The 72,089-nt window shown below is 37.7% G+C and overlaps 1 long non-coding RNA gene across 1 annotated transcript; it reads right to left on the bottom strand.

Moving 5' to 3' along the window:
* Positions 1-42,415: 42,415 nt before the first annotated feature.
* On the bottom strand, positions 42,416-54,961 carry LOC141956834 (uncharacterized). The gene is made up of 3 exons (XR_012633022.1): positions 54,895-54,961; positions 44,577-44,660; positions 42,416-42,853 (listed from the first exon to the last, which is right to left on the bottom strand). It is a non-coding gene; the product is annotated as an uncharacterized LOC141956834 (long non-coding RNA).
* Positions 54,962-72,089: the final 17,128 nt, after the last annotated feature.

Here is a 72,089-nt window from a genome sequence, read left to right as displayed (position 1 = left end):
TTGGCGCAGACATCCATGTATTGCAACAAATCTTTCTGGAGGGAAAGCAGAGAGCAGCTTCTCCCCAGCTGTTGGACTGGGGCAGCTCCCCAGCCCTGCAGCTGCACTGCCAGCACTTCTCCCACCACAATTTTCCTCCCTGCTGTAGCTTCCTCACACACTGCCTTCTTTCCCATGAAAGCATCCCAGATTTCACCAGTGCCAAAGTCCCATCACCATCCTCAGAGAAGCAAAGTTCCCTCTCTCCTTTAAAAAAAAAGATGCAGCTTCCATGAGTCTTTAGAAAACAGAGGACAATTGTGTCAAAAAAAAAGGAGATGGTGTCTTTTGTGGAGTTTTTTTCCTCAGCATTTTATTTAGACAAGAAAAAAAATCATAGTTTTTCATGCCATTAATTCCTTGGCATGATAATTTTTAAAGACTGAGGAGCACTTACTGAGTGCAGGATATGAGACAACAGGGCCCAAATGAGCAACACCCTCAAAATGAGGAAGAGGAGGATTCCCTAACCCTGAAGACAGACAGCTCTGTTGCAAATCACTCCTACTTTTGCTTTAAAGAGACACTGCTGTGTCACAGCCTTTAAATCTGCATTTGTAAGGGACATAATATACTTTTGTTATGGGAATTCTTAATTTTCTGTTACTTACACAAGGCAGCAATCCTGAATTGTCTAGAGCACACAAGCATATTTCTGCTTCTGCAGTACTTAGCCAACTGTAACACGCAGTCCACACATTGATCAGTGGTTCACCAACTAAAGCTTTGTGTAAGGAGAAAAGCTTGGATGGGTGATGTTCCTGAGTCCAAAAAGTTTGGAAGGCACGACATTATTCACAGCCAAATCAGACTCCTGCACCTCAGATTTCTTCAGCTCAGAGGACAGAAATCTATTCTAGTTTTCTAGAATGCTTTCCAAATCTGAGAATTCCTCAGGTTTCCCTGTATCTCCTGAGCAGCCCTTCAGCCGTATCACTTTGACATTTGAAATTTTCACACAAGGAGAAAGAAGGAGGTGAGGGAAGAAATATTTAAGTCAAGAAGGCCTGGAAGGAGGATCCAGGGAACTACAAGCCTGTCAATCTGACCTCAGTGCTGGCAAGGTTCTGCTAGCAAGATCATCTTGGGTGCAATCACATGGCACGTACAGGACAACCAGATGATCAGGCCCAGTCAGCATGACTTTATGAAAGGCAGGTCCTGCTTGACAAACCTGATCTCCTTCTATGATAAGGAGACACACTTAGTGGAAGAGGGAAAGGCTGTGGATGTTGTTTAACTAGACTTTAATAAAGCTTTTGACACAGTTTTCTACAGCATTTTTCCTGGAGAAATTGTCTGCTCATGGCTTGGACAGGTGTATGCTTTGCTGAGTAAAAAAACATTTGGATGGCCGGGCCCAAAGAGTTGTGGTGAATGGAGTTAAATCTGGTTGGTAGACAGTCATGAGTGGTGTCCCCCAGGGCTCGGTTTTGGGGCCACTCCTGTTTAACATCTTTATTGATGATCCAGATGAGGGGATCGAGTGCACCCCCAGTGAGTTTGCAGATGACACCCAGTTGGGTGGGAGTGTTGATCTGCTCGAGGGTAGGGAGGCTCTGCAGAGAGAGAGACCTGGACAGGCTGGAGCCATGGGCTGAGGCCAGCTGGAGGAGATTTAACAAGACTAAGTGCTGGGTCCTGCACTTGGGTCACAACAACCCCATGAAACTCTACAGGCCTGGGGAAGAGTGGGTAGAAAGCTGTCCTGTAGAAAAGGATGACAGCTGGCTGAATTTGAGCCAGCACTGTGCCCAGGTGGCCAAGAAGGCCAACAGTGTCCTCGCTTGTATAAGAGATAGTGTGGCCAGTAGGACTAGGGAAGTGATTGTCCCCCTGTACTCAGCTTTGGTGAGGCAGGACCTCTATTACTGTATTCAGTGTTGGGCCCCTCACAACAACAAAGACATGGAGGTGCTGGAGCACATCCAAAGAAGAGTGACAAAGCTGGTGAAGGGTCTAGAGCACAAGTCTTATGAGAAGCAGCTGAGGGAACTGGGGTTGTTTACTCTGGAGAAAAGGAGGTTCAGAGAAGACAATATCGCTCTCTACAGCTGCCTGAAAGGAGGTTGTAGTGAGGTGGGTGTCAGTCTCTTTTCCCAAGTAACAAGCAATAGGACAAGAGTCAACGGCCTCAAGATGCATCAAGGGAGGTTTATATTGGTTATCAGGAAAAAGTTTTTTGCTAAAACTTTGCTAAAACTTTTTGCTCAAACATTGTAACAGGCTTCCCAGGGAAGCAGTGGAGTCACCATCCCTGGAGATATTTAAAAGATGTGCAGATGTGGTGCTCAGGGACATGCTTTAGTGGTGGACTTGGCAGTGCTAGGTTAATGGTTGGACTCAATGATCTTAAAGGTCCTTTCCAATCTAAATGATGATTCTATGATTCTAAGTGGAGTAATGAAGCTTGAAATATATGAAACCCTACAAATTACCCACACAGAGGTGTGATGTCAGAAATACCTAATGCTTCCCGACACTCAAACTCCCTGCTCTAAGTTGGCTGTGTCATTATAAGGTATTTATCACTTCAAAACCCTATAAAACATTTTCACCTTCATAAATATACACACTTATTCTGATGTGCCTTAAAACTGCAAAAGGGAAAATAGATAAATGCTTTTACTATCACACCAGTTCATCTTAAAAAATCAGAAAGATTACAACTCATCCCTTAATCCTGGCATAACTTATTGGTGTTATTTCCATCTCTGGAGAACAAAGGTATCCTAGTCTGTATGCTGCAAAACAGAGGTGTGTGAAAAGGATAAAAAAGCGGAACCACTATAGGGTAATCGCTACAGTTGAGAACAGCAGCATATTCATTTAAAGAAATCTCCTCCACAATTACCTAGTATATAGAGCAGAAGTTTGGAGGTTCTTTCATTGGACTCTTAGCCTTAAATAGATTTCCACAGTTTACACAGCTTGCTAAGGCTTGGGGATCCTCCAAAGCTGCAGGTTTCTTCTGACTGGTATAGACAGGTTTTAATGAAACCTGCTGAAAAACACAGATATGGAGGCTGACAACCACCAAGAGGCAAAAGGATAGAAAGCACAACGTGTGCCTGAAAACAAACAGTCACGCCTCCAGAAACACAGGCACATAACACAAGAGCAGCTATATTGATTATCAGATAGCATTTGACACTGTTAACAGATAAGCTCTTAGGCCAAAGTTGTTGGTTATCACGTATGTATCACTGCACACTACTTTAGCTTTAATAGTCTGACAGATAGAGGGAGTGAGGCAGACAGACAGATGATTTTTGAAGAGTGAGGGAAAGGTTCTAACCGCTGACATAATTGACAACTTTATTCAAATATTTCTTGACAAAAAAAAACACCCAAAACTATGAAAACTAACAAGACATCCTTCACAGAAAATTACTGAGTCCAAAAATAATATCCTTTTGAATAAGCAGTGGAGGTTACCACAGCATATACTGAGGGAAATAAGAAAGCAATTAAGATACCTTTGTTAAGGAATTTTTAACCTGTCAGCAATATATGCCTTTTGTTCTTCAATCTTTTAGGTTAATAAAATCAAGGCCAGTTCCCTTAGAGATGCTGAAGCTATTAGATATCTGTAAAACTTAATGTACCACAGGGACCATATAAGAAAAAAATGCACTTAATTGAGTGTTCAGAGCCAGAGCCACCCATTGTAAGTATATTCTGGCAATTGAGATGTTATTATTGCCAAGGGTCTGCCATATGATGATACAAATGCATCTTTTCTGAATGAGAGCTGTGAAGACATGGATGAAAAGATGGCTGCATTCCTTAAAAAGAAGGGCTGGAGCTCTTCTATTGCATTTTGTCACTGTCATCCATAAGAAGCAGTAGTGTCATTAATGGGATTACATTTCTAACGAATTTGTAAGTAAATCTGGTAAAAATGACTTTCCAAAATGGGAGATACTCAGTATTTCCTATTTTGAATTTGCATTTCTAATAATGTGTCTGTCTAAATGGTAACCTTATTATCAGTCTCTCAGTACTGTGTTCAGTCCTTGTGAAGAAACAAAGACACTCCTTTCCTTCTTACTTCATTTCTCCTCTCTGGATGAATGATGTATGAGCTTTTCCAAATGCTTTCAGCATATGAGGGCTCTATTTAGCTATGCACTGGAAGTGTTAGGAGTGAATGAAGACAAAGAAACCCAAACAGCAGCACTAACAGTAATTCAGACTCTGATTACTGATCCAAATTAGACTGGACAAACCAAGGAAGGCAGGGTTTTGAAATGGGTTCTTTCAAATAACAGTGAGCTGCGACAAAATCCATATTTATCTGATGTATCCAGTGCTCTACAGCCAGATTCTTGAGTTTCAGTAGAGAGAACAAAACCTGATACAAAGCTAAGCTCCTCAGGTTTAGTTCCAGGTTATTGATCTTCACTTGAAAACTTCTAACACTAAGTAGGGGCACATGAACTGAAGGAAACACTTCCCTCAGGGGACATTTGTCCAAGCCTGCAGTTCTCACATAGGGGTTTTTCTCAAGTGTATACACCTATTCCTTTAGGGACTGAAAGTACAGTCTCAAATCTCTTCAGGCTGGAAGTTTCACCTTTCTAGCGAACAGTTTTTGGATAACTAGCAGTGCCCTGGAAGCCTGCTCCCACAAGCTGAATATAGACAAGAAAATATTCCCAAGCTTCCCAATATAATTTTTCTTAGGGATATATATAGATATATATATAAAAAAAAAAAAAAAAAAAAGAAAAAAAAAAAGAGATTTTTCAGAGCTTAGAGGCATTTTCAAAGAAAAGAAAAAGAATGTTTTTAGGCAGCAGAAGTGAATAGGTTACTGTAATATTAGTCTTCTTCAAAGTCATGGAAATGCTGATAGAAAATGAAAGAATTAAGGGATGGTAGCACGATCAAAGTCAACACAGTTTCATGGAAAACAGATCTTGTCAAAGAAATCTGATTTTTTTTTTTAACATAATTTCCAGTGTGCTTCCTTTTTATAAGGAAAAAATTACCTTTTAGCCCCCACTACCTTAGCATTGATCACAACATCACCATTAACACTACACACTCTGACAACAGTATTTGTAAGACTCCACGGGATTTTTCCATCTTATCTATTCATCCTATCCCTCATAGTTTCATTTATATTTGTAGAAAGTTATTTCATCCAAAGTCCACATCAGCTCTTCCTCATACTACTTCTTCCAGAAAGGTGGGTGTTCCAGCCTCAATACTATATTATGCCACCTTGCCTAATAACTTCCCCACCATTCCCTGGGGGTAGATACACACACACATACACACTTGCTATGGCCCAACATCATACATATGAGCATAGGCTTCAGGGGCTTTTGAGCTTCCCTCTGTACAGCAAATGTTATAACTCTTTCCATAGAATGTTACATTAGGCCAGCTTCCAAACAGAAGAATGGCAGAGACTAGCTTTGGACATCTGAAAGCTTGATTTTGTTTCTAATATCCTGTGGAAATTTGTTGTGCCTCAAGATGCACCTCTGAAGTAAGAACTGCAGATGCAAAAAAGCATCAGGTAGTTTTTGAGGTACAGAAAAGCATAGGGTAGAAAATAAAGCCTATAAATAAAAGCTATGAGAAAAGGCATATTAGGCTTCAAAATAAGGTATGTTGGAAAGGGTAGGGGTCAGCATTGAAATAAATTTGGCTGTAGGCATTTCAATTTCAAGATAAGATATGTTGAGGTGGTTAAGGGAAACTGATTAGATTAGTCATTTATATTCATTGGAAGAGAATGTTAGCATGAAGAAGGGACATCTAGAAAAGGGGATGCAGTTAGCTCACATGTAACTATTAATGAAAAAGGTTTCTATCACTGGGAGTCTGTATCAAGCTTCTTCTCTCTGTCCTACTCACTCTTTATCAAGAAATCACACCTCTTTGCATCCATTGCCTGCCCAACCTGACTCCCACTAGCCATGATCTTAATTCATACAGGACAGAAAACATCTTTAGATTTTAGGAGGCTGTCTACAAAAATAGAGAAGGAAAGGAAAAAATACTTATTCTCTGACTTAGCAAGATTTTGTTAATTGATATTGGATGCATTCCAAAAAAGAGTTGGAAGCCTGTTGTGTAGTTTTTATTTATGGTCCCACAAAACACCCAAATGGCCTCAAAAATCCCTATTTCAGGATATAACCGTTTGCTTAACCTAGACACCCTGTGCATTTTTATTAGCCTTTGCAGAGAGAGGATCTGCCACTCCAGACATAGCAAAACCCTGTCTCAGCTCAGAGTGGAGCACACTTGAGAGGGAACAGTGATTGTGCTAGTTGGAACTATTTGTGGTTTGTTGCAATGATAATCTAAGGTTTCTGCTTACATGTGCTCAGAGGCTAAGGGGCAAGCTGCAGACTCATGGGCCAGTGCCGGTGCATGGGGCTTCCCCACCCCAGCCTGCAGGCAGCAGTACAAGTGCCTTGGCAGCTGCTTGCCTGGCAGGTCCCCAGAGGTTGAAATTAAAGACATTCTTTAGAGTTGCACTTTTTTTAAGTTCAGGCCTTAAATTCCTGCATTTTTGCAGAACATCTGCCACCTGGGCTGTGGGGCAGAGTGACCTGAAGTCATGCATCCCTACAACTTCAGCCAGGCTTTTCAGATCAGAACAGGCTCTGACTCCTACTTCTATGGATCAAGCATGGATAATGGGAGACCTCATCGCCCTCTACAGCTCCCTGAAAGGAGGTTGCAGAGAGCTGGGGATGAGTCTCTTTAACCAAGTAATAAGTGATAGGACAAGAGAGAATGGCCTCAAGTTGCACCAGGGAAGGTTTAGACGAGATATCAGGATGCATTTCTTTACCAAACGGGTTGTGAGGCGTTGGAATGGGCTGCCCAGGGAGGTGGTGGAGTCCCCATCCCTGGAGGTGTTCAAGAGTCGGGTCGACATAGCGCTAAGGGATATGGTGTAGTTGGGAACTATCGGTGTTAGGCTAATGGTTGGACTAGGTGATCTCCAAGGTCTTTTCCAACCTAGATGATTCTGTGATTCTGTGAATGACACATAAACCAAAAGCATATGTAGACAGTAGGAAAACTGAGAAGTCATATCATAGGAGTGTGCTGCTGCTTGGTAAATTATGTACAGGGGCCCACATAATTCACAGAAGGTCCAAAAGCAGAGTTTAGGGGAAAGGAAGGAATATATAAGGCTTTTCCCTCTTTGGCCAAATGCAAGGAACCAAGGCATTGGTTTTTCTTAATAAGCAAAATCGTACTAGGGCAGAACATAAGGGGTTTCCTACCCCCCTGTTTTAATAGCTAGCTCCCCAGTTCTGTCATTACTATGACACGGTGTGTTGAAACAGATTTGCAATCAGTACAACAGAAGGATCCTTCTGTTTTCTAGCAAGTAATTACTGAAACATAAAGATCTACATTACTAAATTTCCAGAGAATGAGCCTGTGGATAATACAAAACTAAAAGAAACTTAACAGGATTCAGGGGCAGCATCCAAAGTTCCATCCTGTGAGGCAGGCACATTTCTCCATATTACTTTCCCCAACTTCAATCAAATGTACTTCTTACTGTACTTTGACTATTACTTGGTGTCTAGGGTTTTTTGAAGCCTAGGATTTAGATATTTTCTCCACTCTGCTGATGGTCACAGGCAGAACAGTCTAGTGCCATGTGAGATCAGTAGGATAAAAGGTGGAAAGTCCTCTGTATTCCCACCTACATCTGAAGGCCTCAGTGTCTGTCTGTTTTATAACAAAGAGAAATAACTTGTCATAGGTATGTAGCTTGCCTGACAAGTGCCTTCGTCAGGTCACATTGTGTGTCAAGCCTTTTTAGACCTGGAAATATAGTTCTGGTGTTTGGAGGAATGCACACTTTTCAGGGTCAATATTTGCCTGATGTTGTATTGCCACAATCTTGAAGAAAAAAACTATGTATAGAATTTCTGAGACAACAATGCTTTTCTAGGTCCTTAGTGTATGGAAAGAGAATAAATAATTGAGTCAGACCTACCAGTTATTAATGAGAAATCCAGAAAGCATTAATTTGCCTGACCAACTTGACAAGGGTTAATCACACATTTCCATAACCTGCTTACATAGCTCTTCCCTATATATACCATGGATAGCTCTGGAAGGTCAGGTTTACAGAATCCTGTATGCTCAGACTCTAAAGACCTGAAAAACACACGACTCACATCTAATTGTTAGCATTTATCATTTTTATATTCCGAGTATACTCAATAAAATGGGATTTACTCTGTTGATGCGACAGTTGAAATATTTTTTGCCTAGATGTAAGCAAGAGGTTATGATCGCTCAGTTTTCTGATTGGTACAGGCACATTACAGCACCATGTTTCAAGTATACGGGTGTTACAGGGGAATAGATGATAGAGATCTTTTGAACAATAACTTTGTATGCATAATATACACACTACTGTATACACACACATGTGCCCTCTTGAATTCTAATATGAAAATGCAGTTACAACCTACACAAACCTGCTCTAAAAATGAGATGGCAACACACTTGTCTAATAACGACTGTGTGAGAGTCACAGGTTAAATTTCCTCACCAGTTTAGCAAGATGAGAGAGAGAAAGAGTGCAAACTAAACAGAGTTCCCTGGGCTAATTTTCTAACAATCGATCAGCTGATTATTTCTACTAAAAGAAAATGGAAGCAAAAGAGATAGAGAATTATTATAATAAATATATACTACATTCAGCCAGGAGAAACTATCAAAATTACTGGGGAAGGAGGAGAAAGGATATGATCTGTTGAATTAATTGCACTATAATTAGTTATATACATTCTTCATCCACTTCTAATAAAAGTATTCCACTTTTTATATAAAAAATGCTCAGCTTAAAATGCAGGAGCTGTTGTCCAAACTCATATCCATTATATTCTGAGGGGTGTTTCCCATACATTGCTGGTATCCATTAGCTTTTAAAGACTAATTAGCATGAATTCTAGATCAGTGAGGGCTGGGCTAGTTCACTTTTTTTTGAAAGACAGAAAATGAACAGATGTGTGTGCATTTGTGTGTGTCTCTACCTTGTCTTCTGTGGGTTGTTTACACAAAGAATTACTGAATAAGCTTACATTCATTTGAAAGCTGTATGTCCAGGCTCTCAGAGCTCAGGGTCTTGAGCTACTTGCATCTATATTGTCTTTTGGCTAGAGCTCAAATTTCAGCCATTCCCACCAGGTATATGCAGTGTTTGACTCACAACAACAGTTGGACCCACTTCAAATGTCAGGATCCAAGCTAGCATACATGCTAAGAATACAAACTTTCATTATATGCATATATGTATTAACTAAACAAACTTATTTACAGAAGTTTCATTTGAGTTAAGCAAGGCATTTTCCTCACCTCAGATTTGTCCTTCACAGCTGGCCTCTGCAGTACAGTACATACAGACAAAGACTTTGCCATGACGTCTGCCTGATGCCTGAATAAACATGTGTGTGAACACGTGCTATTTCTGCTTCTGTATTTGTATTAGGGCAATGCATTCAACTATGATAGTCGTGTGACCATTAAAACACAGTCTGCTTTGTATTTAAGGAAGAAATTTAGTAGGAGGAAGAAAAAGAATAATGTACTTATTGTTACATTCAGAAAACAGAAATAATGATAGTGTTTTCCCAAGAAAATACAAGAAAATGGTACTGTTTATTTTATGGGCAATGATTTCTCAAAGAAAGTATAAAACCCCTAGATCTACAGAGACCAGTGTGGATGTGGCAGTAAAAATGGTGTATTCCTTTAGCTATTTTTAACAAAGGCCTTGTTCCTATGAAGAAAACTGTAAAGACAGGTACTTACACTCACGTGCAGCTCCTACTGAAATAAACACAACTTGAAGAAGATTCCTTTTATCCTAGGGACTCAGCACTCTCTCCATCTGTAACTGCACAGCCACAATGCTGCTGTCTCCTTTTATGTTGCCCATACCATGTTAATAGAGAGAAAGTTCTGGGGGAGCAGATACCCTCACTTATATGTAGGTTTATTGCAATATATTCCATGATTCACTGTACATATTAGACTATGTTCTATGCCAAATCAAGCATTTTTTTTCCAGAGAAAATGTGCAAATTCCAGGGCTGAGCACAAATCACTTTCTACAAGTACCCACCACTCTGTCCCCAGTGCACAGTTACACTTGGTCAGAGAGATTATAGGAGTCTTTTGGTTCCCTGGTTGGATGAGCATATAGTTTAAAGATAAACACTTGCACATTTGAATTTTCATGTGAGAATACTTGCCAGTATAACTGCAAATTCACTTTCTGCAAATATGCAAGCAAACCAGCTTCACTGTAAAATACTCATAAAATTGTACACGTGTATCTGAAAACAAGTGCAATTAAATGTGAAGGAAAACCCAATGAAGAATATTCACAATGCCTGTTCACATCTATTATTTTCTGCAGTAAAGGCCCATGTGTGTCTGCGATCCTATGAAAAAATATTAATTCTGTATTAATATTAGGTGAAATGGAGTAGAATCATCAACTTCATTTCAGCAAAAGTAAAAGAGGCAACTGTATCTGATCAGTAGCAAGAAGTCTCTCAGTCCCAAATTAAAAAGGTCAGTAGGTAAAATTCTGTTTCAGCTTATTAGGTATCTCCCCTTCTTTTTTGTCCTTTTTCCCTCGGATCAGCTTTCTCCTTTCCAGGGCCCAGTAATGGGTTAATTGCATGCAACACATGTTCTTGTAATCAGTGAAGTTTGTTTTCATCTAGGTGCCGCTTGTCTTCTCTGGTGTTGGAGCAGTAAGAAATTTAATTAGCAGCCAGAAATGTTGTTACTGAAAGAGTCAAAACCCGAAGCAGATAGTTCCCAAATGTGAGACTTGTAGCAGGCCAACTAAACTAACCCAGCACAGACTCACGTCCTTTGGGATGACCTATTCCCTCCCAGAGCTTCAGGATGGAGTCACCAGCTCTGCTCCTCATTATTATTGTCTCAGCTTACTGCCCTAAAGAGAGGGGTAGTGGGAGGATGAGAGAGGTGCTAATCCACAGAGCAAAATACAAAAAGATTTACACCAGAGCTGAGTAAATATGGGTAAAGGAATGAACCCAAAGTCTTTTTCAACAAAATCCTCTGTAAGTAATTTGCTTGATAAAACACAGCTCACATTTGGGCGGGGAGCAATGTTAGCAGACAGAGTGGAAATAGCATGAAACCTCCTTTAAGATGGTTTGCATAATGTCAAATAGGTTAAAGAAACCCTGCTTCCTAAATTAAAACCATATTACACTTAAAGGAAAAATTTACTTTGGACAATGCTTGTGGAAAGAATGACTAAATAATCTAACTGTAATTAATTGTTCACACGTGAACAGTATATAATGTTTGTGATTGCCCAGAGTGTGTAATGTACATAGGGAAGTAATTGATGTGTGCTTTTGTATTGTCTGGGCCATCGAACACTGCCAAATCAGGGAGGAAAGGGGAAGCACGTGTTCAGAGTTTATGTATATAGAAAGGACCGTGGCAGCTTTAGACGGGTCTCCAGGAACATGTGTGTCAAGTCAAGAATTCTTCAAGTATAACAGCTTGGTTCCCCCTTCCAAACCTATCGCCCAGCAGCTTCTCCTCCCTCCAGGGGGGGAAAAAAAAAAAAAAAAAAAAAAAAAAAAAAATTCCAATTCCAAAATGTGGTTATCTTCAGGGCACCTTACACAGAACAAAACCACCTAACTGAAACCAGGACCTGGACCTGCCTTTGAGGAGAAAGCAAAGATTTCCAAATGCGAGTCTTCCTCTCTTGATCTCATACACTTCTGTTGTTAGTGAAAACTGTAAAACACTATTTACAAGGTTCTGCACAGCATGAGGCTGTTTGTATGCAGCGTGGCAGACAAGTTTGTTCTCGATACAACAGTGCAACCTAGTGGCTCAGAATAAAAGCTCTGCCACTCATCCCCAAAGCTGTTTGACAACGTTTGCAGCTACTTTAGTATTTGAAAAGCAGTACTTCTATAAAACACTTTTGCTTTAAAAGTCATTCAGTTACCTCCTTAGGACGGGCGCAGCAGAGAGGTCTCTTTGTTAGCATGGCAGAATTTCTAGAAAGTTGGCGTAACACGAGCAACGAACTTTGGGAGGGTAAAAGGTAGGTTGGCACTGAGTTGCGCCTTGCAGGCTATTACTCAGGTTGTGTAATTTATGCAACTGGTTTTGATGAAACTAATGTGATTATTCACGCGTGTAAGGATTTCTCTCTTGCTTAAGGGTTACTGGACCAGTCCCCAAGTCAGTAATTCTTCAGCAAGCTGTCATCAGTACCAAAGCAGGGCCACTGACAGGCTTGAAGTCATCTGCTCTAAGATGGCTGGGTATTTATAGCAAACCAGTGTTAAGTTTGCCCACATTGTTTGGAGTATTTCAGTATTCGAAGGATAGGGAATACTGCAAGAGTGCAGTAATGGCAAACATCACAGTGTGGTAAACTCCATTAAAACAAAAACAGAAAAAAAACACAAAAAACAAAAAACCACCACAAAAAAACCCACCAAAAACCCCAAACAACAACAAAAACCCCAACACAACACATTGTCTAAATAAAGGCTTGATCCAAGGCCCATTTAAAAGTCATTGCAGGGAGGGTGCTTTACACGTTCTGATCTGCCCATTAGAGAAAGGCAGGGGGGGGAAAAAAAGCCTCATTTAGTGCTGACACAATGTTTTCAACTCAGCCCATTTGTAATAAGATGCTCTTTAGCCAAATCATTTAAGTCATTTGGAAATCATTTAGAATTCTCTTTCAGAGCAATTAGTAAAAAGCTAAAAGCCTCAAATGGTTCTTTGTGGTGGTTTCATAATTATTATTTTAAGCCAGAAAATATCACCTTAAAGCAGAAAAAGAAAACCATCCATTGCAACTGAAAGTATCTGTGTATTCTGGAGTTCTGAGAGATAGAGAAAAGGTGACCTTTTCCAGATCTATGCATTCCATATAACAATCTTTTCCTGCCTCCCGAAGAACACACTGGGGAGGAAATCATTCACTATTCTTGTTTATATGAGATGTTATAGTAAGAATTAAATGTAATTTAGTAGGACAATAAAATCTTCTCAAGTACTGATATTCGACACAGTATTGTTGTGTTTGGGGTGGATTTGGGGATGATTAAATGAGTAAATCATACAGATCTGAAACATTTTTTTCACCTCCTCAGATGGCATCTTGATCGTGCATGCACTGTGAACACCAAAAGCCTATAGGTCAGACCTGAAATTATAGCTAAAACTCAGCTCCTGAGGTACATGAACTGTTTATATCGATGAAAATTTATGATCTCTATACCTTAAATCCCTGGCCTCTCTTTTACATTGACTTCTTTACTATTTGCTGCTTTATTTTATGGTGATCCCTTGCCCTCTATAAATATATCACGGTTATTTAACCCTAGATCCCAACCATAGTTTTCAGTATTTCAGGAGGGATCTATTTGTTACATAGTCTGCTACTGGGGGTTTTATAATCCTATACATTAGCAATTATTATTTCACTGAAGTTAAAAATTTTCAACTATTTTAATCTTGTCATTTAACTTGATGCTATTTGGTATTACAGCCAAGAACAGAAAACTGTCTGCTGTTTTTCTAAGATTATATTGAGGTAAAAATCTTCTTTAATCTCCTGCAGTGATTGAGTTATTTTCTATTAAATATTTATCCGTTGAAAAATGAATAAATTTAACTGTAATAAATTATAGTTTGGCAGACTTAATTGCCTATTGTTATTTAAAAAAAAAATCAGCCTTATAAAATCTGACCTAATCCTAGAAACATGCCATGGAGTAATTAAAGTTTTCTATGGGGATAGACTGCAATAATTATCTTGTTTTGACTGAGCTTCTTATTATTTTAGCCTGAAAAATAAAACTGAAAAACAGGAAAGGAATATAGATTTGCAAAACCTATTGTCTGATGTTAAAATTGTTAAGAAAATATGAGTCAGTATTATGCAAATTCTGACCTAATCCCAGCAACATATTGGTAGGTAATTGTATTTTTCTTTAAAAGGGGACAGACCCTACAATAATTATGCCTTGTTAGTGTCCACATTGCTATATTTTTGATTTATGTATTTTTGTGGGAGCTGACAGATAAGCAAGAAAAATTGACATATTATAAACTAATAAAAATAAATAATATCTGAATCTGCCTAGCAGCAGTGCACATTGGGAAGCTAAATCAATGCATTAATCACACAAATTTTGAGTAAAGTATAGTTTGTGCTAAATGAAAAAGTGACCTATAGCAAACAGAGCTAAATATTGAAATCTTAGCAGTACTTCTATATGGACCTGCCTTAATTCTTGAGGTCAAACAATCTAAGAATTTGACCTATACTATTTTTCTGATTATCCTGCACAATATTCCAGAACAAATCTGTGCCCTGCTCATCTTTCTTATGATTTTATTAACCTTCCACCTGTTAGAGCTGTCTTGTTCCCCAAGGAAAGAAAGAATTGCCTTTGAAAGAAAAATTTGGTTAGCATCTCTCTCTCTCTTTCTCTCTCTCTCTCTCTCTGTTTTAGCACAGCATTTATTTTAGGACACTTGTTTACTAAAATGCTCTTGCTTTTCTGTGTAAAAGCATTGACTGTTAAGTGCCAGAATGAAAAAAAATATGCAATTTTGGTATCTAGTAACTGCTAGTTCTGGGAGTTCTGCTCTAGTGCACCAGCATTGTGGACAAATTGACAATGTAAATATTACAGAAATGAGTTTAGGATTGAGCAGAATCTAACAATTGATATTGTCTAAGGCAACTGGCAGAAAACTGATGAACTGTGAATACCATACCTTGTTTCAGGTTTCTGCCCATATAATCTCATTGCGCTGACATGCGTGTGGACTGGCTGGGCCAAATGTGGTATAATTAGCACTGAAGCTAGCAGCGTGGGTCTGAATTTTTCTCAGTGACTGTAATTTGAATAGAAAGAAAATATCAAACTATCAGGAATAAAGGATATACAGATTTTATTGTCTTCTCTCAGGCTGTCTGCAAATGCCACTATATGTCATCCTGTTCTGGCATTTCCAGAGTAATCCCTTGCTTTAAGGGCTTTAAAGCAAGGATTGCACAAGCTTGTTGGAGAAAAAAGAAACAAGGTCTGAAAACAGCTTAGCTGTAGGACAATTCCCTCTGCAGCTTCCCAAGCCCTGGGTAAAACCCCATTTCTCACACACTCAGAGGCTGCATGTCTGCTTCACTTGCTGGGACACAGAACACTCTGCTGCACAGGGTGCCCAGCACTGTGACACCAATATTGCTTTTTGTAGCCAGCTGAGGTGAGCATGAGCTGAGGCTGCCCGCAATCTCTCAGTAGGTGACACCGTCCAAGAACACCAGCCCTAGCTTCAGCCGGCTTGTAGTATACGTGGTCATAGTATACATACTTGTCTTGATAGCCTCTTGAGGGTTGCTTTGTGCCCGTTGTTGCCATGCAAATGCATTTTATATAAAATGTCCTTTCAATGAAAGAACTAGGGGACATCAAATGATAGTGCCAAGTGATGTGTTTGAAATAAAAGTTTTTAAAAAATACAAAATTTAAAAATAAATGCAAAGGAATTAGCTTTTCACACAAAAGCATCTGGCACCATCTATGAGTCAGTTTACAGAAGTGAAAGCCATCCAGCTGGCCCTAGATATTGGTGGCAAGCAAAGAGTGCTCAAAGTTTACATAAATTCAAAAGGTGCCTGGACAAATTATTGCAGAAAAAGCTATAAGACATGGTTTAAAAAGACTGTAAATGCAGATATAAGCTGTATGAACATACAACCGTTTATACTCAGATATATGTACCTGAATGCACATTTGGAAAAAGCAAATAACCTCAATTTGGCATGGAGTTAGAGGCACAAGAAGGGGTTTCAGATTCTTTCTTGACTTTGGTATTTCCCACTGGCTGATTTAGCTGCCCTGCCTCATCGATATATTTGGTATGTGAATCCCAGACCTAAGTTTTTAGTTCTCACAGCAACAGTGCAGCCATGAAACTCAGCATTAATGACTACATGTCTCTTTTGGGGCTGTCCCTGACATCATGGGACAATGATCATTTCCATCATGTTACTAAATGGACATCCCGATTCAGGGTCTTTCATCACTTGCACTGCAGTGTGCAATGAGTATTAGGTCATGTAAGGCAAGAACTGTTCCTCAAATGTCCAATAGAAAAATGCTTTTCATTTGGGTTTCTACAAAGAACAGCTAAAATAATATAATCTATCTCATTAACTGGATCGATTTAGCATTCTCATAAAAATATACTAACAGAAGTCACCTAGTACCTCCATCCAAATCATACAACCTGTATCTATAGAATTACAATAATCTGGCATTTTTCTGGCATTTCAACACATGACACTACCAGTGCCAAGACCAATTTCTTCCAAGACAAGGGAGACAATGGGGTCTGTGTCAGCTAATCATGAGTCTCAGTGGGGAAGCCTGGAGGAGGTACCTACAAGGGAGCTCAATTTCAGAGCTAGTTGTCTTCCCTGCTGTTGAATAGGGAACTTGCGAGTCTGATGGAAGCAGAGCAGCTTCCTCATCCAGTTCAGTACCATGAGCAGTAGGAGCTGTGCTCTCCCAAATGGATGTGGGACTTGAAGTCTGAGACCAGTGGGAGAGGGGAGGAAGAGCAGGAACTGCTGATGGATGGATGAGGGAGTCATGGCAGAGGACTCAGTACCTGTGAAAAGAGGTGCCGAAGAAATAAGTATCAATCAACTGTAACAGTTTTAACAGATGGTTTTACCAAGTGGAATGGGGTACCTCCCACTTAGCCCTCAGAGTAAAGAGCAACACAGATTTGTACAATAAATTCTAATATAAATCTTATATATTTTTAAGATTAGTAAACCTACACCAAATACATTATGCAATTAACTGTTAGGCAGTTAACTCTGGCACATCTCAAATAGCGCTCTGTCCCAAGTACATACAAGGTATCAGCCTGGGTGATGGGACTGTCATGACAGTGTTTAGGAACACATAGCAAAGAAAAATATGGACACTGTGGCAGGCCATAGGAGGATCCAGAACAATTAGACACACATTTCTGGCTCAAGATAACTGCAAACTCCATGTTAGTTATCTAAATGCATAAACATACCTCCACCAAGCCATGGACCATTATAACCCAATGCTTCTGGTAAACTAAGACAATGCAAGACAGTTGTAATAAGTATCTGTACTAATGAATAAAAGAGCAGCATTTGACACAAGCATATCCTACATAATCTGAGACAATTTTGGCATGGAGCTGTTTATAGCAAAGCATTAACTTTAGCTATAACAGCAGCTGACTTGTTCTCTGGAAACTCTATTCCCTGAAAGGCAGAATTACAATTAAAGAGTGAAGAGTATTTCAGCTGACATAGCATTCCTGCTATAGGCACAGTCAATCAAGAGAAAGGCCAAAGCAACAGTCAGATAAAAGACTAATAAAGCTATGAATGACAATAAAAGTCCACTTGAAAGCTTTATTAGACTGGTGAAAACCTAGCTCAGAACATAAAAAAGCCCTTACGCAGAGTAACCCCCAAACATCTTACCACCGCTTACAACAGGTGTCACACTATGCTGGTGAGGGCTCTGATCAGCATAACAGACACAAAATATCAAGGACCAATCAGAACTGCAAATAGACTGGTACACTAAGCACATTGCTTTATTGTAATATTCTGTGATAGAGGTTGGACTCCCATGAACTCCCCAGGAACAGTAATGTCTTAGCTAACATTTCTAAAATGCAGATCTCAAATTACTTTGAAAGAAATTAAATGTCACATTTTTCATTTTCCAGGAAGAGGAGCTGAGGTATAGCAGGATGTTGCAACATTTCTTTATAAATTTCTCTTAATAACTTAACCCTCTGGTCATGGAAAGATACTATATGGTCTAAGCAAATTCAGTTACCTTTTTAATATATTTCTTAAGATCCCACAAGTTTAAGCTTCAAATTCATATTGTTAGCACATTCACATTTGCTAACAAATATCTTGCTTTCTTGTTAATTATAGGTGATTCTTTTTTTTTTTTAAAAAAAAAAGCATAATATGACATGCTAAATTTCATGTATTTCTTCATAGTAATAATGTGCCCATGTCTTAAAAATATTTTTTGAGAAACTGGCACACAGTAATGTGTCATTCTATCACTTAGACATGAACTTTTAGTAATTACTAAAAGTTTCTGCAAGATTAATACTGTACCAAGTTGAATTTGTTTTGTGTTATAAGAAGCAGTCCCAGTAGAATGATCATTGACATGATGAACAATATTTGGATGCAAGTGAACAAGTGAATGAGAAGAGTTGGATGAATGCTGACAATACCAGAGCTGGATTTTTGCTCAGAGTAAACATTACATTTCTTTGGTCTTTTGCAACAAAATCATATATTAAAGCAAAAATGTTCCACACCGAAAAAATATGCAGAGAAACATAGAGGAAGTATTTAGCAGCAAGCAACATAAGGAAACATTTATAGTAAAGCATATATTTCTCTTTCAAATAACTATTTGGTGACCTTAAAAATAATTATCACAAACTACCCCTTATTTTTAAGGTCTAGATGTCCTTTCATTTGCAATTAAAATTGATGTATAGTTATATAGTTTCCTCCAAGTCAACTGACAATATATAACCAACACAGATACTTATCCTTTATCTTTAAAAACTGTTCTCATTATAAGAAGTGTTACGGGTTTCAAACACTTATGTATTGCCTTAAAAATATAAGTATTTCTAGGACAAGCACTTGTCTCTGGAGTATCTTGACAACTTGGGGTGAAGTCCCAGGAATGGCTGGGAATGCTATTTTTAAGGTTTGGTCCCTATTTTCTAGTATATTCTTTTCTGGGTATAAGTGAGATTTCAGTCTTTCTTAAAATAAAACTTTAAATTATTAAATGCATATAACACTGCACGTAACACTCAAGCTTTTGCACAATCATGAAAACTGAAACAAAGAAATGAAAATAAGTAATGAACTGAAAATACGTGTGTAGACATAAGTAAATACTTGTATGTCTGTTTTAGAAGACATAAACTTCTATTAGTTTAGTTCATAGAACACAAAGAACACCTAAGAAGTTTATAAGACTAGGGCTGCTTCGTGTTCATCTTACCCAGAGGAGACCAAACATCAGTCTCCTGCCTCCCAAAATACTGTCCCAGCTCCCAGGATCTGGGATGGTCTTGGGAGAAAGGGGATAGAAGGAACAAAGAGGGCTCTCCAGCTTTCACTCATAGACATGAAAACATGTGCTACCTAAAGCTGGACCACGACACAGCAAAGAGTATAGTCTTCCTGAACCATGAAAGCATATGGCAAGATGGTGATGTAACCAAATATTTCAGAGACTCTAGTAAAGGGATACCGGACCGGGAGACTGGCACACATGCTAATAGATAAAGTAACTGGAGTACAGTGATATCATGATATCATGCTTGATACATATGTGCTTAGTGTAAAGAGTCATTTAAGCATTCTTTGAGCATGTCTACCCAAAGCTGCCCTCTTTACAAGAATTCTAAGAACTGCTCCTAAAAGCCATCATGTGTGATATTTCACCAAATTTCTTTTCCACCCTATGATACCTTCTCCAGCAATATCAGAACAGGATGGTACCCTGACACAGCCCCACTTTCCCTGTTGTGCAGTATGTATCCTTAGTCTCATTTGACCCTGATCTTGACTGCCAATAGAACCTCACATTATTTCAGATATTCTGAACTAAAATAACCACCACTCAGAAGATTATTTCTGAGGGTGAGAGAAACAACGCAATGGACCCAGGCAAAACATAAGCCTAAGTAGGTAGTTCAAATGTGGTAAATTTACTCTGGTGGAAGCTACTTCTGAGAAGTATGGCCACAGTGCAGTCTGGACCACTTGATTTTGGGGCTAGAGATTGCTCCTTGGTGCAATATCTGTCCTTCCTCATTTAACAGTATGCAAGTACTCAGGGAACCCAGAGAATAAAATGTGTATCAGGCAGTCTTTGGATCCATGCTCCACAAGGCAAATTGGCAATAAGCATTGATCCTTGGACCACTTTGGGTATTTTTAGTTCCTATTATACTGGTTCAGCATATTCAGTGGCTACAACGAAGTTCCTAAGAAAGAGCTTACCTGCTCTCAGGCAAATTTTATATCTTAGGTCTTGGCCCTTCATCTTAATACTGCCATTAGCATGTCACTCACAGAGGTGGATCTGGCCATTAGTATTGCAGTATTATGCTAAAGAACTGAGATCATATGGCCCGCTGTGCTGAGCACTATACAAATATGTGGAAGAGAGCGCTGTTCTCAAAAAGTCTGCAATGTAAATAAACACAGTCCTCAAAAAATAACAGAAGGAACACAGAAAGATTAATGGGCTTGCAGAGGGTACACAGCAAACAAGAGTTTGAGCTAAAATTAACACTCTTGGCACTCATTTTTTCTTAATTTTAGTTAATTGTATTTTACTAATTCTGCATCTGTGTGAGGAAAAAAAAAATATATGGCTAACACTGTTTGAAGTGGTGGAGTTACCATCCTTGGAGATACTCAAAAGCCATCTGACCATAGTTCTGGGCAAACAGCTATAGGTGACCCTGCTTGAGCAGGGATGTTGGACCAAATGACCTTCAGAGGTCCCTTCCAACCTCAACCATGTTGTGCTGCTGTGAACATTAATAACACAATTTATCTTTGAAAATTAGTATTTCTGTCCAGATTTAAGTAAACTTGGGTACAAATCTCCATATTATTACTCTCTAGGTTACATATGTATACATGCATACATATATAGTGTACTTTTTATATATTTAGTAATGGTGATAATATAACCTTTAGCAATTCTCTTAGCATGCTTTCCTTTTATAGATTTAATAATATTGCAAGCAAGGGAAACATCTGACTTTGGAATTATGTTGACACAAAGCAGTTCCTTTGCCTTCCAAATATGATAGGATCATATAAAACATCTGCAAGTCATTGGTTGGAGCACAGATTAGAAGGAAAAAGTTCTAACATATTATGCATATGTACAATTCATTAGGCCTTAACTCCTACTTAAGCAGCATGCAGTCCATGTACTTTGGCTTGTAATGAGTTACTTTAACACACAAACAAGGTGAACACTGTTCAGACTAATACCTGTAGAACTTGCCTCAGTTGGCACCTGCTAAGCACTACACATTTTGAAAACGTTATTCCAAATGTTTTCAAGAACTTCTCAACACCTTTTTAGGATGCAGGTGTTTTCAAATTATGTATAAATTCCTCAAACATCAATTAAATTCCCCAGAGACTTAATGTAGCTTGTTAGATTTGGGGGGAGGGAGGCTGAAGGGGTATTTAATAGCAAGAATCTGGAGATAGTCTATTAATTTATAACACAATCAATTAATGCTTGTTTTCTTTGTTCAAGAAACTTGTTTCCAGTTTTTTTAAAAAAATGTAAGAAGAGATTTAAATATTTCTTATTAAAATATAAAACAGAGGCAACTAAGGGGAGATCACCGTTGCCTTCTCCTTTCTTTCTTCTTTTTGATTGTCATTGCTAAAGGAAATTCTGAGTCAAGAAATAAACCAACACAGATCCTTCCCTGGAGAGGAGGAAGCATGAAGTCTTAAAAAAAAAACCAAAACCACTATTATAAAAAAAAAAAAAAAAAAAGAGAGAGAGAGTGAAAAAGAGACAGATATCAAACTCCTTTATGAAACCAAACAGTGTTACCACTCATACCTCACAAAGCTCCATGCAGTTAGGAATAACCCCTACCCAATATGAGATGTGGTGTATGTCATGGTACAGCAGTCTATCCTGTGCAGTCACAACACACTGTGGAAGGATATAGCTAAGGATGACACTCTGTGTCACTGGCCTACCTAAAAAAAAAGCTTTAAAATAGCCGACCAGATAGATTTTCTTTCTTTTGCATATTTTATCTCAAATATTGGAAAGAAGCACTGTTCTTTATACAACAGTTGCTTTTCTATTATAATTTATCAAAATAAATTTATCAAACTTATCAAGATAAATTTATCAAACCAAAAGACAGTATTTATGCATATCTATATTTATGCAATCAGTTCACCTGAATAATAGTAAAACAATACATTTTAAGGTAGTGTGTATTTTGTTCAAATATGTAAAGATATATAAAGATCCAAGAAGAAGATACTACAAGGATGGCTCAGAAACTGTTGTCACTCTAAGTCTGCTACATGTAAAACACAAAAACATTTCTGGTGTAAGGGGTAAAATTCAGGGCTCCCTTCATCCAGGTAAGTCTCTTAACTGGAACCCCTTCCTTCCTTCCTTCCTTCCTTCCTTCCTTCCTTCCTTCCTTCCTTCCTTCCTTCCTTCCTTCCTTCCTTCCTTCCTTCCTTCCTTCCTTCCTTCCTTCCTTCCTTCCTCCCTTCCTCCCTTCCTCCCTTCCTCCCTTCCTCCCTTCCTTCCCCCTCTTCCTCTCCACCACCTCCATTCTGCATTTCTCCCTAAATGCTCTGGAACAGCCCTGCAAAGTGGGGTGCTGGCATTCCTCCTGGCCAGGAGCTTCATTGTTCTTTCTGTTGACTGCAAAAGTGATGAGTCAATTCAGAAAAGACTAGCATTTGGTTTGGCCCCTCATAAGAAAAAAGTCTTACCCTTTTAAAGACTAGCTATAGACTCCTACCCATGAGATCCACATGTGCATATGTGTGCATGCGTGGGTGTGTGGAGATATATATATAAAACGAATAGAATAGAATAGAATAGAATAGAATAGAATAGAATAGAATAGAATAGAATAGAATAGATGGATTAGATAAAGATAACTAGAGAGAGAGAGAGGTATCTCCTGATGCTTGGTGACATCTGACACTTCTATGCAAGATCCAGAAAGGTCTGGGAGTGGAGAGACAGCCCTTGCAACAGCAAGGAGAGCTTTTAGTAATTCCCTGCTTTAACATCCACATCTCCCAGCCTGACCCTCTAAGGAGCACCAAGGTGTGATTTCATGTATAAAACCATGAAATTAGCAGATCACAGGCATACTAATCCTTTTTCTTTTTTTTCTTCAGTACTGAAGATTACAGATGGACCAGCTCTTTTCTGCCACTAGACCTTAAGTTCTGGAACAAGGCCATATCAAGAACAAATAGTTAGCAACGAGATCACCCTGTTTGGTGTCATTTTGGTTTAAGCTCGTGTCCTGCATCCCCTGTCTCACACACAGAGAGAAACTGTGCTCAAAGGTGGGTAAGGTGAATCACCTTACATTCCCAGGGCTCTGGTCATTCAGCTGTCTGTCAATTTCCCCACTATTTTTTTTCAAATCAGTGGCTGATTTCAATGGGCTAGACTTAAAAGGGGTTTAGAAATTTCCAAGTTGTGAAACTTTTCAAGGTTTGTGAAAAACAGTATCTGTGCTGGGGGAGACTTAAAGAGCTCAGCATGAGAAAATAATTTTAAAAAGCAGTATGAACTCAAGAATTATCTATTGTCTTTGACCAATCATCATAACTGGGCAATCAACACAAGATATTCAAAATCATCTTGGCATTGTTCTCCCTCTTGTATGGGCAGCAACAAGCCAGAGAGATGAAGATTCTGTGATAAGACTATTTGGGACATGGAGGAAAACTGGAGGTTCTCACTGGAAAAAAGAATTGAGGTCATATGGGATGTGAGGAGAAACTGAGACAAGTATGGCCAAAATATGTGTACATAGAACACAAATCCACTTAATTACATCTATTATTCATGGAAAATTTTGTTAAATTATACTCATTAATTCTAGACGCTGGAGCTAAATGTATCCAATCTTTTGTTTAGGAAAGTGAACATTAAAACAGTTGAAAGAATTTTTATAGTTAGTTTTATTATGACATATCTACTTACATCATTCCATAAGCAGAAGAATTAAAGTCTATAGGAGACAAATTATAGAATTACAGGTTTCTTGGTACAGATGATGATGTCAAAGCTTGATCCACACCATAAAAAGGACAGTAATTAGGGAACCTCAGACAACTGGAAAGCTTGGATAAGCACTGGGAATATCAGAATGAAAACTTTCCCGTGAGTCCTTCCAGTTCTGCCATTTATTTAATAGCTATCAAACGTGTTCCTGTGCCACACCATCCCAAGGAACAAACATACACAAGTGCAAGTACAAAAAAAAAAAAAAAAAGAAAAAAAATACACAGGTGAATATTTAATTGCATCCTAAAAATGTCAACAAATATTTGGGTCATCTGTTTTCCTTTATTTACAGAATCATTCATAGCTCATTTTGGAAAGGCTGACATACAGATGGCTACCTAAAAGCATGCTCTCATTTCCGTATCATCTGTTTTTATCAGAGCAAAGAGCAAATAGAGCAAGTACAGGTTGGGGGTTTTTTTGGCAGAGGGAGAGGAACTTCTGGTGCCAACCTGAGTGGATGGAGGAATTAAGAATAAGGTGTAAGATGCCCACTGCCAGACCAAGTTTAGGAGGCTTCACTCCTGGGTGATAAGCTCAGGGAAGCAGTGTGGGTAGGAAACAGTTTATAATGGGAAGTTCAGGGAACACTTCAGGCAAACTGCTTCCAGGAGATAGTGTAGTTATTTCTAAGGTGATTACTCCTAAATATTGAAATGATTTTGCAACCTTCCTAAAGCCCAATACCTTGCATTATTGCTGTACATAATAGTCTGAATGTGCAACATCAGACTAGAGTCATCACCTTTAATACTAAATCTTAATGGACTCCTTAAAAGATTAATGTATTGCCAGGAAAAAAAAGGCAGGCCAGAAAATTATCATATTCCTTTCCAGAGCGTATACCTAGCCTGAGACCTCCAAAGACTCAAGACACGCTAAGGGTTCTCTTTCTTATGTTGCCCAAACTATTCAAATTGTCTCAAACCCATCACTGTCTATCACTAGTCTGACAACAACTATCTAGAAAGGACATCTTGCAGCAATTAAATGTAGCAGAGTAGAGAGCTCTGATCTAGACAATAAACACCCTTTTCAACACCATGCCAGCTCTCCCAGCTGGGAGCAAGCCTAACTAAGGCAGTACTGAAATGATGTTGGCAGCCAGCAAGCTGTCTAAGACATTTGTCAGTGCTGCCAGCATTTGTTCAGTTGAATTGGTCTCATCAATAGAGATTTTTTTTTTCAAAACTTTCCCATGTGTAAACAAGACTTAAGATGCAGAGCGATCTGGGAAACATTAATTTCACACTGTAGTGACACCATAAGAGAAAATAAAAGTTAAAACAATCTAACAGGAATGGTTTCATCTAATTGGACTGTGCAAAAACAATTACAGGAAAAAAATTGCCTGATTGTTTAAAAATATTGCTAATGGGCAGAGTTAAGGTTATCTGAGTGTATTAGCTGTGCCCTTCTGAGGCCTAGATTTCTATTAAGATTCGCCTTGAATCTAAATTTCCAGAATGTATCCTTTCTCTTTCTAGAGAGACTGTAGCGTTCCTGTAATACATTTCACTTTAGCTTACTGATATACCCTCTCAACTCTGATGCCATTTTAATATAGATTTAATCTAAGAATATAAACAAGAAGGGTTTTTTTTCTATTTATATTTGAAAGATTTTTATATGAGAATTCCATTAAATACACATTCTGTTTCCCACACACATCCTGCTGTGGACCAATGAATACAACTATGACTTTACAGTTCAGAGATACCTTAATACCTATTTACAGTCTGAACAAATCTAGAGCTGGATCTCACATACACTCCTGGAAATCCGGACTAATGATTCATCAAGGTTTCTTACTGAGTAAGATTGGATCATAGCACAGATCCTGTATTTTAGAATACTTGTATAATTGTAGTCATTACAATTTTTTTTTTTTTTAAAGGATCAGGTAGAAGGGAAGTCTCACTGCATGTTTAAATCTGATTTTATTTCTACCCTTTATATTTATTTCTCAGTTTATTCTGTACAATTTTTATAGAGAAGTGCATCAAATAAAAACATTTGTAACAATAAAGTGCATGCAGAAATTTTTAAACAAAAGTTACTTTTTTCTCATAGATATCTGCCCCTCCAAAATGAAGATGTTCAGACATCACATAAGACAGGAGATATGAAAAAAAAAAAGTTACGACTCACAATTTATGATTAGCTAGTTGTATAAGGTTACATCACATGTGGAAACAACATCAACCTTTAGGAGCATGGTAACAGAAGAGTGCCCTCTTAAAGGAAAACACATCTTTACAGATCAGATGCCAGGCATGAGTTTGCACAGTGTTTATGTTTCATCATCTAGCTTTTCACAACAGATCTAAGAAGAGTTATCCAATAAATTAATATTATAAAATTATCCTTGACCTGAGTCTTTTTTTCTGTTTGTGTGACTAGCATTACTTTTCTAAGAATAGACTTTAGTTCCAAAACATGATGTATTTCCATGGTTCCAGAACTGTATTTTCTAGACAGGAAAAAAGATAATTATTCTCTATTCAGCTAATAGATTTTAAATTACCTTGGACTGGTTTTCAAACATCTCCAAGAGATACTACATGACAAGCTATAAAGTAACAGCAATCAATTTTGCAATAAATAAAAAAACTTTGGTACTAAATTAACATATACAGCCATTTAAATTACATAGTTGTGGTGGGTTGACCCTGGCTGGATGCCAGGTGCCCACCAAAGCTACTCGCTCTATCACTCACCTCCTCAGCTGGACAGGGGAGAGAAAATACAACAAAAAGCTTATGGGTCCAGTTAAGGACAGGGAGATCACTCAGCAATTACTGTCACAGGCAAAACAGATTCAACTGGGGGAAATTAGTTTAATTTATTACCAATCAAATCAGAGTATGAAAATGAGAAATAAAATCTAAATCTTAAAAACACCTTCCCCCCAGGCTCAACTTTACTCCTGATTTTCTCTCCCTCCTCCCCTCCAGCAGCACAGGGGGTCAGAGAATGGGGGCTGTGGTCAGTTCATCACACGTTGTCTCTGCTGCTCCTTCCTCCTCAGGCACAGGACTCCTCACACTCTCCCCCTGCTCCAGTGTGGGGTCCTCCCCACAGGACACAGTGCTCCACAAACTTCTCCAGTGTGAGTCCTTCCCACAGGCTGCAGTTCTTCACAGACTGCTCCAGTGTGGGCTTCTCTCTCCACAGGTCCTGCCAGGAGCCTGTTCCAGTGCGGGCTTCCCACAGGGTCACAGCCTCCTTCAGACATCCACCTGCTCTGCTGTGGGGTCCTCCCCGGGCTGCAGGTGGAGATCTGCTCCACCGTTCACCTCCCTGGGCTGCAGGGGCACAGCTGCCTCACCATGGCCTGCACCACGGGCTGCAGGGGAATCTCTGCTCCGACGCCTGGAGCACCTCCTGCCCCTCCTTCTTCACTGACCTTGGTGCCTGCAGAGCTGTTTCTCTCACATATTCTCACTCCTCTCTCTCATCTGAAATTGGTGTTATTCAACAACTTCTACCCCTTCTTAAATATGTTCTCATAGAGGCCCTACCACCGTAGCTGATGGGCTCGGCCTTGGCCAGCGGTGGGTCCATCTTGGAGCCGGCTGGCACTGGCTCTGTTGCCCACAGAGGAAGCTTCTGGCAGCTTCTCACAGAAGTAACCCTTGTAGCCCACTGCGACCAAAACCTTGCCATGCAAACCCAATGCAACTGTAACACAAAAACATCAAATCTCTTTACCTCTTGTACTGGGTCAAACCACAACACCTCTTTTCAAAGACTAATTTGCTTCCAGTTTCATAATTATTTATTTAGATCTGTACAACAATTCAGAGTTGTACTCTTTACAATTAATATATACCAATTATATATATACAACACGTACACTAAGCAGGCACAGTAACAAGTGTTTGTTTATTAGTAGTGCATTACTTCAAAATATTATCCGTATGAATGGGTGTATATATATATCTATATTGTGACAGCCTTAGTCATGTGCTTGATGGTTAATTTTAGTATATAATGCTGAAAAAAGTGTTGTTTTGCCTTGAATCTTTAGACCCAGAACATACCTGAAGGTTTTTCTGAAACTGTAGTGACAAGTTTGACCTTCTTTTTTTAAAATTTTACTTTCAGATTTACAGAACATGCATGTTGTTCAACACATGTCCATCCTGTGCCCTTACTGCTCTTTAAGTAGCAATCTCATCGACATAATGGTAATACATTTCTCATCCTTTCAATGAAATTCCATTCCTCTGAAGTTCCACAGACCAAATAAAGTCCCAAAATGCATCAGGATTCATCATGCACCGGCAATACAGTTTCTCATGTGTCTGGGGGAGCAGAAGGGATCAAATAGGCTTTACAGTATGTCCGGAAAATCAGTACATTTTGTAGTGGTGTACCAAGAACGGAGAGGGGAAATGGAGAGGTAAGAAGCCCTCTAGAGATCTCCTTTTGTACCATTTCTTTGCCTACCCTTTCAAAACAAAAGGACCTCAATTCAAGCAGTACTGTTGATTCCAAATACATCAACATATACAGAGAAGCTGCCAGTCATGCTTTCTATCTTTTTAACTTAAAAAAATCCCCCAAAACTATTCACAAGTCTCAAATATAGTTCATATGCTGGGAATACTAGGATAGTGATAGTATTCTGGTACAGGATTGTACAATCTGAGCAATTACTGGGATTTCTCACTTTTGCAAAGAATTTAATCACAGATGGTAGATTCTATGCAGTCTTACTATTCCTTCTTTTCATCCACGTCCTAGATATTATGTTAGGACAGACTAAACATGGGACATGAACTCATTATGGGACTTGTTCTGAATGGACTTTCTTGAATAGAAAGAGTTCCATTTCTCATGTACAATAAGGCTCCTTTACAATACACTGATCGTGCTACAAATGAAAGTCCCAGTTACAGAAACAGCCCAAAACATCAAAAAATACACTAGAGATGGTTTTGCTCTGAAGTACATATATAAAAAAGCTCCTGAAAAAGTGTCCAGTTTCTTCTGTTATTTGTTTGCACAAAATTAACCTTATCACTCTTAGAATCATAGAATCATTCAGGTTGGAAAAGACCCCTGGGATCATCGAGTCCAACCATCAGCCCCACTCTACAAAGTTCTCCCCTACACCATATCACCCAACATCTCATCTAAACGACCCTTAAACATACCCAGGGATGGTGACTCCACCACCTCCCTGCGCAGCCTATGCCACTGTCTAGCCACTCTTCCTGTGAAAAATTTTTTTTTCTAATGTCCAGTCTGAACCTCCCCTGTTGGAGTTTAAAGCCATTCCCCCTTGTTCTTCACTAATCACCCATGAGAAGAGACCAGCACCAACCTCTCTACAATGTCCTTTCAGGTAGCTATAGAGAGTGATGAGGTCGCCCTTCAGTCTTCTCTTCTTCAAACTGAACAGTCCCAGCTCCTTCAATCTCTCCTCATAGGATTTATTCTCCAGGCCATTCACCAGCTTCGTTGCCCTCCTCTGCACTCGCTCCAGCACCTCGATATCTCTCTCGTATTGAGGTGCCCAAAACTGGACACAACACTCCAGGCGTGGCCTCACCAGTGCAGAGTACAGGGGGACTATCACCTCCCTACTTCTGCTGGTCACACTATTTCTAATACAAGTCAGGATGCCGTTGGCTTTCTTGGCCACCTGGGCACACTGCTGGCTCATGTTCACCTGTTTGTCAGTTAAAACCCCCACATCCTTTTCTTCCAGACACTCTCCAGCTACACCTCCCCAGGCCTGTAGCGATGCATGGGGTTGTTGTGGTCCGAGTGCAGGACCTGGCACTTGGCCTTGCTGAAGCTCATCCCATTAATGTTGGCCCACCGATCCAATCTATCCAAGTCTCTCTGTAGAGCCTCCCTATCTTCATGCAGATCGACACTCCCAATTAACTTGGTGTCATCTACAAACTTATTGATGATACACTCTATGTCCTTATCAAGATCATCAATAAAGATGTTGAACAGAAATGGTCCCAACACCGAGCCCTGAGGAACACCACTTGTGACCGGCTGCCAGCTGGATTTAGCTCCACTGACCACCACTCTCTGGGACCATCCAGCCAGCCAGTGCTTGACCCAGCAGACTGTTCGCTCATCCAGGCCATGGGCAGCTGTGTTTTTCTATGAGAATCCTATGGGGAACTGTGTCGAATGCTTTTCAAAAATCCAGGTAGACAATATCCACAGCTTTTCCCTCATCCAATAATCAGGTCATCTTGTCATAGAAGGAGATCAGGTTTGTCAGTCAGGACCTGCCTTTCATAAACCCATGCTGTCTAGTCCTGATCCCCTGGTTGTCCATTACATGAGTTTTAATGGCACTCGAGATGACCTGCTCCATGACCTTCCCTGGCATTGAGGTCAGACTGACAGGTCTATAGTTTCCTGGATCCTCCTTTCTGCCTCTCTTGTAGATGGGTGTCACATTTGACACCCTCCAGTCCAATGGGACCTCCCCAGTTAGCCATGATTTCAGGTAAATCATGAAAAGTGACTTGGTGAGCACATCTGCCAACTCTTTCAGCACCCTTGGGTGTAACCCATCTGGTCCCACAGACTTGTGTGCATCCAAGTGGTGCAGCAGGTCTCTGACCACCTCCTCTTCAACTGTGCTGACCTCAGTCTGCTTCCCCTCCCCATCTCCCAGCTCATGAGCCTGGTGTCCAGGGAACAGCCAGTTCCACTGCTAAAGACTGAGTCAAGGTAGTCGTTGAGCACCTCGGCCTTTTCCTCATCCTTTGCTACCATGTTTCCCTCTGCATCCAATAAAGGAGGGAGACTTTCCCTAATCCTCCTTTTGCTGTTAATGAATTTATAGAAACATTTTTTATTATCCTTAACAGCTGTAGCCAAGTTGAGCTCTAGCTGTGCTTTGGCTCTCCTGATGTTCTCCCTGCATAGCTTCTCTGCATCTTTATAGTCTTCATGAGAGACCTGGCCCCTCTTCCAAAGGCAATAGATTCTCCTTTTGTTCTTGAGATCCAGCCAAAGGTCCCTGTTTAGCCAGGCCGGTCTCCTTCCCCACCTGCTTGTTTTCCGGCACACGGGAACAGCCTGCTCCTGTGCCGTTAAGACTTCTCTCTGGAAGTATGTCCAGCCTTCCTGGTTCCCATATCCTTCAGTGCAGCCTCCCAAGGGGATTTTGTTAATCGGTCTTTTGAACAGGTCAAAGTCTGCCCCACGGAAGTCTAAGGTGGCAGTTTTACTAACCCCTCTCTTTGTTTCTCCAAGGATTGAAAACTCTGCACCCTAGACAGCCTCCAACCTTTACTTCCCCCACAGGCTCTTCCCTGTTCACAAGAATCAGGTCCAGGAGGGCACCTTCCCTGGTCGGCTCACTCACTAGCTGTGTGAGGAAGTTATCCTCCACACATCCCAGGAACCTCCTGGATTGTTCCCTCTCTGCTGTGTTGTGATCCCAGCAGAAACCTGGGAGTCCCCCACAGGAACAACAGCAAATGACCACAGTATTTCTCCCAACTGTTTACAGAAAGCTTCATCCACCTCACCACTTTGGTTGCGAGGTCTATAGCAGACTCCCACAGCAAGATCTGCTTTATTGGTCCTTAACCTAATCCACACACTCTCAGCCCCGTTATCACTATACTTGATTTCTTGATACAGTTATGGTTTGTAGGACAGTTTCACTGCAGTTTGTGAGCATGCATCCTGTTATTCATACAGTCTAAAGGTTAGCCACTAAGAAAGAAGAGTTCACTCTTCTTTCACTAGATTATTACATCTATATTCTAAATATTGATGTAGCAAGAATTGCAAAAGTCCTAAAAGTAATTAAATTATCATTCACTTTATATGAATTTGAATTTATGGAGTTTTGACATGAGAAAGAAGAGACATAGTTAATATGGTAGAGTTACAGTTTAATTATGTGGAGAATTATAACAGAAATATTACAATTAGTATGAATAGACTATGACTGAGAAAACACAGCTGTGGAAACACCAGAAAGAAAAAGATAGGAAAGGGCTATATGATAAGCATGCACAGATTCATTAAAATTAACAGGTCATTAAGATCCTAGCACACATTTAGTTTGGGCTTCACAGGGCACTGAGGTGGAGACACAAAGGACAGTGAGTAAATCCAGATGCTCACAGAGGTGGGACAGGGTGGAGAGAGCTATCATGGTTTGTTCCTAAAGGGACAAAAAGCCCCATCCAAGGAAAGTATATGGTTATCAACCTAAGAAGTATCCAAGCACATCAAGAGGAGAACCCAGAACTTGTGTCTCTTTTGTCCTATATTCTCCTAGACAGATGACCTGGTGTTGTGGTTTAAGCCCTGCCGGGACCGGAGAGCACGTTGCTGTTGCCCCTCCCCCACCCTCAGCTGGTCGTGCTGGAGGTTAGGCACAAACCCCGCGGTAAAATAAGAAGAAATTTAATACAACAGTGTGATAAACTATCTGAACAAAAACAGTGGCAATGATAACAACAATAAACAGCAATAACAGTGAACAAGAAAAACGATATACAGAGAAATACCACAAAATGGTCATGGAACAAACCCGACGCGTGGGTCCCGCCACCAAAAAGCCAAAGAGAAAGTAAAATCAAAGTTTCCCGTCCCTGGACCTGACGTCAGCATGGTATGAATAACCCGGCTGGAGATCCCTTCCCCCTGTCTCTGTGCTGGGGAAACTTAACCCTATCCTAGCTGAACCAGGACACCTGGATACTAACATCCTGGTGTTTGTGAACATGTGATTATGAGAGCAATGAGCTGGATGTCTACAGTTTCATTTCCATTTCATTTTAAAATAAAAATCTGCTGCTTCTATAAGGTTTCTCATTGAGATTGTTACTGCAGTGTTGCAACATTATCTCCTATCATTACTTTTCCTTGGTTTAATTGCAGTTTTTATTTTGGTCTAACTCTGTTAACTTCATTTATGCTCCTGCAAACTACAGCACAGTAAGGCCTGTTGTATAACAGATCACAACAGTTCATGGACACATATAAAATGATTTAGTGAATTTTTTCTATCGAGGCACTTAAAATGTGAATAGATCTGGAGATTACTGACAATTTTAAAAAAATAAACCTTTAGTTAATCATCTATAATGGAATATATTATCTTTTATTTTCTCTAATACAAACATGCTTTCTTTGGTATAGAAATGTTTTTTCAGGTAAGAACAGAAAACTCTGTTTTCAACATCAGCAGAGTTACCTGAATGTGAATTAGATCTTGAATCAATGGTCTATGTGTTTATTTCCAGAGTGCAGATAATTTTGTTGTAGAAATGTCTGAGTAAATAAAAGGAAAAACACCTTTTTTGTTGGTTTTTTTTAGTGTTTCTCATCTACCAGTATACTTACACATTGTACAGTGATAATCTGGAAGGCATGCTTTTCGCTCCCCCAGAGTTTACTCCTGCCAGTAAATGTTGTTAGCCAATGCACATATTGTTTATTATTCTCATCCTACAAATGATGTCTGGGAAGATTCTGAGACATTATATGAAAACCTTGAGATCTGTCTCAATCAAAATATTTACAACATAGATGCATTTTAATCTGACTAAATTGTTACTCCATACATACCTCTGCAGTCACATAAGGCAAAGAGATTACAAGTTACACCTTATTTTCTCAGTTTCTTGACACAAGTGTTGCCAGCTGGATCATTTCTACCAAATCACCTCTGATGGCTAAGACTCATCAGCTGTCACATCATATCTGTTGAAATATGAAGTTTCATACAAAACCTCTGCATTTTCTATCTCTTTTCTTATGAAATGTACTGAAAGCTGAACCTGTACATATTGTTTTGGCCCTGGTATCATCAGTTTCCTTGATAAAATGTATTTGTTTTGAAGAAAAACACCATTACAGGGTGATCTTAGTTCTCAGCCTCTCCTGATGTTGCACTGCAATTCTCAAAATTAGAGTAGATACATACTATGAGTAGGACTGCAACATTGAAAAGACACTAAATCTGTAAACAATTCTCTCTAAGGCTTATAAACTGTTCTTCTCTCTCATGCCTACTTTAGTTGAAGCTGAAACAAGTACTTGCTTTCAAAGCAAAAGAAAAATACTTTGTTATGGTCAGCATTCATTCTCCCAGCAAACCACTCAAATAATTAATAATGCAGTGCTAATATCTAACTAGTCATTTTTTATATTATTGTGAATAACCTTTGCTGAATATCCAAGCATAAATACTGAAAAAAAATGGAAAATAATCCTTACATGTAATATATGAAGAAAGAAAGGTCATCCAAGAGATAGGGAGATAGTAAGGTAGTATTTTTCCCTTTTCTGTGATGAAAAGATGAGGTAAAAGAGAAATATGAAGAATTATCCTGGGATCATGGGCTGCCTTCCCAAATCAGACAATAAAATCTTCCATGCAAAGAGATTTCCTCTGTGTAGGTACATAACAAAACTGTAGAAATTCACTACACACTGTTAGAACATTAGGAAGGAGTTCTATGTAAAAACCATAAATATTTATTAAAAATATGAAGAGATGTCATTAAATTTGTTGATAAGTAATTCACTGATGAATAAAACTTCAAGTGATTTTGATTTGTCCCTTTTAATTCACTCAAAAAGTTAATCTCAAACTTTTTGTTTCCAAAGTCCTATTTCAATACCATGCTCTCCAGCTGTTAAGACAGAAAGCTCACTACATAAATAACATAAAAATAAACCACATCAGCCTGTATTAGAGGGTGAGACTGAATTGTGGCACAGATATATTGCCTCTGTATATCAATTAAGGCTCTTCTGCTTCATGTATTGTATTATTTCAACCTTTCAACAAACAAATAGCTAAATTGTCTCAGGAATTGCTTGACTTGATGTTCTTTCTGCGCTTACCTCTCCACAGGTAGTCAAAAGATTTTAGGATCTGAAGCCATTGTTCTTTCCATCACAATCCATGGGAAGAAATGAAAAGCTACCCTCCCTGTTGCCTCTCTGATGCTTTGGTGACTAGACAACTTTTAATCTGAAAGCAGGAAAAGCTAAAGTTCTATCTGACTGAAACAGAAGTGAAAACAGAGGATTTTATATTATGAATTGGATTCAATTAACAGTTTAATGAGCTTTTAGAGAGTGGCTAAAGTGGTTGCAAAAAGCCTTTGTCAGTGTCAGGCAGATCTGACTCATAGATGTGTAAGATTAAAATTCTGTCCAGAGAAGACAGTCATAAAATTGTAGTAAAGTTATGCGAGTCTGAACCATTTTAATTAATGAAACCCCAAAGATGAAGTGGGCAACCCCCCATTTTAGGTTTTGTATTTCTCATTGTACAGTTTCTTTTTTCAAAATAATTTCATCCAGAATTCTGATTGCCCTTTGGGATATCAATGTATAAAATGTTAATTATAACTGAAAAAGGAACATTGAACATGCATTACAATCGTCAGTACAACTGTATCTTTTATGGGAAAAATTAAAGAAACTTGACTTGTTTGGCCTACCAGAATCAGGAGTGACAGGCAATATGATTTTGTCTATGAAATGGCAGTAAACATAAAATAAAGCTGAAGCCTGTTCTTCTCAAGAAAAGAAATGAACACAAACTGAGCACAAATCCATTTAGTTTAGAAAGGATAAGTTTCCAAACACTAGGGCAATCAGCCTTCTCATTGGAATAGTGGTATAAATATACATATGTCTTTGAAAATTGAATTTTGTAAGTTTCTGAAGGATGCTAAGGGCTACTGCCCGTAGTAGCAGGTGACCACAGTGAAGAGGCTTTTCTTGGTCCTTTGTCCCTTGGAGTGGAATTCACAGGAACACGTGCATGGAACGGAGAGAGGCATAGTCTAGACTTTAGGAAATGCTGAGGAATGATGAGTGCTTTTCTCAGGGAGTGCTGGAAGCCAGTGTTCAGGAATAAATGAAGATACACAGAAAACATAGTCCTCAGCATTTTCCTACAAACTAATTTTAGGTGGATCCTCATTTGGTCTGGTTGCATTTTAGTGCTTTTTTTCAATACATTGCCTGTTACATCACTTAATCTTCTGCACACTTAGTAAAGGGTGATAGGTAAGAGCAAGGCCAACACAGAGGTGTTGTAATTCTCTATGCTGAATTCAAGTCCTACCAATGAACTTTGCTTACAGTGTATGATGGTCACAATAAGGCCATGTTGCTCTTGTTTCAGACAATGGCGAACTCACAGGTTTCAGTACAGACAGTATTTCACATTTATCTTTGTAAAATAAAAACCCTGAAAGGGGGTTATGTCAACTTACATAAAACTGCACTCCTTGAGAAAGAAAAAGGTTTCACCTCTTCCATCATTTGGAAAAGCTCTTTAGCATGTATATCTTAACTCTTCATGGATTCTTTACTGTATTCCAAGTGTTGTCTAAAGTGTCGTCATTCACCTAATACCTGAATTCATCTTCCTTTCTGGTACCTGTTGCCAAGAAGAGAGTTCAATAACATCATATCTATTCTCCATGGTAGTGTAGGGCCAACATGAAAAACTGTGAACTTCTTTTCCCCATAGATCACACATCTTGTCAGAGGTATTCCCAGAAATCCTACATTTCCTTTGTTATAAGCAATACTGTTCTGTTCTTGCTAATGATGTATCCAGGATAGGAAAGGATGGCTTCTGCTATCGCTGTTTCTTCATCCTGTTTTGCTTGGCTATCAGAAAATGAAAAATTTGTAAATTTTGACACAGAATAAAATTATAGAGTAATATGTTCTTTCAAACTGGTTAGTACAAAAGGAAGAGTGGCTTCTTAATTACAGGCAGATCAAAAAAATTGTATTAGGCATTATGAACAGATCAAGATGTACCAATGTCATAATCATGTTATGGTGTTCTTTAAAACACCGGTTAAAATATCCTAGCTTTCTTTGAATCAACATTTTGAAACAGGATATAATAAATATATTGACAGCAGCAGGATTTTTCTGTACCTTGGAGTCCTCTAAAATAAGGCACATGACACTTTATTTACTTTCAGCTCAAAGTTAATGTCAAAAAGTTCATTTTGATGGAGAAAGCAAATAGGGTTGGTTTTGTTGTTTTCAAAATGAATCATTTAATCTTTGCCTGCTTGAAAACATTAAAATAAAACATCATCTGTTTCTGGCACAAACTGTTCATCCATTTGAGTTCCTAAATACTTGTGGTCCTTCTGAAATTCATTTGATTTAATATTCATGGAAAAATTCACTTAGCTCTAATTTTTACAAGTAACAGATACAGTTAAGAGCAAACTCTTCATCAGACATATCATCCTTTCTTACTGCCCAAAAATGGGTTGTAATCTCCTTGAAAACAGTTGCTATTTAGATTTATTTGATGAATAGGTCTTGTTCAGGAATTCAATTTGCTAACATATAACCTTACTCTTGATGGGGACTACGTAATCAAAGTTGCTCATTTTGCAGCCACTGCAGCATGAGCTTTTTCACAGCTTGGCTAGAGTAGAAAGCTTTTTATAATAAGGATCTGGTAGACAGCAGTGTACCGGATATTAGACTTGTCCCAGAGGGTCCATTCTCCTATAGCTCTGCATGCATAATGGCGGAAGAAGGATATAGCCCCTTGATCTTTAGCACAGAAAAAATAAGAAATCAATTATGTCTGACTTTCTAGCAATGTTCTGCTATTAATTACATTTAATGGTTACAAAACTCACATGTAGGCATCCTCATGAAGAAATAAAGAAGCAAAGAGCCAAGGAGCCAACACATGACTAAACAGGGCACCAGCTTTTGAATTAATATGTATAAAGCTGCCAGAGCTGTCTTGCATACACAAAAAGTTCAGTTCAACCCCACCCAACATCTGAGGAAAGCTTCTCCTGTTACGTGAGGTTAGTCACTCAAACACTATCTGTGAAGTAAAGTCAAATATGCTTGAACATGGGAAAAAAAATGGAAACTACAACAATTTATTTTCCTGTTTCTGAGCATTTAGATTTTTCACGACAGTTTCACAGGGGACATAGACATCATTTTCAAATTAAGGAGGAGCTTTATTATCAAAGTAATTTTTCTTTAGTTATAAATCTCATTAAACAAAATATTCTCTTTTATGTTGCACTTTTCAACAGACAAAAATCCGCAAATATTTAAGTTCGTTAGAACATCAGAAAACAACAGCACACAGTAAATGTAATCAGTACTTCTTCCTTTCGTTAGTGTCTTTAAGCAAACAGCAACCAAAGAGACACATCAGCCTACTCTATTTTTTTCTCAATGCCATTTACTTTTATCATTGAGGTCCTCATGGATCAGATGGGGATATTGATATAAGAAATATTTTCTTTTAATCCAAAACTTCTGCTAAAGTCTTGTTCCCAACAACAACTTTGACTGAAATTGTGAAGGACATTTCTGGTGCAGGCAGTGAGCAGCGCATAACAAAGCCATGCAGCCGTGCTAATCTTCTCCATAAATTTACCGATTTTGGAGCTGCTTTAATTACAGGGACTCAAAACCAGGAGGGACCTCCTGAGTCATTGAGAATACTCTCCTAGCATCACAAGAACCACCTTACATAATTTTCTTCATAAACTGACTGTACTCTTCTTACTTCATCTGTTTCATATATAATAGCACTGGATTACAAAGGGACTTAAAACAGAAGTGTCTGTTGAGCCAGGCTTATGGCATGTATCTCTGAATAATGTCTGATGGCTTTTGGCAGTTTAAAGGATAGGATTTCCTTTTAGTGAACCATTAGTGATGCTGATTCCCCACAAACCAACATATATCTAATTGGCATATATCAAATAAACAATATATATTCAATAGTATAAAAAAGTGTACTATGCTTCCCTTTCTTGGGATTTTGGACTGTTGCTTCATAATGACCGTAGGTTTTTTCACACTGAATCGGTATTTCGGTTTTCTTTTCCATGACCAGTGCCTCTCACATCTTCCTCACATGTTGCTCGTGAACCAGGAGCGTATAACTTAGAACAGTCTGTATTCTGCTGGGAAGTAATTGCAGCTTTTCTCTGCCACTATAGTGCTCTTAGTTTAATGGTGTGGTTCACACATTTCAGATGCATTTAACCAAGGTTATTCCTCATTTAAGCCTTAGGTTACCACAGATAGTCCAGTCTAACAATTACAGCTGGACTGTAAAATCCACTGTTGCACTCATACACCAAATGTGGCAGACATTGTCCTTTGTCTTGGAAAGGTAGCCAAGGGAACAACAGCCCTTGTGTCAGCTTGCATGGCCTACCTTGAACACATTCCCTTCACACCCAGAAAGCTACAAAAACTACACATTCAGCTGGGTATCACTGTTTCTGCTTGGACAAGTTATTCTCTAAGCACAAGGACAAGACCTTTAACAGAACCAGAAATCCAGAGACATTTTTGCTGGCATATTTTAGTGCCATCCAGAACAATGGGCTTTTATTTGGCCCACTTTTAGAATCAAATTAAATACTGCTTACAATAAAATGAGCATACTTTCATTCCTGAATAAAATAAGAAGTTTTATCAGTTTAAAAAATTATTCCAGATTCCCTGCTGAGATGTTCTATGTTTTTGAAAATAAAAAGCAACAAGGACTCCATTTGGACCTCATCCCACAGCTTCTTGAGTGAGGACAGAACATCAGCTTTGCATTTTGACATTACTTTGGGACTCGGTGCATGAAGGCAGTTTGGCAGGAAGCTTCTTACTTGGGGGGGTGTTTATATAAAAAAACTCTCTTTTTTGTTTTCACAACTGTACAATCTGCACCTTCAGTAAGCCTCTTTAAAATCCCTGCTTCTTGAAAATCTTCAGGAAATCTATACTCTTTGATAAACCACAAAAATGTCATTAAGGAAATAAGGATAGCATGCAATTGGGGTACATACTTCAGGAAGAAGAAAATTCTGAAATGGGAATGAGACTTGAAGGCAGTGGAGGTTGGGGACTTACTGGGAATGAGAGAGGCTCTGACTTAAAATACCACTTATATTTACCCCTGGACACATATAACCTGTACTGATCCTGAATGACTTGTTTTATAACTAAGGTCTGATTATACACAGGAAAATATGGTAAACTTTTTTTCTTTTTAATTTGGACACTCAGTCTGACAATCCCAAGAAACAGCTAAAATTCTCTGTATGTAAATTTCTACCCTCAGCTAAATACCTAGGGATGTTCAGGGAACAATTAATTGGAAGCCACACACACAAAAAAAGAAAGAATAAAAGAAAAGAATTTCAGTGCCCCAGTGAATAATTTATAGCTGTTTCCTTTTCAACAAAGGGAATGTTGAATGTTTTTGACAATAGCAGGTACATAATTGTTTTATGCTGGGGGCATTTATTGTAACTCATTCATTATATCATCTTGCTAGTTTTCATGGCATGCATTTATTTGTTCTCTTAGTGGAACAATTTGAATGACAACTAGGAGAAACAGTGCAGGATAGAGAGTGAGAAATGGCATGTTAAAAGACTTAGACCAGTTAGACAGACAGCTTGAAAACACCATCAATACCATCAGCACAGGGCGAGTGAAAGGCCTAAATCCAGTGACCACCTTTTTTGACAAATGTCTTTTTTTCTTTTTTTCCAGAACTGTCTTTGTTCATTCATTTCAGATTATTTGGGTCAGAAAGGACACTATTATACAATAGAAGTCTTAAGACTGTGAAAGAGGAAAAAAAGACAACACAGAAACACATGTGATAAAATCTTGAGAGAAAGTCAAATCAGTGACCTTCCTCCAAAAAAATAACTAGCCCCAGAAGTTTGACCCAGACAGTGAGACCATGTATCAGACAGAATGCTGAGGTTTTTGTGACCCTTGTTATTGGGAAAACATTTTAATTACATTTCCCTCCTGTTTTTTTTCAAGTTGCAAAACCTCAGTTCTCTGCATTCTTTCTTCCCTGATCTTTCTATCAGAGAAACTACAATTGTAAGGGATGGTGAATATACATTAAAACATACCAGAGGTTTCTTCTAATGGTCAAGTTCTGCCAATAGGTCAATTTTTAGAGGAATAAACCAGTATTATTTCTGTGACTTTAATGATGCTACTATGACTTACAGTATCTGATCCAGAAAGCTTACTAAAGTCTTTGTATTATTATTTAATATTACTACTAATATTAATATTTCACAGTAAATTGTACATCTAGTTTTGCTTTCATTTGTATGGTCATCAATATAAGTTTAAAGATATTTATGTATTAGAGACCTTACTACACTCAAATATTCTTCATGGGTTTTATTAATTTCTAAATGGACCTTTTAAAATTTGACAAAACAGTAGTATGAGTTCCTAATGAACAAATATGAACACAGGTAACTGTTTAGCATGACAGGTACACTGCTCTTCCCTGTACTTCAGTAACCATCTTCTCTTGCTTTCTCATCCTTTTTTGTGAAGAGGGATTTTCATGTCTTATAAAGCTTAACTCATTAGTTCTGTAGGGTTTTTGTATTATTATATTTGTCACCATATTTTCTGTTTAGTTAACAGTCAGAACTATTCCCTAATTTGAACATACATCAGGTGAGATTTCAATTATGTTCCATTTTCTTGAATCAGAAGGTCCCTGTGCTTTGGCCTGTGAGGCTCTTGCAGGACATTGCTGCAACTTCTAATTTAATTTCAACAAACAGCTTTCCATATAATATTTGGTTTAATTTTAATAACTTACATGGTATAAATAAAACAGAAAAATTGAATATTGAGAAAGTTGTGTTTAGCAAGCAAAAATAAAGTGTGTTACATGTGAATATACACAGTGCACAGACTCATTCCTGGAGCTATTTCCCCATTTGAAGGACAAAGGACATCTCAGAAATACTATCAAAATCAGCAGAGATTTTTGACCCCATCAGAGCCCAAATCAGTAGAGAATTGTTTCTTATGGCCACATATGTGTGACTACCTGCATGTACAGGCACCCTTCTAATTTTATCTCCAAATAGTTCTATGTGGCATCCTCCAAAGAAGAAAGAAAAATAAATTAGTACAGGTCTCTGTGACTCATCATTTTAGTGAGCATGCCTGCATTACTAAAAGGCAAAAAGACCCTGGATGCATCCCATTCTGTGGATCACAGCCATCTGTGTTGTAAGAGAGATTCATAAGCTATTGTTCTTGTCCCCACATATTCTCTCCCTGTTCACTGCTAAGCTATTTCTGCCAATAACATCTTAGGTTCCTCATTCCCTTAACAAATCCTCATTCCCTTAAAGTTAATTGGAGTCTTGCCACTGATTTCACTGTGGCCAGAATTTCACTGATAGGCTTTAATAGGACTGAGTATCCAAACAGAGCAAAGGGGATTTGGCTGTCAGAGACCTATGAAGATCTCACAGTCAGCAATAAAATCTGAATTGACTAACTCAGAACACTATTCTGAAGCCACAAACTTCCTCCCCCAAACCCAAAAAATGCAGGACGTTTTGATAACAGAAGAGCAGTAAGTAGAGGGCCAATAAATGGTGAGAAACCAAAATATGTTTAGTTAGGTATTGTCAGAGCTGTAGTATTTAAAATTTCAGTATCTGTCATCTTTTAATCTCTTTTACATTGCATTTAATTTTCTTGGAGTAGGGTTTCTATTTTTTTTTGATTCATTTTCTTTTAAAGAACTGCTGGAAAAGGAGAAAAAAGATCTTGAAGTCAATTCAGTTTTATAATGGCTAAAACTGTTTAATATCAAAAGCAATTTTATCAAATCAGCTAAAGATGCTTCATGCTTACTGTTTTAGTTGTTGATTCTTTTTGCTGCAACTGTTTTCTGCTTTTACTGTGATTTTTTTCTGGTTTGTTGAATTTTAGGACAGCTGAGCATTTTGAAAGAGTACCTGAAGGAAAAAAAAAAAAAAAATCACCATGAATCTAGGATTTTTAGCTCGGGAGGAAATATTGTGTACAACTATGAGTGAAGATAGAGGATAACAATAAACATATTTTTTGCAAATTATAGGGTGCTACCAACTTCCTGTAATAAAGGCATTATATATGCATCCACATGCACACATGTATACATGCGCATCTTCCATGTAGATTTTTAAAAGTAGAACACATATTTTAAGGAGAAAATCAAAACTTTATTTAAAGACTATATGCTTTTCTTACCCTATAGGCTACAGTTGATGCACTGAAATTTAGTTAGCATTCCTGCTTATGGATCTAATGCAATATTTTTTGGATTCCCATTCAAATCATCTGTTTATTTTATTCTAATGTATCATGCCATAATTCCTTGTAATTATGAGCACCCAGCCTTCCAAGACAAACAGCTGACACCTGGAGACTTGTAAGGAATATCTCATAAGTTAAGGTTAGCTGCCCAGCTCTCATTACATTGACATTTTAAGCATATTCTGTGAAGTTTGAGTTAAACCAAAAATGTTATTCAGTGGTTCTTGGGTTCAGAAATAAACATACAATAGGCTAGACAGAGATTGTCAGCCTGTCATTATAATACTGGCTGTTAACAACCACAATTAAGGAAGACTACATATCAGTTATTATTTGTCTGGAACATGAACTTCCCTAAGCATGAAAGGAAGTGATGCAGCCTGTATTACTGTCTCCACTCTTCAGCTAATTAGTACTGTTTTTAATGGCTTCATCTGCCCAGGATCAATTGTCTAATGGGGAACAGTTCTCTGTCAGTTAATAAGGTGAGGAACTGTATAATATGATTATGTCTGGCTCCAAAATAGTGCTTCAAACAACACTAAAACAATCATGTGATGGAATAAATAGACTGATGCAGGACTGCCAGATAATTCTGGAGCAAGCAGACTGTTCCAGTAAGGTTACAAATGTCTGATACGAGAATGTGTGGCACACTGTAAGGGAAGAGTAGGACATGGTCTAGAAATGCTGGAAGTTTAATTAAGAGAAGGAGCCAGTGGCAATATGCATTTAAACTGGTGTTTAAAGAACATTAGCATAAGGAATGTGAAAGGGAAGGGCTCTATTTCCAAAAATACTTGCTGCAGTAATAAGCTTCTTTGTGGTTGTCCTGCTTGGAAGAGTGCACATTTTAAACTTTCCATTCAGAAAACGCCAGCCAGTACTGAAAAGGGTGGAAAACAGCATGATACTCTGTGTGTCTCCAGGCTGCAAAATGTGGGCTATATATACACATGCATATATCACGCCTCTGATTCTGCAGGATAATTGGATGCTCTCCTTTTGGTCAGTTATAGAGAGTTTGGTAGATTATTGCTCGTTCAGGATAGAGGCATTGGATAACTCAGCACAGATCTGCACAGGGCAAAGCAGGACGTGCACAAACAGCTGTATGACTTCAGACTTGACTTCTTTCTGCTACAATTGATCACCATTACCCACAGGCTAATTGGCATTGTTCTTGGCATTTACAAAAAAGGATTATGCCAAGTCCTTATAAAAACAAAAAGCAGACTTTGTGGTATAGGAAATAATGAAGCTTTATAATTAAGCAAGCATAGACATCACTGGCTTGCTGAGTTCAGGAGGGAGGGAAGAGTAGCTGGTGAAAGCATTAGAGTAATACCCAAAACATGCACTTTTTATTCCAGACCTAATTACCTCATCTGCCTTCTTCAGTGATGTCCAGTTTTTCCTTTGCTGTCCTTTGCAGCACTGTTTCCACAAGAGATTAAGAGTATCCTCCTTGGGATAGAAAAGAACACTGAAAACTAATGAAGGGGTAAAGAGGAGTATATTTAATAGGACTTGCTTTAATGAAAGATTCTCAAATTCCTGAGGTTTGCATATTTACATATACATTCAAATATATTAAAGGAAAATAGCTGTAGAGATTTACCCCTCCTTCCACAGTTCACTTAAGCTGTTTGAAAACAAATCACATGCCTCAACACACAATCACTTACACAGTCCCTATGCCTACCAGGGGAAGAAACTAGTGTTTCAGATTTCTGGATCTCAACAAACCCAGACTTTCCTAGGCAAACAGTACTGCAATCCTGTTTGAACCTATTGCCTCTGGAAAGATCATCAGCCGTAACACTGGATGTCTAGACATTGCTCCTCTTCTGAATAAGCTGAAAGGCCTGTATCTCCCAGAAGACCATGTCAGTAATTTGGACAGTAGAAATCCTACCAGCATCTCAGGGCTCCTCAGCTAAAAAGCCCTGCTTTTCACTGCACTGCATAAACAAAACAGAGCCTTGGGTGAGTGGGCTTTTCATACACACACAGAGGAGGTGAAGACTAGTCCATCATCACAACATGGAGAACATTTATGTTACAGCACTGGGGAAAAAATCCTTTTTTTTTCAGGAGTGGTATGTGTATCGTATATTTGTGCTGGGTAAAAGGTAGGTCACACCATTTTGTGAAATGGTTAGCTATAATACATCAACAAAAAATGTTGCTCTTACAGATAGAGTATTGCAGGGATACAGCTTAAGCTTTAACCCGTGCTAGTCACAACACATCAAACATAAAAGCATTGCACAAAGACTATAATAACTTGGACAAAAAGATTATAATCATCGCTATGGGGCAGCCCATACGGGCTTCAGGCCCATGTTTCCAGAAAGAAGAAAAAAATTTCATTCCTTGAACAGGATCGAATGCAACCAAACAGAACAGCAGAGTCAAAAGTTAAATATGTGAGAAAAAAAAGAAGAAATAAATTCTTATGTCTGAGTTACATCATTCAAGAATTGATATAATTTTCAGCAGATGGACTACCTCATTCCTATTTTTACTTTCTATTTCTGGTTCAACTCACTTCCAACCAGCACTTGAGATTATTGTGGACAAGTGGAATTTGCATCCAAGGAGAGACTTTAGCTATTGCACATGGAAGCAGCGTCAGTGACCTGCCTACTTCTCTTTTGCTAACTGCCACAGCTCAGACAGGACAAAGGTCCAATTGATAGTGCCTTAGGTTCCTCTTTCAACACACTACTAAAGACAATTTTTTGTATTTTTCCCTTAAAGGGTAACATTACTGCAATTAGCTACAGCACAATGTAGTGTGGGTAGTCCAGGACTCAGTAAAGGCAGAATTACAGTTACTGAGACTTCATGATGTTATAATACTGTACTAATTCTCAGAGAGATGCTCTGGGATCCATTGCTTATGCAGGAAAATATGCGTTCTGTTCAATGGATAGTGAGGTAGATTTGAGAAAGAGATGCCCTTTTGGAGTTGAAAACAAGGAAGCAGTTTTGAATGAGCAACAGGGTGGGGAAAATGCAACAAGATGGAAAGAGAAGAACAAGTTTTAATTATCTCCCTTCTTCAAATGTCTCTCCATTATCACTGAATACATTTCCTTAATTAACAGGTAAACTGGGAAGGATCAGCAATTCACATGATTTAAAGCTGACAATTGGAAAATTTATCATAAAAAAAATAGTATGCTTTCTGGGACAAATTATAGAAGTTTAGGTATCTTGAGATTCCAGGTACTTTTAAAAGTATATTAACAAATATATTCAGAGGGATTAGGAAACAAGCCTCTTTTGAGAAGGCATTATTTTTCATTGTGGAATGACTGCTTTAACCTTCTCTCTCACATTCTTTCTTACACTTTAAAGAGTTGGTGAGAAAAAAATAATAAACCAATAAATTTAAGATTGACAAGCCATATGACTGTATCAGTTAACAGTTACATTTTTCTGGCTGAGAGTTGTGGATTTGGCTTAGGTAGTTTTTAGTACAAATAGAACTGGCAAATATTTTTTATAAGACCAAAAGATTCATCAATAAAATGTGTGACAATCACATTTATTACAGAATAAGGAATGACATGTTAAGTAAATGGATGCACTTTTCTTGAAGGTATCTGAGGCCTAGACTTCTTTACATCAGAAACATATTTTATATTGCTGAGTGGCTTAACAGAAGTTTTGTTTTTCAGTATCACAAGACTTCACAAATGCTCAGTGGAAAATGTTTCTGCTGGGCCAGCAAGTAACACAAGGTGTTAACATGGAAAAATGAGTAAGATGCTCTTGTAAAGGACATAATGAACACTGGTATATGTCCAGTTTGAGAAAGGTAAAGCAGTAGTCATTTTAGTTTAATCTTTTCAGCAGCACTATTGTCCAGGGTCTTTTTAAGTGAAAAACAACAACAACAACAACAAAAAAGTGTTGGCATTGAAATACATACAGGCTTTTTATCTAATACTCAACACAAGAATAAGACTTTGCTTATGTTCATGATATTTTAATGCATAACTATAGTCACTATTTTGGAGGAGAACCTGAAGGATTCCCTCTGATGTGGATTCACACTCCTGAGATCCAGAATGACTCCAGATTATATCCCAGTGGTAATACAGAGTTTCACAACATTTCTATTGGTGTCTTTATAAAAAAGCATTGCCCTCTGTGTAGCTGGGACCATGAGGAATTCAGCATCTGGCAGAGGTCCCAGCTTTGCTAGGAGAAATACAAGACTCATCGGCAGTGAAGCAATGCCTGGAAGCAGACTACATACATCTCTGGCAGCACAGCTGACAGTGACTCAAACTTGCACATCAAGGATTTCCTCTTCAAAGTATACTATAGGTTAGAAACACACAACATAAGCTCATGATCGTCAGCTAATATTATATGAAACTCCTTCACTGATTGCTGTCAGGACACAAAGAAACAAGGAAGTGAAAGGGCAACAGCTAGGTTGGAGGTGGTGCTCACTTAGAAATGAAGGGCAGCAGATTTTGTTCCTGTCAGGTGCTTTTACTACCCCTAGAGTTCTCTGTAGGAGCTTACAGTGTCCAAAAGCGGAAAACCTCAGCATGGAGCATGACGATTACAGCATCATAATCTTCTTGCTGCTGTCCCCTCCTCAAATCACACTGCCCTTTCCCTCTGGCCCTTTATTCCACCAGGGGTCTATGTTCAAATGACATAAACTGAAAACTTTTTAATGCTGCTAAAGAAAATCAATGATGAGGAACAAACAAACTTTAGGTCTGATTTAGGCCCTATTAATATAAAAGTTAGGTGGAACAGCCAAATTCAGCAAAAACCAAGCTGTGAGGGATCTGTACATAGGAACAGTTTCACAAATCTCTTCATGGGCCACTAGCAGCTTACAACTGCATTCAATTATTTAGATGTATAGTTTATTCCTGCATAGTTTATGCAGATCCATTTTCAACTATTTTGCCCAAATATAAAATAATAGTTTCATGATTACAGCATCATCTGGGGACATCAAAGCACTCCACCATTATGATTCACATCCCCATTAACGATAATGCACAAGACAAATGTGAATCTTTATTAGGTTAATTCTATTTTACCCATTTTGCAGATGAGTAAGTGGGAGCACAGAGAGGTTAAGTGATTTGCCCCAGGTCACAGAGCAAAATCTGGAAGCAAAAACAATGTGTGAGTATGGCCTAAAAGCCATATACATTACAATTAAATAATGAGGTATTTAATAGCAAAGAAATTCTAAAAACTAGGGCTTCATATCCCACCTAAGTATGGATTTAACAGATAATCTTGTACTCCTAATAAATTTTAAACTTCCTGTAATCACTAAATAATTCTGAAGAATGGAAAAAAGGCAAGCAAAAACTTTTCTTTCCTTCTCTAAAAAGCAAATGAGACAGGGAAAAGTGCCACTAAAGTTGTAGCAAAGAGAAATTATCTCTCCTAAAGTGACACTGATATTTTTGAGGTGCTCTCCTATCTCAAATGTCCTTGAGGAACAAAAAGCCACATAAACCAAAGCTCTGTGGTCTACAGAAGACTAAAACAAAAGGAAAGTTTGGTTCTTTAAATAGCAATGTTTTACTGAGCTCTCTTTATTTGAGTTATTAATAAGGTGGGTGTAATTAACTCAGTTTTAACTTAAGGGTCAGTAATGTAAATTGCTAACTACTGCTTCTCCAATTAAGGGAGTTTCTAATAAATGCCCAAATAACAAGTAATACTGTAAAATGCAATCTTTTTTTGGTGTAAAAGTATTTTCAACACAAGCTTTAAATACAGTGAAAAAGTATAGTAAGCTAACACCAATATACAAAAATGCAGATAGCTCAGTTTTGAAACAACCATTGTTTTCCATGTTTGTATTTGGTTTTCCTTCAAGGATGAAAAGCTAAGCCAAGTTTCTATCTTCATCCATTTAAATGAGCACAAAGTTTAAATGAGCCCACATGCTTTATATAACTGTAAAATAGTTAACTGTGCTTGGCTGTTTAGTTTGAGACTGAATTTGCAAAGTTTCAGTCACGAGAGACTTTACAGTGCAGAAACTTCCACTGCTGAGTGAAAGTTAATATTTATGATGCATTAGAAGCAGAAAAACATAGGTGAAACAGGCATTAACTCCTGCTATATTTAGACTATCTAAAATTTCCCACTAGATATATGAGACATTGTTGTTAGTTAAAGGAAATCTTAGTAGTAGGGAAAAATTCCTGTGATTAGGAAAGTCCCTTCTTTTTTCGTCCCAGAATCCCATCCAGACTTAGTGGTGTTACTGTGCTGAGAACTGACACAACCTTGTCTTGATTATGCAGGTGACAGAAAACTTAGCAGCACATCAGAAAAGTCAAATATATTCCTTGACATGGAATGAGAAGACCTGGTTTCCCTGTTTTTTAATATTATCTTCTCTTCTACTATTCTGGAATTTCAGTGTTTCCACATTATTTCTATGTGCATTTTAGTGTTTATCTGTTTAACTGATTAAGAACTCCTGGTCCTGTATGGTCGCAAAATTAACCTCTCTGACATGCCATCAATACATTGCTGTGTTCACTAGTACCTGGGAGCTCAGTGCTGCAGACTGAGGGACTAGAGAGCAGGATCCCTTGGAGCAGCATGTTTAAAAGGCTTTGTCTAAATGATTCTTCCAGAAAGCTCAGTCTTCTGTTTGAATAAATATATTCTTTCCCAGAGGGACTGGGTGTCAGCCAGATCTTATCCACACCATGATCAAAAGTTATTCCCTACTGACAAGCCAAGCATCAGCTGGCCAACTTTTTTTTTTTTATATCTGAATATGAATTTTCAACAGAGAGTCCCCTTGTCAACAAAGGAAGGGCTTTTTGTCATGAACTCCCAGAATAATAGTCTCATTCATCAGGAAGTACTGAACAGTTCAGCAACATACTCCAGTATAGCCATGTTGTTTTTCTTGTATCTCATTTTCATATCTCAGATGAGTTCGGCTTCCTCTTGTTCACAAAGTAGGGAGATCTACAAGGAGGGAATAGCTTTCTGTATTTCCAGGCCTCTTTCTGCCTTATCTAATCCACTCATTTCAAAATTGCTCTCTTGCAATCTGTCCAGTAATTTTGTTAGCTTTAGGTTTGAAACTGAAACACTAAAGGTTAATAATGTTTTCTGGATACCTGGAAAGTCCATTCAGGCAATCTATAAAAGACTGTGAACTTTCCCATCCCAATATATGTTTATGAATCTGCTATAAACTTAGTGACATTATTAAGTTATCTGGCTCAAATTTAAGACTAAAGTAAATAATCAAGCTCATTAACTTTGAAATCAATAATAGCCCCTTTCACCTCCAGTTTCCTTCACTAATAAATTCCTTGGAAAAAGTTGCTAAGTTCAGTGTCAACATCAGTTCTAGAAACACTTCTGTTTGAGTTATAAAAGTTGTATTGTGTTAAAAGAAGGGAACTGATCAAAACTGAAATATGAAGTGATTAAATTATATTAACATGATATATGTTAAAAATATTTAAAGTTCAAAGATAATTTTTAAAAGCAGAAAGCAATTATTCATTACAGAGAGGCTTACAGACTAATGTGTATTCCTAGCTTTTGGGAGATATATTCTCACTTCTTGCTACGTGACGAACTGCAAAAGGGAATGTATCAGTTATTTTCATAGCTGGTTCTCATGGATCCCTCTGTTTCAACATTTTTTTCAAGAAGTTTATGGCATCTACAGGAATACCAAACTAAATGGCCAAATTTTCACACAGTATTTAGCCAGTAGCAGTAAGAATTATTAACTTCATTAATAAGTCAATTGCTATTTTATGCATTTCAGTATGGACCTGCAATTGATAAAACCCATTGAGTCCACTACACAAAGCTACAAATAAATAAAACCGGTAACAAAACCAAAATTATGCATGCTGCGTTCAACCCAATATGATCGTTTGCAGTTAATAATGTTATTCATTTCATGATATAACTCAAATAGAAGAGAATAAAGCAGCCGACATACTTTACTTGAATTAACATGCTTGGTTTTTTTAACTTAACTTTACAAATAGCTGGAGTTACTGTTCATTGTGGAAAGAACTGTAGTTTTTTTGCTAATTTTTAACCATAAATTATGGCAAATTATATTCTTTTTAGAAACTGAATAGGAACAGTTATTTTTCCAAAATCAGCAACAATAGCTTTTGCAAAACAATATTCACTCCAATTTGGATTTGCAGTAGTATATAACTTAGCTCAAAACACTTCTTACCAGAGTTCAGACTCAGTTCAAATCAGAATATATATCTATGAACAAAATAAAGTGTTGTTTAAAATGAACCCGAAAGATTTTACTATTTGAATGACAAAAAGTATGAATCAGACATTTCACAGTGAGAGGTTCTTGCTAAATTTCTTTTTCTCACTGAAAACCATGCAAAAACCTGTTACTATCACAGATGGAACCTGGAAATATCTAGATACCTTGTCTTCTTTGCCTCTAGAGATTTATTGAACGAGGAATTTGGACCAGTTCTTAAACTGTTTTTTTCATAATCAGTTCTTTTTAATGTTGATGCACATCAGAGTGCTAAGATACAATCAGAAGAATCAGATATTCACTTTTATTAGGCCTTTTAGGTCAGATTTTATGGCAAACACAAAACATCTTACTGAAGTTGTTTTGGTCTACACCAGCTGAGACTTTGGTCTGAAATGTTTAGCAGAAACACTATTTACAACTTTGTCCAGAATTTTATGTATTTTTGCAGCTCTTCATCTGAAACACCTTTGCTAGAGGGTTTACTGAGAAGTGCAAAAGATGAACATAGATTAAATAGGGAAAATGGGTTGGTTATGAATCTGAACAAGGAAAGCCAAGTCATTCTCACTCTTCTCCAACAGCATGAACTGATTAACAGGTATTGTTAATAATTAATAGGCAGTTTGGTGGATCTTTGCAAGATCTCTAAGCCTGGGATTACATATGCATGCAGAAGAAAACAAGATACAGAGAATGGCATTCTGGGTGAAACAGTTGCATTTGCTTTCTTTGTTATACATATGTTAGAAGCACCATTGTGTTTTGGAATATTAAAACCCATTTAAAAGTCTTCTATTTTCAAATGAAGGCACACAGATATTCAACTCGGGGCAGTGGGGAGGTGAAAGATTAGTTATACAGGTATCACTAAATCTGAATTTGTTATAGTAATGTCAACATACATTTCATAGAAGCAAGTTTGAATTAAACCTTAAAATGAGCTTATGTTTATGTATCTTTCTTACAGTGAAAAGAATTATTAAAATGGTATTGTACTTTACATTACAGCACTGCATATAATAACAATACAAGTAACATGCAAGTATCAAAGAACCTTTTGATAAGGTTTTCCTCAGCACAGTTATTTATGCTTGCAACAGGTTAGGAGACGACATCGTTATATGCTGGTAAAAGTATCCTATGGTCCCTGTTTAATTCTGAGAGAAACCTGTCAGAGGTAAAAGATGTGCTACAAAAGGGATAAAAAGTAAAGAACATGTCTATTATCAATTTAATGATAGGATAGACGTTCCCTTCAAAGTTTTTCCTGTTACGAAGCCTCACCAGTGAATAAAAGTATCTAATGTATTATTCAGATAAAGGCCTCTGAACCTTAGACAGAAGGAAATCCATACTGCCTTACATTGCTTTATTAAGTCTATATTAAGGGTTCCATTACTTTAAAGAAACTGTTTAAGTAACATTAAGGCTATGACCCAAACTGACAAAAGTAAGGAAATACAGATAACTGAATTTCCATCTTTAAAATATGCTGCTGTGGGGAAGAAAAAGGAACAATGAAGTATGAGACTTTGCTTCTCATCTTGGGCTGAGAGAAATATTTGGGGGAAAAAAAAGCCAGCCTGAATCTTCACCTAGCATTCAACTGAATCCAAATAAAAACTGTTTAAAGTTTGTCTCTCTTCCCATTACCTCACACCATGGGTCACTTGCAGATTGAGGAGCAAGTTTTCAAGCTGCTATAGGAATGACAGACAATTCCTTCCTCCACTGCAGTAGCAACTGGGACCCAATTACTGCTGCTGGCGCTATATGCAAAACATTGGTGCTCAAGGGTTTTCACGTGTTCTCTGACCACAAGATGTACTGTGAAGTCTCCAGAGAGTGAAAGATATCTCTCTACATTTTTTTTCCCTATTATACAGGGGGAATAGAGGAAAGAGGATGATATAAGGGGAGAATAAGATCACCAGCAACAAGACTGATAGGGTACAAATTGGCCATCACTGTACAGGAAAGGAAAATACCATTAGACAACTATTTCTTACCTGTAGCTCTTAGCCCAGAGTTAAAATTAATTTGCCTTTATACCATGCCACTATTATATCTGATGAACTCTAACATAATTCTAACAAGACATAAGTAAACTAGAAACATATGTTGTCTAAATATTTTCTTTTAAGGTTGACATTAATTTTAAGTGAAATTATATTACTCGGGTGAATGGCCTACATCCTTTCACTTCACCTGAAGACTTGAAACACAGTTACATCTGTGCTGTTGAAGACATTGATATAGCCCTAATATCAGTATGTTATAATGTATTTTAAAACCTTTGGAAATAGAGGACATGCTGAGAACATGCTTGTGGCTAGGAATATCTTTAAATATGTTAATAGCTGGATACTAGTTTTAGTCATAAACTTTGTCTTTATTCTTGAAGTCTCACTTCTGCATTGACATAGCATGCTGCCTTCTATTTGTTTACCTCTCATACTGAGATTCCCCATCAGGTGGACATGAAAAGCAGAAAAGTCGTATAGTATTACCACAGCAAATAAGACAGCCTGCATTAGACAGGATTCTCCGTAGGGCCATACACACAAAGTCACTGCCCTTTCTATAATATCAGATTACTTATGTTGCAACACTTTGTTACAAGAGACTTACAAGTGACTTTCCTTTTTCCCTTGTTTCATGGCCTATTTAAATATTCTGTATCCTCAGCATACAAGCATGACATAGCATTTTTTCTAACAAATCTGGAGACAAGTGTCACAAATACTGAATAGAAAAGCTCCTCTTATTCAAATCCTTACCTCTGCAAGTGGGTCTCAGCAAAGCTGACCTAAAAATAAGTGTTTAATTGTGCGAGTTACTAACAGTTGCACCAAACTTGGAAATAAATACATTGCTAACTTCAGTTCCTCAGATCAAGGTCAATGTCTTTCTGAAACATAAATTTGGCCAAATCTAAATTTAAATTACAGACAGGGGTGTAAATGGGTGAAAGTGAGCAAACTGCAGGATTCATATAAGATCAGATTCAATGATCAATGGCTTTTTTGACCTTACATACTACAACACTATTATAAAAGTATATGATATCCAAACTAGAGGAGCACGGATTTGTGTAATTTCCACGGAAAAAAAATCATGAAAATACAAGAGATCCATTTTAACAAGACATTCATTTAAAAGGACAAATGGTTAAATGGATAACAGGATCTGTTTAAAAGGTTCAAAATCAGCAAACAGGCTCAAACAAAATAAAAATTAACCTCCCATGAAGAGGCAAGCAGCTATCTTTCAGTTCTTGTGATTTCCATTCTGATGGAAATAACACACACTCATTATATTTCCAGACTCTGGTGCTTATGTTATTCATATATACATTACAACCCAAGCTTTGCACAGGAAAAGAAAATCCCAGAGAGTTACCTTGTACAGAACCCGTCCTCATACTTCCATCATGATCTGTGGAATCAGCCTTTCTTACCTCACCCTGGGGCCACTATTCTTTTGGTCCCACATCTGCAAATCCCTTGGCAGTAAACTTCTGTTGTGTTTTCTGCATACCTCACCACCTAGGGTTGTGGATAGTGGTCCTGTCCCTTTCCTGATTTTTTTTTTTTTCTGACAAGTATCTGCATCCGTTACTGCTTTGTATGATCTCTCCCTCCTTAGAGAATGTCTTAACCACCTATTTCCCAAGGAAACGCAATGGCTTTAGTCTTGCTTCCAGGACATCTTTTTTGGAGCTCCATGGTCTCAGATATGTGTACTCTCTTGAATCTGCCAATGACAGTGATAAGGGATGAGGAAAATTCTTAAATTATACTCTATTACTCTCTCACAAGATGGGCTTCATTTCCCTCTTGACACACAAACAAAAAAGGGAAAACCTATCTGCAAAGAAAGCAAACAACCTGGCAAAGACCCAGAGAGCTCTGAATAGCACTTCCTGACAACAATCAGCAACCCTGAACAAGCAGAAAATCATGATTTCTGTAACAGGTCTGATACGCTTATTTGCATTTTCTATAATTTTTAAAGAAATCAAAATAGTACATGGGGTGTAGGGCCTTTCACAAAGACTTGCTCCTAACAAGCTAGTGAAACATCTTCTGCATCACAGTACACCTTTTAACCACACAAGGCACATCATTCTCAAAATGCAATTGGAACACTCTCCAATATTTCACCAATCTACATCATTACTAACAGAGTTTAACTTTTCAAGGTCAGTAGAAGTCACCTAGTAAGTATCGAAGAACATAAAATGATGTGAGTGACAACATTCTAGCTCTTTGTTTGACACAACGTGTTTTTTACCGTCTCAGTATTTTCTTTTATAAAATGGGAAAAATAGCCTTCTACATATCTAAGCATAATGTTTAGTAAATGAACAATTAGTAAATTAAATTGTTCCACAAAAATTAAGAATAACAGCAATTCTAAGTATTCTTCTCCCCATTCATTGCCTGCACCTGAGAATATAGGGATGGATCCATTCCTTCCCTTCTTCTTGAAGAAATCCTGCTCCTTTATCATATCAATGTGATTTTTAAGGAAAATAGCCATGCTCTCTCAATCTGCATAGTGCATTTTATACCACAAAAGGCAAAATTTCATCTTAAAACTGGGACTTCTGTGCAAAACATGGGCTGCTTGCTTGACCTGGCAAAAGAACAGCTGGATCTCCATCCTGTTGATTGAGCAGGTGTAAAGACTTCATCTTGCAAGATGCTGTTAACCTGTGGAAAGATCAGGCCTATATTAACATTTAAGCATAAGAGTAGTTCCCTTGCAGGTTGTACAACAACATATACTCACCCATATATATACAAACACACTCTCGTATATCTCTCTATATGAATACACACACAAATAAATGGCTGGCAGCTGGATACAAATGCAAAAATATGTCTCAGGCTGGTACACTTTGAATTATTTCTAACATGTACAATGCAAACCATTTATTTGAAATGTTACAAAGGGAATTTTCTCCCAGGATGCATTTTTGTATGCTAAAATTCAACTAACACTGGACTTCTTTTTGGAAAAATAAACATTAAAAAGACTAGGTTTCAAATGGAAGTGCTGACAGGCCTTTAACTATCGCAGCTTGAATAGTATCACCACTGTATATTAACAACTGTAGTCATAAGATCTCAACATTTTTCCCCTCCCCGTCTTTCCCTGGAGCTGCTCAAAAAGCTAAGCCCCTTTTCACATTCTTAATGACCAAAAGTTAAAAAAAAAAAGAAAGAAAAAAAAAAGACTTAAAAGTTCGGCTGGATTTTCTTCTGGTTTCCTAATGAGCTTAACATCTCATAAGACGCCTTTGGTAAAGGAGAAAATCTTTTCAAAAAGACCCATTTTCCTGCTGACAGTACAATCTTTCTGAAGTAACATCAGAAGACCATAAGGGTGACATCCAAGCCACCTGAGCTGGTGATACAAGCTCTGTAACCAATAGAATTCTATCCCCTCTTTACTCCACATTTTCTAGCAACACAGTTCTTTAGAATGGGGTCAAAAGAAAAATTTCTGTTTAGTTGTTTAAAGGAAACAAATAACTTTTTCATCAGATCTCTGCTAGAGTTTGACCAAAGTCAAAGTATACTGTGATTTAATTTGTCATAAAAGACCCAAAGTAGCTGACTGTTAATAAAACAGGAGATCACAAAGTTATGTAGTTTCATGTCACCTTGAGTATGCATGAACAATGGTACCTGACCCATTCCATGAATTTATTATTTTTTGCTGTTAGATAGCAGAGAATAGTCTCACAATAAACTTGAATCCTGCACTGTGGGGAAAAAAAAAAAAGAAGTAAGAAGCAGCAACTGCTACACATGTAACATCTGCAAAAAGGAATACTGTCTTGAACGCAAAGACTGTCTATTACAACTGTACATGGGATCTGAACATGTAAAAAAGTTACTTGCATAACTGTCACTGATCATATGAGATGTTTGATGGAAAACAGTGGGGCCTACCTCAGTGTTTGGATAATTTATGTATCAAAGCAGCTACAGAACTGGGCCTTACTATGTACTGTATCAGGTTATATATAGAAAAATATATGGTTTTGCCACTTGTTTACAATACAGCAAGCAGTGGCATTCTCTAGTTACATAAGGGTAATTCAATGCTATTGCAAGAAAAGGCTGCATTATTAGGTCAGAATCATCAAATTCCGCAATTTATTTTTGTGATAGAAATTCATAACTGGTATGTACACTTTAAGGGGGTTAATCACAGATGACACCTGAATGAACAAGAAAAGAAATTCAACAATGCTTAGTTTTGAAAGCTGGTGAAAGAACACTTCTCATTTTCTATCTTTCTACAACTTCTACAATTTTTGCTGTGGTTGCTCTAATTCTGTAATTTCAGTAACTATGGAGCATCTATTGTGAAATAAGCCATTAACAATACTTTCAGCATACCTGAGGACCTATTTAAGATTGATGTTTTTTTCAGAAATAGAATAACAGACCAAACTGCATGAAAAAGGCAGTTTTCCTGAATTCCCATGTGTACAAGTCCTCTTTGGCACAATTCAACACTGAGTGAAGTTGGGATGCCTGGCTGGAATAAGGAAGAGTCCAGCAGAATGCACTTCCAGAATAAGGGCTTTCCAAAGACCTTAAACTTGATGTGGCAGTTGGTTGTCTCCAGAGGTGAGAATTAATTCTGCCCCCAGGTCAGCTTAATCCCCTTGTGAGAAGAAACCTTCTATTATGATAAACTCTGCTAAATTATTTATGATATCTCTGTGATCTAATGAAGCTTTATTCAGCAAGACCTTTGTCTCAGGCTCACACAGGGAATGGAATGGGGCAACTGATCATGAAACTCCAGTAATTGTAGACTTCAGGACCTTTGAACAGGTTGGTTCAAATTTATGATTAAAATAATTCTGTTGATTTCAGAGGAGTTAACATAGGAAGAAATCTAGCCCATAAAGCCCAGTTCTGCACTGTTTTACACTGTATGGTCTCAGAGAGGCAACTCAGTCTGCCAGGACAGCCTTTCAGTTCCTGAGGTAGACTGCAGGAAGTCCTATAGTCCTGCAGTTCTCACATAACCTTTACTGTCTTATTTTCAACTGGCTGCTGTAAGCTGTAAAAATGAATTTGTAAAAAAAAAAATAATAAAAAAAATCCACAAGACTGGCGCTTTGGGATACCCAGGCTTAGAACCTGACCCAATAAAAAATATATATATGTACATTCAACTTCCACACCATTAAAGCCAGACATTTTCTTTTAACAAAACCTGGCCCTCAGTTGTAGTCAATACCATACAGACATTTAGAGAGTAACAAAATCTCACAGGAAATTCTTTACATAAAGAGATTCAGAAATGAAAATACCATGCAGGTCACAGTCATTGGCACATAATGGTACAGTTAAGCCGTTCTTTTCTAATTAGGCCTGTGATCAGAAAATAGCCAATTTTGCTTTCTGGTTCTTGGTGTGTTCAACAATTTTGTCAGCCAAAAACTGTTAGCTGCTGAATTTGTAACGATCCTTTATTGGATAATAAGGTTTTGTTTTCATTTCTCTCAAACTGCTGGTGCCTCCATTAACAATTATATTGTGGAAAAGGTTTCCACAGTAGGTGGGCCCCACAGTCTGCCTAAACCGTGGATTAGCATTATAGAAAAAAATAAAATTCAGAGGGAAAAAAACAAAGAACACTTAAGAAAGGTAGGTTTGGTTTGGGGTGTGTACAGAATTAGATTACCTCATTACATAAATTAAGCAAAGGAAATGAATACATTCAATATAGTGAAATATATGAATCTGCTACTCTCTGGGTTGTCACGATACAACCACCTAGTTGAAGTGGTCTTTAATTAATGGTCAAATAAAACTATATTTATTACTTCAGGAATAATATGAGGTTTTGACAGTAGAGCTGGTCAAATCCCTGGCAGGTGCATGCCTGACTCAAAAGCTCTCTCTGCCCTAATGTGATGTTTTAGTGACCTGTTCCAAGGACAAGGTCATTTTGGTTTACAGTAGGAATTGTTCACATTTAACTCAAAAAAACCACCTCTTCCTATCACCTCAGGAATATCTTCTCTTCAAACCAAATGCAGTTTTTCCTCTCGTTTTTAATTTTTAAGGCAAAATGAGAGGGGTTTTTTTGGCTCAACAAGCTACATTTCTTCATTTCTTATGTTCTTTGTTTCAGAAGACAGTTTTGGGGCTTGTGGATAACCTTTACTTTGCTCTCTGGTCTCACATATCAGCCAGCATCACTTTGGGATCTTTGACATGGCACATCAAGAAAGAAGTGTCTGGTTTGGACATCTACTGTGTGCTGAAATTTGAATATAACTGAGTGCCTCGATGATTCTCAGGTTGGAGAGACAAAATCAGTGATTGCAAAAGGAAAGAAGCAAAAAAGAAGAGAATTTGAAGGAAAAAATAAAGTTCAAATGCACTGAAAATAGGGACAGTGCAAACCATAGAACAAAGGAGATTTTTTAAAGAGTATCTACATTTTTAAAAAAAGGATTTGTAGCAGAATTATATTGCAAAGCTGCAAAATCTGCACAAGTAGGAACATAGACTTAATACATGTAAGATTCATTGCACCACCTATTTCCTGAGAAGACTCCCTGGCACTTTGTATTAAAAACTCAGTATTGCTTTCAACTGTCAAACTTTAACATTTTCCCATATGGGTATGAAAATGAATGACAAAATGAAAAAAATCCAGTCATACCAGACCAACTATTGTCATGCATAAGGTAAAAGAATAATTTGTTTCACCAATATAAAAAATAATCTGGTGACCTTTTCTTTCTTTCAAAGACTCTGAAGCAGATAATGTAAAATTCAGCATCAAGATTGACCATTTTGACAAGGATATGGTTTCTGTTGCAACATCTGGACAAATCTGTATTTACATTAATTTCGCTTTTTCATCAGCCAAAATTTCTGCAAATTTAAACCCCACAAAGCATCCTCAGACTTTCACACTTTCTAAAGTGAGTATTCTGCCACTCCACAGAGCTGATGTTCTATTTGATATGGACTGCATATGTTGCAAAGGTAAACTAATTTTTATGACTCTTGCAAATATTATCACACTCACAACAATATGAAAAAAAGTATATGAGGAAAAATTCTGCCAAGGGGGTGAGGCTTGAATAAAGTATATTGAATAAGGCACTAGGTCACAGTCTGAATAATTAGAAGGACACTCAGAAAGAAAAATCACTATATATAAATATTTATTTAAAGGTTGGTATTACAAAGCACATGCACAAGAAAGGAGGATGGAATTATAGACAGCTTTAAATCTTCATTTCTTAATCTATAATTTTTTACCTTACTAAACATCTGTAAAATACAGCTTGATACATCTAATACATTTATAAAGGAAAAGTAAATGTAATTGTGTATGCAGAATCAATGCACATATAGAGGTACATAAGGGCATGCACAGACATATAAATTAAATGAATGAGAAAGGGTGATGCAATATAAGGATGTAGCATAAATTGTGTCTACCTCATTTGTAACTGCATGGGTCATCCTAACCATGTGGGGAAGAACTATATAACCCATTCCATTTGGTATATACTGACTAGGTCACATTCAGCTTAACTTCGCAGTCTGCCCAAATGCATTTCCTTGCTTAGTGGAGCCAACCAAACTGACTCCAAAGTGACAGATGAGAAGAAAGTGTGCTGTCTTGACAGTCAGTAGAGCAGTTTCACTCAGATATCTGCAGAATACAGTACCAGGAAAGCTCTAAAGCTTTAAGCTACAAGATGTGGTGATAAGCATTCACTGTTTGCTATGAAACGTATGTGTTGTGGGGTTTGCTGCAGATATTTGACTCGACTCAATGTTATAGTCAATAGAAAGTCTCCCTAAGGAATCAAATAACACAGGGCCTGTCTGCTGAAAGGCTGTATTTAACCTTCTATGCAGTCAGGAAATTGAGATAACCCAGGATCTCCTGCCCAGTGGCCTAAGGTTTTACACTTTTTGATTGTACTGGTCCAGATTCTTTCAAGTCACAGCCTTCAGTTTCTGCTTCACCTGTTTTACCAGGGTAAACTTTTCTATCTGTGCTTTGCACTCTCCATACTACTTTAATAGGCTGCTAAGCCTGAAGCTCGAGATGCAATGAGCTCAGTGAAATCAATGGGAAGTATCTGTGTGCACCAAAGGCCAGATTTTGATCCATTGTGTTCAAGCAGAATGATCCTCATTAACCTAACAGATAAAGGCAGCAATGAGCGACACTTCTGTAATATCCATGAAATCACTATTTCATGATACCAGTGAGAGCCCAGGGAGGAGGTTTCTTGGTTGCAATAATTAATAATTTACAAAAAGCTTTAACTAAGCAAGACATTGCCCACCTGGAAATTGGAATGAAAGGATATTAATGAAGCTGCAATGCAGATGGTCATGTTGAAGGTGATGAAGAATTTATTAGGGAGACAGCCATCAGAAGCTGTGTAGTATATGAAGCATAAAACTGCTATAACTAATGACAGCAAGTAGTTTAGTCAAGTAATGGACAGCACAGCTACAAAAGGGAACATGGAGATATATTATTTAGTAATAAAGTTCTCATAAAAATGTGAAATATGAAGTAGAAAGATTAATATGATTGCACAAGCCATCTTAAATATCCATACCCAACTTCTGTCTTTTAAAAGAAGTCGACTGAATTTATGCCCAAGCAGCAACACGTAAGTCACATCACTTATTTACATAGTTTATGCAAACTACTACAGATCTATGGTCTTAATTTATTGAAATAATGTTTGAAAGTTGCTTAATTTATGGCATTAACAATAGAGCGGATGCTATATTTCTACCTGCCAAGTGATCCAGGAAGTGTAGGTCAGGTTATCAATCATCATCATATCATACTCCAGAAGATCCAGGAACCTGCAGGTTAGCGGCTGCTCTGCTTTAATAATTTCAGTCTTCCTGGGACTGAGTAATAATCCTTTCTTTACATCTCCACTGTTGGAATTAATCTTTGCAGAAAACCTGGGTGAAAGAGTCGACTGCAGAAGACAACACAAATACAAATATTGCTTACAACAGTTTAGCATTTTGTATGTAACTGGAGATAGAAAATATTTTTTTTATTAAACCATCTTCTATGGTTTTCTTTTAATAGTGGAAAACTAAAGAATTTTAGATAATGCTAACACTGGCATGTAGAGGAAGTGAGTAGGGGGAAATTACTGAGGATTCTGGGCTATATTTAAAAGCTGTTTAAGCCTGCTTTTCTCTTACCCATCTGAATTCATAATACATTAGGAAATGTGTCTTTAATGCATACATTGATCAAGTTACATAATTAGAGGAAGGCATTCTTTTTTCCAGTTCTTTTTAAAATGCTTATCCCAGACCAAAACCACTATACCTGAATGTGAATTTTCTGCTCAAAATAAGGTTGTTCTAGTGCAGATACCCTGTAATATAAAAAGCATTGCAAATTACTACACTTCAGTCCACAATACAGGTTTATCCTTCTTCCCAGATTAAAAAGAAAAAATTACTCTAAAATATTCTTGATGCTATCAGGGGGATTTTCATGCATTTGCCCAAATTTGTCCATGCTACTTGTCTTTAGTGGAATTACAGTAACGTGCGATTGGCACAAATTGGAACATGAAAGGATTTTCTTGAGAACGCTGACCTGATCATTCATCTAGAAGGACAGCTATTTTCTCAGCCACTCTTACTTATTGAGGTTTTAATTATTTTTTGTGTCAGCATTTTTCTATAGAGCAGTATTTCTGCAAATGCCATCAGTACTGGGAAACACTGCTTGCATCCTGGTTTGCTGAGATGATTTTGGAAAGAAGCAGATGTTGAACTGATATATTTTTGGCTAAGACAGTAACTGGCAAAAATCTGGGATGTGATGTTTTTGTCAGTTTTCTCAGTCGTCCATTTCAATGTGGAGAGTTACAATGGAGCTGTCTGCTAACACTGAGGGTAAACCTGTCTCTAGAGCACTCAGTCTCTGATATTAAACCAGCACTTAAGTAGTGAACAAAATACATATATACACACATATACATTCATATAAATAAAATCAGTTTCTCTGAGAACGTCCTTTTTCTGCAGGTCATGGACAGCTCTGCAAGGTTGGGGTAGAGAGCTAAGAACTGTAGCTTGCAATTGGAAATGTAAGCTTTGCCTACAAATACAGGTGATAGGCTTTAATGGTGGTTGTGGAATGAATACACCCTGAATCACAGTCTAAAGACTACCCCATGTCTGTTTGTTTTTTTAAAGAAATGGAAAAACTACACTAGCAGTCATTTGCATAATTCAGATATACTGAATGAAATATAAAGGGTTATTTTAATATGTCAGCAGTAATATTATATTTGCAAATTCTGGGTCAGTCACTATTGAGAGACATAAAATCTTCTAAGGTGTAGCTGTATGAACAAATCTATAGCTTTTGTTGCTTTGGGGTCCTTGTTTACCAATAATATAATGTCTGCTATGAGGAATATTCCACTTTCCTTTTAAACCATTTCTTTTCTTTCCTTCTTTCTCTCTCTTTCTTTCTTTCAGAGGGGGAAAAAGCTTAGAAAAATTAACCTACAGGGCGGATAATTTTCTTTTTCCATAGTACACAGAATTATTCTACTATCTGCATGTAGTTTGTCATATTTGGTAGAGGGTTTTTTTGAATGATAAATGAATAAAATAGTTCATTTAACTGTTACTGGAATTTTGCACTTTCCCCTTGTGAGTGGTTTTGCTGGCCTCGTAATACTGTTTTGGCCAGTTGAAATCTCATGAGTTATGAGTGTTATTTCCTTACAATTGCACATATTTTCCATATTTCACACAAACCAATTATTTATCACACATATATACATGTGTTTTAAATTATTTTTAAATTAGTTCCTTCCTATTTTATACAGTTTTTAAATTACTCTCAGTGTTTTGAATCTTAAAATAAATGATCTATTCAGCACTTATTAATGTTTTTCAAGCTTTCACAGAATAGCTGCTGGTTTGTTTATGAAGAACACTCTTTCTCACCTATGCACCATACCCTCCTGCACCAAGGGGTACTTGGCAGTGGGTTCTCTCTTTCTCTCCTATCAGTGGTGTAGAGTTTGACCAGTATGGTAGAAATTGGGAATGCTTGAGGTTCTAGACATTCCTGAAACCATCCTCATTAAATATTTCTGTTGTGCCAGATGGTAAAGGCTGTGTAATTCCACATGTCAATTCTTCAAACGATGGGCATAAGAGAAAGGTAATACATAAGTGCCCATGTGACACCATAAGGTTATGTTTAATACATATCTGCTAGCTAGCATTTGCAGAACTCTATATATGCGCAGAGCACCTTCTGCTGCTTTTTATCTGAACTCCCGGTAATTGGTCACCAGTAACAAGTTGTCCTTAATATGTGAGAGGCAGCAGTACCAGCGCTGTAAACAGAAGAGTTATAATATTTTTTTTATTTTGTGACGTGACACTTCTGCAGATTCTGCCTCATATTGCATCAAACCTTACTACTGTCACGCTGCATTGCAAATTCATGCCTATTTTTCTCTCCGCTATCATTTGTGATCCCTTTTGCAGTGTTACTGCTTTCCAGGTTTCAGTGTCTCCACAAAAATTTGAGTTATGAATTATATTTCCCCCAGACAGATAAATGTCCTTTTTTTTCCCACATTGAATTTCATATACTTCTCTGTCCATATTTTAACCCCTCTAGCTCCACTATTTTTTTTTTTTTTTCAGTACTGTTACACTTTAAAATTCAGTATTGTCAGTGAATTGCATGAAAAGGTCTATTACCCCACTTCAAAACCAATATGAAGGATGTTAAATGAAGTGGAACTTAAAACCCGTTCCTGTTGTCCTTCACTAAGATCCTCCCTTTTCAGTCTATGGCCGTTTATATTTTTTCTTGCTTTATGGCTCTGCAGTCACATTTCAGCCTGTGGATTAATTTGGAGAACAACATTTCATGAGACATTTGTCAGAAGTTTAACTAGAATTCAGATTCCTACTGCTTTTCTTTCAGCTATTCATTTTATGTGCAGTAAAATGTTATCTTCATCTATCAAGATGTCATCTTCAAAATCTTCTTGCTTCTCTAGATCTTCAGGTTCCTGAGGATCAGGTTATACATCTACTCTGTTTCCAGTGAGGATAGTACTGCTTCTGTAGCACATCAAAAATAAACTATTCATAAAGTTAAAACATTTCTGATTTACTTTTCCTTATGAGTGAAGGAAATTATTTTGTTCCCCTTTCACAGGCAGCTTTTCTAAGTGGCAGGTAATGAGACAATGCAGAAAAGGTTTTTTCACCTGCCTGCTTCTGACTGCTTACCTAACTTGAATGGAGATGACTTGAGGAGTAAGAGAAGACCTGCTCTCTGGGATGTCTGAGTAACCTAATTCCCAGTGAGCATTTTTCTCTCAATATTTTTCTAATACTATTCTGGGATACAGAGAGAATCTTCAGAAAACAATTGTTAAAAACACAGTTCTTTTTTCCTTTTGAATTTGTTTTGTCTTCTCTAAAGTTTTTGCTAATTACCAAGATTTCCATGTCTCATCAAAAATATTTGCCTGTGGCAGAGTAAATAAATTTCCTAATTGCCTTCCTACCAGTTTGCCCGCACAAATTGTCAATATTCCTCTTTTCCAGGCACTCTTTTGCCTGGTCTTTGTCAATGTATATTTCAAAATGTCATTATTTGCTAGTTATATAATCTTTAACTTGTCTTTTGCTTTACAAAGATATTTCAAAGGATAACTGACTTTCAATAATTTTTAACCATTACTAAAGTCATCTTCTCCCTCTTTTTCTAAATGATATTATCTTTCCAGAATTTTTTCTTCCTCAAAAAAAAATTTTTCAACCGTTTTTATTTCCTTAACTACTTTGGCATACAAGAACTAACATAGATTAATTTTTATTACCCCTATTTTCCTTCCACAAACTTTTATTTTCTATGTATTCCTCATAAATTTGGGTTTATTCCTCCTTTCCAATATTGCATTCTGGAAAAAAAGAGTTTCATACCATGACAGATGCCTTGAAAAATGACAAGTAGGGCCATTTCTTCTTCCTTGCAATCTTTTTTCATAAATATAAATTTTATTGATCCTTAATTAAAGTATACTTTAAATGAGCTGTTCCGAAAGATGTCAGGGCATCCTAATGGACATCAAGTCCCAGCATATAGTCCTACAGGTTGTGGTTGAACAATTCTTTCCTTTTTCATTCACTAGAGGAAAACAATCACAGGACTGTTCATGTACTCATGTTTTAGTCACAGAAAATTCTTACTGAGGAAGAAGGAATTAGTGGGAAGTAAATGCTGATTAAAGGTTGAAATATGTGGACATAGATTTCTTAATTTCTTCTATTAAGTGATTCATGAACTGTGTTACCCTGTATGCCTTGAGAATCCATTTGCTTTATACTAATAAGAACTGAGAAGAGAATTATTTGAAATTGGTTCTATTTTTTTTTGCTACTTTTATGAAAACATAAATATTTACGATTAATTCTCCTTATTTTTATTAGCAGAGTGATTGCTATCTTCATTCCCTCCAAATTTGTTTAAAATCAATTAATTCTGCGAGCTTTAGTTGTCAAAGAGTTTTTTCATCTTTCTCCATAATTCTGAGAAATCTGTATCCAGCGTCTGTGCTTTTCCTCATTTTTTTCCAAATCCAATAAACTTCACAACAATGTTCTCCATTATGTAATTGTAGTTCACTAATATACCTATGCTAACTTCAAATTTCTGGTGATTTTTTGACTTTTAGTTACAAATTTAAATGTATGCTACATCAGTTAGTTGTATTAGTACTAACAGATAGCACTATAGACAATAACTAATTATCTATGTTAATACCTATAGATAAATTCAATCACTTCTGTATTCCCAGCTCTTGGTTTTTGTGCTCCTTTTACACACTTGATAATATTTAAACATAATAATTCTCCTCTTACTCATAATTTTCTATTTCATAAACACTTCATCCTCTGTTTTATTTTAAATCACATGCCACGCTATACATGAAGCTGTAATATAGTTTTACTATAAAGCAGTGGATGCATTATAGAAACTTAAGAACAGAGTGACTGCATGAAGATTCATCTCAGGACGGCTAAAGATAAGAAACAAGATAAAGGCAGTTTATACTGCTTGTTATGTCTGAAAGGGACCCAGGACCAAAAAGGTGAATCACGTTAACAATAGGGAACTTACCTAGTCTTGCCCTCAAGGTGGCAAACCATCTTATCACTAAAGAGAAGGAAACAACCTTAAAAAAAAAAAAAAAAAAAAAAAAAAAAGATAAAATATGAGTAGAATAGCAAAGATATAATCTTGCTTTTGGTATCAGATGTGGAGTCTATGTGAGTTTCTAAGATGCTGAATTCTCTTTAATTATCATTGAAAGATAGGCTAACATTGAGCAGGTGGTGAAGGTTATCAATGTTACATTGACAATGTCTGGAGCAAAGAATCTCAAAAAATTTCCAGGTTACTGTGATATTCTAAGAGCACTTTAGCTAAAATATAATCTAACAGAAAAAACCACTCTCACCTCTCTGGAAATACTCAGCACATAATTACAGTCAGTAGCTTTCTGCCCAAACAGCATAAGTGAGAGAGAAGACAAATGTTTAACATAAAGTACTTAAGAGTTGGACATTTTAAAAACTGCATTGTCAAAAGGCCAGAAAGGGTTTTTCTATTATTAGTAGTCAAAAAAAAAAAAACCCCAACCCAAACAACAAAACCAGGAACAGGGAGTTATATATCAGCCTTAAGAAATTAAAACTCGAGGTAAACAGCACAAACCCTTTCTTTCAATAAACTATACAGACATTATTCATGGAATTGGTTCTGCTAAGACAAATCAATACTGAAATACTGCACTTTTAGAAAACATAGGCAATCAATGTGAATATACACAGAATTTTCTTTTTAAAGTGAAATATATATATAGTTGAAAAATCTAAGCATCAGAAAATCCAGAAATAATTTAAATAATTAAAAAGCTGCCTATCTTAAGACATGCCATATTGGAAAGAAACTGACTGTCCATCAGAAGTGTATATAGATATAAAATATATCAGGATGCATGACATATATATGACTGTGATGTGTCCATCATAGTGCTCACATGATCTTAGCCAGCTTTACAAGGGATGTTAAGATAAGAAAGGATCATCAGTCATCTATTCTGATTTCCTGCATGATAAAGGACTAGCATTTTCAAAGCGCATACATAATTTAGAAACATATAGACTGTGGGGTTCTCGTTAGATGCCCGACTCCTACTGATTCCACATTTGATAAATGACATTGAGTGTCTTAAATCTCTAAGGTCCAGATCCTCAAAGGCACTTTGGAAGCTAATTCCCCCTACAATCAAAGAAAATCAAACGCCTAAATGTCTTTGAGGACCTGGGCCTAACCCATTTTTGAAAAATTTGCCCTTTATGTCTCTCTTGATAAAGATAGGTGCAGTTAGATGAGGGGCCATTTTCATTTCCTTCATAAGGAGGTGATAATGCAGACACTTGTCTTTAAGCATTCATCCAGGAAGTGGATGACTTGGAATCAGCCCTCTCCTCTGTCTGACGATATTCTAATTACATCTTCTGCCTCCCAAGAGGACGCCCTAAGCAGTGCTCTGTGCTAAGCTATATTCTACACTATTCAGGAGAGGGTGCATTATCCACTGTCTTTTTCACAGCTGCCCTATCACGAAGAAAAGAGAATTCAAGAATCACCGGGCCAGAGAGAGAAAACAAGCACAAATTCGGAGAAAAAGACAACATGGATTCTGTTCCTTGCTTGAGTTCATTCCTCATCTATATTATTGACATATTATGGCAAATATAGCTGTGGCTGTGGGAGCAGGAGTCCTACCTGTTCCCAGCTACCAGGGTAGTGCCTTAGCCATTGGGCTATTCTATAAAAGAGAACTATTGTCAGCACAGTCACAGGGACCTTCTCTGCTCCTTTTTTCATGTGTGCAGGTCCTACCCTTTCTCTGAAAGAGAGAGTTTAAACATCTGTGTTCAGGAGAGGATAACAGTCCATCAGTTCCAAGTGGGAGATCTGAGCAAGGCTCCTAACCTTTGAGGACAGGTAAAAATGTATTCTTTTCACAGAATATTTTCCATTGTCTGCTATCAGCTGTTGCTAACTTCAGGTGTCTCCTTGCTAAATTAGCCAACTTCTAAATTCCCATTCTGAAGGAATGGCAATGTTATAAACAGCCTACACTGGGTGTGCAAGTGCCAAACACAGAACCCTGGGCTTCATTCCATAAGACCGAGCGTGGGCATGGCTGACATTGCACTTAGCTTTTAAAATACCTAAATCCATCGTTGGACTCATTTGTAAGACACTAGGTAGCATAGCTGCCCTTTTCAAAAGTGACCAGACTCAGAGAAAGAAACATGGAGATTAAGAATTCTCAGGATAATCCTGAAATTAAGTTAAACTAAATAGCTATCACTGCTGGGGTGTAGAAAACAACCTTTCAAAGGTACAAGAGTATTGGTACCATTTAACAACCTCTCCTACAACTGTCCCAAAACGTAAATATGCCTTGTCTATATGTAATGCATTCCCCTCTGTGATCATGAGAAACAAGATAAAAAGTGAACAAGCTACAAAATGTTCTGATTAATAAAAACCTAGATGGAAAGCTCCTGTACTGTTTTCCTTCTGCCAGAATAGCACTAACATGCTCTGTTTAGAAAAATCAACAGTAGGCTCTAGGCAAGACATATAAGAGAGCCACAGTAGGCCTGACCCTACAGTTATCCTATGATTTATAGTCTTCTTACAGCAATGTACTGTATTTGACACTGGCTAAGGGGTTAATCAGTTCTGAGCATTGGCTTGGTAATAGGGTCCTGCCCTCAGGGTCTATTCAATCAATCAGAAATGTCCAGTGCTGTAATGCCTCAGTTCTGTGTGTAGGCAGATGAGTGTGTTGTCATTCAGCATCCTGGAGGTATATGGCCTTTGAGAAGCTTAGTGGAAATTCCACCTAGATCAGGGCTGTCAGTCTCACTCCACAGAGAGCACTAAGGATAAGAAGTGAGGTGACCATGTTGAAACAGGGGTCACCATCTTCTCCGAGGGCAGCCTGAAGCCTTGGACCTACTGAGAATAGGAAGCTACAGCCATTTTGAAGAAGGAAAATGTTCAGCCACATCCTCTCTAGAAGGAATTATTCTTCAGGTCTCATTAATAAGAAATTTTGCATTTTGAAGAATACAAAAGAAAACGACCATTAAGTTGAATACATTTCTTCTCAAAAATAGCCAAAAAATCTGGAAGTCATAAGTTTAGCAGGAAAAGGAATCTGGGATATTTCTGTAGAAATGGGTGACTAGAGAAAATGCTCATATGCATAAAGAGAGATTAGGTCAGAAACTGGACGAAACTAGTTTGGGTGTTTTTGTTGTTCTGCTCTACAATATGGCATGCAGCTTGCAAAAATGAATTCTCAACCTGTCAGTTCAGTGCTTATGTGCAACATTTTAAATGATTTCTAAAACAACTAGAACTGTATTGCTAGCTACATTACTCTTTTGTATGCTGTTGCTGCAGAAGCTGGTATGCATCAAACTCTCAAGACCAGTGGTCTACCTGCACTTACGGATGCCTTTTGCTCTGAATATAAGGGGAATTTCCAGTAATATCAGGTATTTGCAGTGCTGGAGGTCCTTCCTTCAACTACCTCCTCCAGATGACCTCCTGGAATAGCTAGTACTCATAAGATGAGTACCCCCAAAACACGTACATACTTATAAAACTGACTACACTCACAATACAATGCATTCAGACAGTGCTTACGTGGTCCAAAACAGCCTGGCTCCTGTGGAGAAGCAAGGTGTTTCAGATGTAACAGTGAAGGTCAGAGCTCCCATAAAGCTTGGAGGGAGGGGACTTTACCTAAACCTTTTGTTAATAGTCATTTGCAAGAATATCTGAAGAAAAATAATAGCTCTCTAAAGACTGCATTCTTTATTTTTCCTAATTATAGTCCTGTATGAGATTACCCAGAAGTAGGTATCAGAGGAAAACTAAAGGAGCTTTCTGCGGTAATAGTACGTATGTGTGAGGTCAAGAGTTTTTCAAAAAAGCTTCTGAAATACTCTCTGAGCTGGGGAGGAATGGAAATGTGATCCTTCTCTCTGGGTGGTAAATAGGAGGTGTAGGAAATTGTGTGTGTACATATGGGGGGAAGGGGGTATAAACGTTTCTGTTTAGACCTCAGCAGAGCTTTCAGCAGCCAGTATTTCAAAACATAAATGGGAACACATTTGACACAACTGCATATGCTCTATCTTTTCAATGACAAAAGATGACATCATTTACTTCGGTCAAAGTAGTGTTGATGGTACAAAAGCTAGTCTCAATACAGTCAGTGTGGTTTTTACCATTGTTTTCAATGATGCTAGGTGGAAAATTCATTCTTACTGAAGTTGGTAGTTAACAACTTACACATATGAGAATCTTGAATATTTCAGAGATAGATCAATATAACTTTAAATATATAGACGTACAGAAACTGCATTTACTTT

Source organism: Athene noctua, chromosome 2, assembly GCF_965140245.1.
Source record: "Athene noctua chromosome 2, bAthNoc1.hap1.1, whole genome shotgun sequence".
Classification (NCBI taxonomy): domain Eukaryota; kingdom Metazoa; phylum Chordata; class Aves; order Strigiformes; family Strigidae; genus Athene; species Athene noctua.
This window is presented reverse-complemented; position numbering and strand designations above follow the sequence as displayed.